A 72,089-nucleotide genomic window follows, 5' to 3' on the forward strand; every position below is an offset into this window, starting at 1 on the left:
AATCAATTATGGCTCTAAGCGGCTAAAAAATAAAAATACTAATACTAGTACTAGTGTTAGTAAAAAATAGTTAAAAGCAATAGTACTAATATTAATACCACAAATAATATTAATAATTAATATTAACACACCCATAATACAATAATAGTAATAATAATAATAATAATAATAATAATAATAATAATAATAATAATAATAATAATAATAATAATAATAATAATAATAAAAATAATAATAATAAAAGTAATAGTAGTAGTCGTAATAGTACCAGTACTAGTAATACCAAGAGTATTATAGTAGTAGTAACAATAATAAAAATAATACTAATAGTAATAGTAATAATAATAATAATAATAGTAATAATAATAATAATAATAATAATAATAATAATAATAATAATAATAATAATAATAATAATAAAAATAATAGTAATAATAAAAATAATAATAATAAAAATAATAATAATAATAAAAACTAACAATAATAATATAGAGATAATAATAATAATAATAAATAAAGTAATAATAATAATAAAAAAAGTAATAAAAAGCAAAAAAAAGCAAAAGTAAGAAACCTAATGAGAAATACTATTAAAAATAAAAAAATAACATAAAAGGACGTAACCCTACTCGACTATTCTAATTCTAGCCCTCCACGCACCCCTATCAGAAGTCATGTCCTCAGTCAGCGAAAGCTCCCTCATGTCGAGCCTAAGTCTATCCATCCACCTACGTGTAGGTCTACCCCTTCTCCTTACGCCATCGACCGTGAGTGCCTCGACTCTCCTTACCGGGGCAATACGAGGTCGCCTCATCACATGCCCAAACCATCGAAGCCGTTCTTCCCTTAGCTTGTCGATGATGCTACAGACTCCAAGGTTTTCCCTAAACACACCATTTGGGATCCTATCTAACATGGTTTTACCACACGTCCACCTAAGCATCCTCATTTCTGCTACTTCCATCCTTCTCTCTTGGGCCTTCGTCATTGGCCAACATTCTGATCCGTACAACATGGCAGGTCTAATAGCTACTTTAAAGAATTTCCCTTTTAATTTGAGTGGGATCTTCTTGTCGCACAAGACCCCTTTCGCCGCTCTCCACTTCAACCAACCTACCTTAATACGATGAGTCACGTCTTCGTCTATCCTCCCCGATTTGTGGAGGACCGAACCTAGATATCTAAACGACTCTTGTGGGTGCAAGATCTGGTCCCCAATGTTGATAATCCCTCCACCATTTAGTTCATCCTCACTCCTACTGAATTCGCACCTAAGATATTCTGTCTTATCAGGGTGCTCAATCTTGTAGAATATTTTGATAAATGTTTATGGATGAAACAACTGAAATCTTGTGATCCACCTTTATATACAGATTATGCGCAACATTAAAACTATGAACTCACCAACCTTTGTGTTGACACTTTTAAGCATGTTTATTCTCAGGTTCCTAGAAGTCTTCCAGTGTTTGCTTATACATTATATAAGCTATGTGCATGGAGTCATACATGCTTTATTCAAGAAAACTTTGCATTCACAAAATCATCACCATGTATCTTATTTTGACTGCGTTGTCAACGTATTGTAAACTATTATATACGGTGATTATCTATAAGTAGAAATCATTAGACGTCAAAAACCTTGGATTTATATATTCATTTATGGTGTGCCTTTTCAAAAGAATGCAATGTTTACAAAACGTATCATATAGAGGTCAAAACCTCACTATGAAATCAATGAATGATGTATTCGTCCAAGTGGATTTGGACGGGTCATCACATATAGGTTATGGTTGCTTGGTGTGCTCACTTCCGTCGTGGGAGTGTGTTTTCCGGTGAGTCTTGTTTTTTTGACATTCGCTGCTTCTCTCTCCGGTGGATGAGATTTCTTCCTCTATAACCTCCTCATTCTTTTCTTTTCACGTTTCTTTTTGTTTCTATATGTTTTTCTACAGTCTTCTTCCCTATTTTTCTAGCAAGTATTTTTGAAGCTCATATAGCAAACAGTTGGTAGCTTCCACCCACTTGGTAGTGGTCGTCGGTTGGTCTCTATCCTGGGCGATTTCCCTTGATGATTTTAATGTTTTCTCTGGTATCCTGACTTTGTTAGAGTTTGTGTTGGCCGTGAGCGTCTGGTGACAATCCGCCTAGTTGGTAGTGGTCACTAGATGATTCTGCTCAATATGATGGTGGTTGCCACCTCTACAGCTGACGGATCTAGTGGTTTCACCACCCAGTTGGCTGTGTTTGTTTATTAGTTGGGGTATGGCGATGGTTAATGGAGTCCTGGTTTCCGGAGGAAATTTGATGTCGTGGTTTGTCTCGTTGGACTCCTCTTTGTCCGGTTGCATCTCTTGGGTTGCTTTCACTCGACATTCTCCCAAGTGGAGATCTGATTTTAGTTTTGACGGTATGGCTGACTTGCAGATGGGGTACTATTTTAGCAGCTCGTAAAGATTGGTGTCGGTTTGTTGAATCGATGGTTCTGTTACGGTGGTCGGTGGTGTTTTTCTGCTTGCCTTCCATGTTTGTTTCTTATTCTTGCAAGTTTGGGGATCTTCGATGTTCTTTCTGTCGACATTTAAGCCTACGGGAATGATTTAGTGTATTTTTATGTGTTATAGCGGTAGTTTTGTTAACACTATATTGATGTGTTTGTTTGTCTAGGTTGTTGTGGCTAAGGGCTCGTTAGTTTGATTACTACTGTAGTTGTATTTGTTGATACTTGAATACTCCCTCCATCTCATATTAATTGTCTCTAGACAAAAGATACACAGTTTAAGAAAATGTTACTCCCTCCGTCCCATTATAAGTGTCCACTTATTTTTTGCACACAGTTTTAGGAAATCCTACTAACTTCATTCTCCACCAATCATAAATCTTCTCTCTCCAGAATAACCTCTTCTCATTGGTTGAAATACAAAGTGAACACTTGAAATGGGACATCCTAAAATGGAAATTGAAATGTCCCGTTCATATTGATTATAAACGTTCCATATTAATTGATTTCGTTGCGAGGTTTTGACCTCTATATGAGACGTTTTTCAAAGACTGCATTCATTTTTAAAACAACCATAACCTTTATTTTATCAATAAAGGTTTTAAAAATATTACGTAGATTATCAAATAATGATAATCTAAAATATACTGTTTACACACGACCATTACATAATGGTTTACAATAGAAATATATTACATCGACATATGTTTCGTGAATGCAGTTTTTACACAATATTATACAAACATGGACTCCAAATCTTGTCCTTATTTTAGTATGCAACAGCGGAAGCTCTTAATATTCACCTGAGAATAAACATGCTTTAAACGTCAACAAAAATGTTGGTGAGTTATAGGTTTAACCTATATATATCAAATCGTATCAATAGACCACAAGATTTCATATTTCAATACACATCCCATACATAGAGATAAAAATCATTCATATGGTGAATACCTGGTAACCGACATTAACAAGATGCATATATAAGAATATCCCCATCATTCCGGGACACCCTTCGAATATGATATAAATTTCGAAGTACTAAAGCATCCGGTACTTTGGATGGGGTTTGTTAGGCCCAATAGATCTATCTTTAGGATTGGCGTCAATTAGGGTGTCTGTTCCCAAATTCTTAGATTACCAGACTTAATAAAAAGGGGCATATTCGATTTCGATAATTCAACCATAGAATGTAGTTTCACGTACTTGTGTCTATTTTGTAAATCATTTATAAAACCTGCATGTATTCTCATCCTAAAAATATTAGATTTTTAAAAGTGGGACTATAACTCACTTTCACAGATATTTCCTTCCTCGAAAATAAGACTTGGCCATGGATAGATTCATGAACCTATACAAATATGTATATATATATATCAAAGTATGATCAAAATATAATTACAACCATTTTTATTATGTTTTAAAGATTTGAGTGTATTAAGTCAGCTGTCCTCGTTAGTAACCTACAACTAGTTGTCCACAGTTAGATGTAAAGAAATAAATCGATAGATATTATCTTGAATCAATCCACGACCCAGTGTATACACGTCTCAGGCTAGATCATAACTCAAAGTATATATATTTTTGGAATCAACCTCAACCCTGTATAGCTAACTCCAACATTACTGCATATAGAGTGTCTATGGTTGTTCCAAATAATATATATACATGGGTCGATATGATATGTCAAAACATTTGCATACGTGTCTATGGTATCCCAAGATTACATAATATATTAGAACACGTGTATAATACAATATAAGTTAGCTAGGATATGATTTGTATAGATTTGTTAAACATTTCCCGTAGCTAAAAAGATCAAAAATATCCAATCTTGTTTTACCCATAACTTCTTCATTTTAAATCCGTTTTGAGTGAATCAAATTGCTATGGTTTCATATTGAACTCTAATTTAAGAATCCAAACAGAAAAATTATAGGTTTATATTCGGAAATTTAAGTTACATGTCAATTACTAAAGAGGTAGTCATTTCCATCGAAAGAACGACATCTTGATGACCATTTTGAAAAACATACTTTCACTTTGAGTTTAACCAAGATTTTTGGATATAGTTTCATTTTCATATGAAAAATCATTTTCCCAGAAGAACAACTTTTAAATCAAAGTTTATCATAGTTTTTAATTATCCAAACTAAAACAGCCCCCGGTTTCACTACGACGGCGTATATCCGATTTTATGGTGTTCATCGTGTTTCCAGGTTTTAAATTATTAAGTTAGCATATCATATAGATATAGAACATGTGTTTAGTTGATTTTAAAAGTCAAGTTAGAAGGATTAACTTTTGTTTGCGAACAAGTTTAGAATTAACTAAACTATGTTCTAGTGATTACAAGTTTAAACCTTCGAATAAGATAGCTTTATATGTATGAATTGAATGATGTTATGAACATCATTACTACCTCAAGTTTTCTGGATAAAACTACTGGAAATGAGAAAAATGGATCTAGCTTCAAAGGATCCTTGGATGGCTTAAAAGTTCTTGAAGCAGAATCATGACACGAAAACAGTTCAAGTAAGATTTTCACTCGAAATAAGATTGTTATAGTTGTAGAAATTGAATCAAAGTTTGAATATGAATATTACCTTGAATTAGAGAGATAACCTACTATAAATAACAAAGGTTCCTTGATCTTAGATGATTACTTGGAATGGATTAGAAAGCTTGGAAGTAGACTTGCAAACTTCGAAGTATTCTTGATTTTTATGAAACTATACTTATGGAATTTATGAAGAACACTTAGAACTTGAAGATGGAACTTGAGAGAGATCAATTAGATGAAGAAAATTGAAGAATTAAAGTGTTTGTAGGTGTTTTTGGTCGTTGGTATATGGATTAGATTTAAAGGATATGTAATTTTGTTTTCATGTAAATAAGTCATGAATGATTACTAATATATTTGTAATTTTATGAGATATTTCATGCTAGTTGCCAAATTATGGTTCTCACATGTGTTAGGTGACTCACATGGGCTGCTAAGAGCTGATCATTGGAGTGTATATACTAATAGTACATACATCTAAAAGCTGTGTATTGTACGAGTATGAATACGGGTGCATACGAGTAGAATTGTTGATGAAACTGAACGAGGATGTAATTGTAAGCATTTTTGTTAAGTAGAAGTACTTTGATATGTGTCTTGAAGTCTTTCAAAAGTGTAAGAATACATATCAAAACACAACATGTATATACATTCTAATGGAGTCGTTAAGTCTTCGTTAGTCGTTACATGTAAGTGTTGTTTTGAAACCTTTAAGTTAACGATCTCAATTAATGTTGTTAACCCAATGTTTATTATATCAAATGAGATGTTAAATTATTATGTTATCATGATATTATGATGTATGAATATCTCTTAATATGATATATACATTAAAATATCGTTACAACGATAATCGTTACATATAAGTCTCGTTTCGTAATTCTTGAGTTAGTAGTCTTGTTTTTACATATGTAGTTCATTGTTAACACACTTAATAATATATTTAATATCATTTTATCATGTTAAATATAGTGTATCAATATCTTAATATGATACATATGTATTTAGTAGACGTTATCATAACGATAATCGTTATATATATCATTTCGAGTTTCTTAACTTAGTAATCTCATTTCTTATGTATATCACACATTGTTAATATACTTAGTGAGATACTTACTCATCATAATCTCATGTCAACCATATATATATGTCTATATATACCAAAACATGTAGTTTTTACAAATTTGTAACGTTCGTGAATATCCGGTCAACTTGGGTGATCAATTGTCTATATGAAACTTATTTCATTTAATAAAGTCTTAACAAGTTTGATTGCTTAACAAATTAGAAATATTTAGTCATGTAAATATCAATCTCAATTAATATATATAAACATGGAAAAGTTCGGGTCACTACAGTACCTACCCGTTAAATAAATTTCGTCCCGAAATTTTAAGCTGTTGAAGGTGTTGACGAATCTTCTGGAAATAGATACTGGTATTTCTTCTTCATCTGATCTTCACACTCCCAGGTGAACTCGGGTCCTCTACGAGCATTCCATTGAACCTTAACAATCGGTATCTTGTTTTGCTTAAGTCTCTTAACCTCACGATCCATTATTTCGACGGGTTCTTCAATGAATTGAAGTTTTTCATTGATTTGGATTTCATCCAACGGAATAGTGAGATCTTCTTTAGCAAAACATTTCTTCAAATTCGAGACGTGGAAAGTGTTATGTACAGCCGCGAGTTGTTGTGGTAGCTCCAGTTGGTAAGCTACTGGTCCGACACGATCTATAATCTTGAATGGTCCAATGTACCTTGGATTTAGTTTCCCCTGTTTACTAAATCGAACAACGTCTTTCCAAGGTTAAACCTTAAGCATGATCATTTCTCCATTTTCAAACTCTATATCTTTTCTTTTACTGTCCGCGTAGCTCTTTTGTCGACTCTGGGCGGTTTTCAATCGTTGTTGAATTTGGATGATTTTCTCGGTAGCTTCTTGTATTATCTCCGGACCCGTAATCTGTCTATCCCCCACTTCATTCCAACAAATCGGAGACCTGCACTTTCTACCCATAAAGTACCTCAAACGGCGCCATCTTAATACTAGAATGATAACTGTTGTTGTAGGAAAATTCTGCTAACGGTAGGTGTTGATCTCAACTGTTTCCGAAATCAATAACACATGCTCGTAGCATGTCTTCAAGCATTTGTATCGTCCTTTTGCTCTACCCATCAGTTTGTGGATGATAGGCAGTACTCATGTCTAGACGAGTTCCTAATGCTTGCTGTAGTGTCTGCCAGAATCTTGAAATAAATTTGCCATCCCTATCCGAGATAATAGAGATTGGTATTCCATGTCTGGAGACGACTTCCTTCAAATACAGTCGTGCTAACTTCTCCATCTTGTCATCTTCTCTTATTGACAGGAAGTGTGCTGATTTGGTGAGATGATCAACTATTACCCAAATAGTATCAAAACCACTTGCAGTCCTTGGCAATTTAGTGATGAAATCCATGGTAATGTTTTCCCATTTCCATTCCGGGATTTCGGGTTTTTGAAGTAGACCTGATGGTCTCTGATGCTCCGCTTTGACCTTAGAACACGTCAAACATTCTCCTACGTATTTATCAACATCGGCTTTCATACCTGACCACCAAAAATGTTTCTTGAGATCCTTGTACATCTTCCCCGTTCCAGGATGTATTGAGTATCTGGTTTTATGAGCTTCTCTAAGTACCATTTCTCTCATATCTCCAAATTTTGGTACCCAAATTCTTTCAGCCCTATACCGGGTTCCGTCTTCCCGAATATTAAGATGCTTCTCCGATCCTTTGGGTATTTCATTCTTTAAATTTCCCTCTTTTAAAACTCCTTGTTGCGCCTCCTTTATTTGAGTAGTAAGGTTATTGTGAATCATTATATTCATAGATTTTACACGAATGGGTTCTCTGTCCTTTCTGCTCAAGGCGTCGGCTACCACATTTTCCTTCCCTGGGTGGTAACGAATCTCAAAGTCGTAATCATTCAACAATTCAATCCATCTGCGCTGCCTCATGTTCAATTTTTTCTGATTAAATATGTGTTGAAGACTTTTGTGGTTGGTATATATAATACTTTTGACCCCATATAAGTAGTGCCTCCAAGTCTTTAATGCAAAAACAACCGCGCCTAATTCCAAATCATGCGTCGTATAATTTTGTTCATGAATCTTCAATTGTCTAGACGCATAAGCAATTAACTTCATTCGTTGCATTAATACACAACCGAGACCTTGCTTTGAGGCGTCACAATATATCACAAAATCATCATTCCCTTTAGGTAATGACAATATAGGTGCCGTAGTTTAACTTTTTCTTCAACAATTGAAATGCTCTCTCTTGTTCATCCTTCCATTCAAATTTCTTCCCTTTATGCATTAATGCAGTCAAGGGTTTTGCTATTTTGTAAAAATCTTGGATGAATCTCCTGTAATAACCAGCCAGCCCTAAAAATTGGCGTATGTGTTTCGGAGTTTTCGGGGTTTCCCACTTTTCAACGGTTTCGATCTTTGCTGGATCCACCTGAATACCTTCTTTATTCACTATGTGACCGAGGAATTAAACTTCTTCCATCCAAAATGCACACTTTGAAAACTTAGCATACAGTTTTTCTTTTCTCAGCAACTCTAGCACTTTTCTCAAATGTTCCTCGTGCTCTTGATCATTCTTCGAGTAAATAAGTATGTCATCGATGAAAACAATGACAAACTTGTCAAGATATGGCCCACACACTCGGTTCATGAGGTCCATGAACACAGCTGGTGCGTTAGTCAATCCAAACGGCATAACCATAAACTCGTAATGATCGTAACGCGTCCTAAAAGCAGTCTTTGGAATATCATCCTCCTTCACCCGCATTTGATGATATCCAGAACGTAAATTGATCTATGAATAAACAGACGAGCCTTGTAGTTGATCAAATAAGTCGTCGATTCACGGTAGTGGGTATCGGTTCTTGATGGTAAGTTTGTTCAACTCTCGGTAGTCGATACACAACCTAAATGTACCATCCTTCTTCTTGACAAACAAAACAGGAGCTCCCCACGGTGATGTGCTTGGTCGAATGAAACCACGCTCTAAAAGTTCTTGTAATTGGCTCTGAAGTTCCTTCATTTCGCTAGGTGCGAGTCTGTATGGAGCACGAGCTATTGGTGCAGCTCCTGGTACAAGATCTATTTGAAATTCAACAGATTGATGTGGAGGTAGTCCCGGTAATTCTTTCGGAAATACATCGGGAAATTCTTTTGCGATGGGAACATCATTGATGCTCTTTTCTTCAGTTTGTACTTTCTCGACGTGTGCAAAAATAGTATAGCAACCTTTTCTTATTAGTTTTTGTGCCTTCAAATTACTAATAAGATGTAGCTTCGTGTTGCCCTTTTCTCCGTACACCATTAAGGGTTCTCCTTCTTCTCGTACAATGCGAATTGCATTTTTGTAACATACGATCTCTGCTTTCATCTCCTTCAGCCAGTCCATGCAACTATTACATCAAAACTCCCTAACTCTACTGGTATCAAATCAATCTTAAATATTTTGCTACCCAGTTTAATTTCTCGATTCCGGCATATATAATCTGCTGAAATTAATTTACCGTTTGCTAATTCGAGTAAAAATTTACTATCCAACGGCGTCAATGGACAACTTAATTTAGCACAAAAATCTCTACTCATATAGCTTCTATCCTCACCCGAATCAAATAAAACGTAAGCAGATTTATTGTTAATAAGAAACGTACCCGTAACAAGTTCCGGGTCTTCCTGTGTCTCTGCCGCATTAATATTGAAAACTCTTCCGCGGCCTTGTCCATTCGTGTTCTCCTGGTTCGGGAAATTTCTAATAATGTGGCCCCATGTCATAACCCGTCCTTAACCATAAGAACGAGTTAGATAACGTATGATTTCATTGCGAGGTATTGACCTCTATATGCAACATTTTTAAAAGAACAACTGCATTTATTTTACATTACAAACCATAACTCTTATGTTAATACAAGCTTTAGACAATATAAAGAGGATTATCGTTTAGCGATAATCTTAGACTTACAAACTTTACATGTGATGATAACAATACGATTTCTAGCATATTTTACATTACAATTCCTCGGATATGCAGTTTTATTTTTGACACAAATATGCATACTCAAGATCTTGCTTAAATTCAACATGTTGCAGCGGAAGCTTTTAGTTATCACCTGAGAATAGACATGTTTAAAATGTCAACATAAAGTTGGTGAGATATAGGTTTAATGCCGGCAGCGATATAAATATAGACCACAAGATTTCATATGTAAACATTTTAATAAAAATATTCTAAGTGGTTGAGCACTTGGTAACCATACTTAACATTTAATCACGTCGCATATTCCCTTTATTATGAAATCTTACTACACCGTACCAAGTGTAGTCACGAAACGAAGTACTGTGCAACCGTTGAATACTGGTCGTCCAGTCCGGTTGGGGTTGTCAGGCCCGATAGATCTATCAACAGGATTCGCGTTTACAATACCGCTGTAAATAATAGTTACCAAGCTACAGGGAAGTATGCCAGTGGTACAACTCAACGTAGAATATATTTTTCAGATACTTGTGTCTATAACGTAAAACATAAAATACATGTATTCTCATCCCGAAATACTTAGAGTTTAAAAGTGGGACTATATACTCACTTTTGCCTTGAAGATATATATATTTTGACTTGGTCTCCGGTTGATATCACGAACCTATCCATATATAATTTATCAATATATTTTCATTTAAAACAATCGTCACATATATATATACTTATAATACTTTTAATGTCTTCTTAGTCCGTAGTTAGCAGTCCGATGTTAGTAATTCAATTTTAATGGTTCATATTTAGGTGTTTAATAAATAAATAAAACCCCCATCGAAATAAATAAAACCCCATCGTATTTGTATTGGTCGGGATTAATCTTGACCCACGGTACCGGTGTTGTCAAATGACGTGTTGCGTACATAAAGTACCGGTGTTGTCAAATGACGTGTTGCGTACAATCATGGAATCTTATGATTAATCTTCTCGTATTGTTTACGGGTGGTCCTGAAATATATAAAATTAAATTATGAGTACATATATATAAAATATCATGTTATTTTAGAAAGATGTGATTCATTTAATTTTTCTCCAACTATTTTCGTGGCTAAACTAGTTTTGGATATCCGATCTTGTTTTGGTCATAGTTTCTTCGTTACAACTCCGTTTTTGTTGGTTCAACTTGCCACTTCCTTGGATCGAGTTCTTCTTTAAGACTATGAACTGTAAATACCTTAGTTTGTATTCGAAATCACAGGTCATAGGTCAAACTTTGGTGAAACTTATGAAGTTAATCATTTTCCCTTATGTAAACAACATTAAATGATTATTTTTCTAAAAATACTTATACTTTGAGTTAAATCATGAAATTTTTATGTGTTATCATATTCATAGTAAATATCATTTTTCCAGAAAATAAACCTCCAATTCAAGGTTCAAAATAGTTTTTAATTATCCAACCCAAAACAGCCCCCGGTTGCACTCCGACGTCGTAAAAACAGTTTTTAAGGTGTTCTTTGAAAAACCAAGTTATACCTTGTTAAATTAGCATATATTTATGATATATTACAGGTATTGAAGTATTTTAAAAGTTAAGTTAGAAGGATCTATTTAGTTTGCAAACAAGTTTGAAAACATTCAAACTATGTTCTTGTTGTTAAAATTTTATACCATAAAATAAGATAGCTATATATATATGAATCGAATAAGGTTATGAACAAAGTTACTACCTCAAGTTACTTGGACAAGATTTCTGTAAAAGAGGAGTAAAAACCTAGACCCAAAAGAGTGGTGGAGTTGAATCAAAAGGTTGGAAGTAAACTTGTGTTCTTGGAAGGATTCTTGAAGTGTTTTTGTAAGGGTTTTCTTATGGTGATTAAGTGATGTTTTTATGGCTAGATCTTCATGGTAACTTGCTGAATTGCTTAAGGTGTCTAAGGGTTATGAAAGAGTGTGTGTTTAACTAAGAAATGAGGTTAGAAATTGAACTAGAAATGGTGATCCTTATAGCCTTAAAAAAACGTGTATCATGGAGAACATGATAAGATTTTTAGTTTGTTATTTTATGTAATTAGTCAACAAGCTTCCAAATTCTAATTACCTTATACCTAGGGTAGTAACAAGGGCTGGTTAGGTGGTGATTTGATGTGTATATACCAATAGTAAATACGTATAGAAGCTAGGTATGATACGGGTACATATACCGTAGATATACGTATAGAAATCTTGTGAAAAATGGAATGAGAATTCAAATATAGCTATCTTTTGTGAATACACTTATATTGTTTTATGTATTTAAGTCCTTAAAAAGTGATTAAATACATTACTTATACGATATATGTATAAACATTATAGGTCATAAGTATTTATGTCAAATAACGTTACGTATGGTTATCGTTTTGAAAACTTAAGTTAGTAGTTTCAAAATATACTTATAACTTATTGTTATTAATACAAAATGAGGTATTAAAACATCCTTAGATCATGTTAAATATGTATATATACATATATATACACAAACGTATAATTATCATATATTATATAGTTCGTGATATCATCGGTCAAACTAGACGGTCAAACGTTGTGTAAAACTCTTTTCGAAAACATAAATCTCAACAATTTGGATTGCTTATCATGTTGGTAAGGTTTAATTTATGTAAATATTAATCTTATAAGTATAGAACGATCGAAAAAGTGCGGGTCATTACAGTACCTACCCGTTAAATAAATTTCGTCCCGAAATTTTAAAACTGTACCTATTTTGCGTCATCGGGAAACAAGTGTGGATATTTTCGTTTCATCTGGTCCTCCCGTTCCCACATAAACTCGGGACCTCTTCGAGCATTCCAACGAACCTTAACGATCGGTATGTTGCTCTGCTTGAGCTGTTTAACTTCACGGTCCATGATTTCGACTGGTTCTTCTACGAATTGTAATTTCTTGTCAACTTGGATTTCTTCAAGAGGAATGGTGAGGTCTTCCTTTGCAAGACACTTCTTAAGATTTGAGACGTGAAAGGTATTATGTACTCCGGTGAGTTGTTGCGGTAATTCGAGTCGATAAGCTACCGGTCCAATGCGTTCAATGATCTTGAACGGGCCTACATATCTTGGGTTCAGTTTACCCCTTTTTCCGAAGCGTATTACACCTTTCCACGGTGACACATTTAACATAACCATGTCCCCGATCTGAAACTCTAATGGTTTCCTTCGGACATCAGCGTAGCTCTTTTGGCGGCTACGGGCTGTTTTCAATCTCTCCTTGATTTGTACTATCTTCTCAGTCGTTTCGTGTATGATCTCGGGACCAGTTAATTGTCGATCTCCTACTTCATTCCAACAGATAGGAGATCTACACTTCCTTCCATACAGTGCTTCGAATGGTGCAGCTTTAATGCTCGTATGATAACTATTATTATATGAGAATTCTGCTAACGGTAAATACTTATCCCATCCGTTTCCAAAATCGATCACACATGCCCTGAGCATGTCTTCAAGAGTCTGAATTGTTCTTTCACTCTGCCCGTCAGTTTGCGGATGATATGCGGTGCTCATATCCAAACGAGTTCCTAGTGCCTCCTGTAGTGATTGCCAGAACTTTGAGGTAAATCTACTATCACGATCAGATATAATGGAAATAGGTATTCCATGCCTTGAAACTATTTCCTTTATATATAATCGTAATAATTTCTCCATTCTATCCGTTTCCTTTATAGGCAAGAAATGTGCAGATTTGGTGAGACGGTCAACAATTACCCAAATGGTATCGTATCCCCAGGCAGTCTTTGGTAACTTCGTGATGAAATCCATGGTAATACCATCCCATTTCCATTCTGGGATTTCTGGTTGTTGAAGTAGCCCTGACGGCTTTTGGTGTTCTGCTTTGACTTTGGAACAAGTTAAACACTCCCCAACATATGTTGCAACGTCTGTCTTTAAATTAGGCCACCATTAATGTGTCTTAAGATCTTGGTACATCTTTCCAACTCCAGGATGTATCGAGTATCTTGTCTTATGTGCCTCATTCAATATCAACTTCCTTAATCCACCCAACTTCGGTACCCAAATACGGTTTGCAAAATATCGAATTCCGTCTTCCTGTATAACGAGTTGCTTCTCATACTTCTTCATTATTTCATTTCTTATGTTTTCTTTAGTAAGTGCTTCTCGTTGAACTTCTTTGATTTGTGAGTTGAGATTCATGCGAATTTTTATGTTCATCGCTCGTACTCGAATTGGTTCTCGTTCCTTTCTGCTTAGTGCGTCAGCCACCACATTCGCTTTCCCGGGATGATAACGAATTTCACAATCATAGTCGTTTATTAACTCGACCCACCTACGTTGCCTCATGTTCAGCTGTTTCTGATCAAAAATATGTTGAAGACTTTTATGATCAGTAAACACAGTGCATTTAACCCCATACAAGTAGTGTCTCCATATCTTCAATGCAAACACGACTGCTCCCAGTTCTAGATCATGAGTCGTATAATTCCGCTCGTGAATCTTCAATTGTCGGGATGCGTATGCAATAACTTTCTTCCGTTGCATAAGAACGCAACCAAAACCTTGTCGCGAAGCGTCACAATATATTTCAAAATCATCGTTCCCTTCTGGTAATGATAAAATAGGCGCCGTAGTTAACTTCTTCTTTAGTAATTGAAATGCACTCTCCTGCTCAGAGGTCCATTCATATTTCTTCCCTTTTGCGTTAACGCTGTCAACGGCTTAGCTATTCGGGAAAAATCTTGAATAAACCTTCTATAATAACCGGCTAAACCCAAAAATTGGCGTATCTGCGTTGGTGTCTTAGGAGTCTCCCATTTTTCAATGGCTTCAATTTTTGCTGGATCAACCTGAATTCCTTTGCTACTAACAACGTGGCCAAGAAATTGCACTTCTTTCAACCAGAAAGCACATTTAGAAAATTTAGCATATAGCTGTTCTTTTCTCAACAACTCTAATATTAACCTTAAATGCTGCTCATGCTCTTGCTCACTCTTGGAATAGATAAGAATGTCATCAATGAAAACGATAACAAACTTATCTAAATACGGACTACAAACTCGATTCATAAGGTCCATGAATACAGCTGGCGCATTTGTCAACCCAAACGGCATGACCAAAAATTCGTAATGACCATAACGTGTCCGAAAAGCAGTTTTCGGTATATCTTCTTCTTTGACGCGTAATTGATGATAGCCCGATCTTAGGTCAATTTCCGAGTACACACATGATCCTTGGAGTTGATCAAATAAGTCGTCAATTCTCGGTAGTGGATACCGATTCTTGATAGTTAACTTATTTAATTCACGATAATCTATACACATCCTAAAAGATCCATCTTTCTTTTTAACAAATAGAATCGGAGCTCCCCACGGTGAAGTACTTGGTCGTATAAATCCACGATCCAGTAATTCTTTTAACTGACTCTGAAGTTCTTTTAACTCGGATGGTGCAAGTCTATATGGAGCACGGGCAACTGGTGCAGCTCCTGGTACTAAATCTATTTGAAATTCTACAGATCTAAATGGAGGTAATCCCGGCAACTCTTCCGGAAAAACTTCAGGAAAATCTCTTGCCACAGGCACGTCGTTGATGCACTTCTCTTTTTCTTTCTTTTCGACTTTATTAACATGTGCTAGAATAGCATAACATCCCTTTTCTAAACACTTCTTGGCTTTCAAACAGCTAATGAGTTTTAGCTTTGAGTTACCCTTCTCTCCATAAATCATCACCGGCATTTTATCCTTACAAGGAATGCGAATTGCCTTCTTGGCACACACAACTTCAGCTCCTACTTTGGACATCCAGTCCATGCCGACTATTACATCAAAACTTCCTAATTCTACGGGTATTAAGTCAATTTTAAATGTTTCTCCGACTAAATTTATTTTACAATCGCGGCAAATTTTATCGGCTTTAATTAGTTTACCATTAGCTAACTCAATCATGTACTTAGCATCTAGAGGTAATGATGAACAATTCAATTTAGCGTAAAAGCCTCTACTCACGTAACTTCTATCAGCACCAGTATCAAATATAATAGATGCGGATATGTTATTAATGGTAAACGTACCCGTAACAAGCTCCGGGTCTTCACACGCCTCTCTAGCATTAATAACAAATGCTCTTCCACGTGCAGATCCATTATTCTTCTCTGGATTCGGACACTGGCTCTTATAGTGACCTTGTTTTCCACACCCATAACAAGTAATGGTAGCCAAAGTAGTTCTATTTGCATTGGTGGCAGGAGTCTTGGTACCATTTGTATTTGTAACGAGAGCCCTACAATCTTCAGCAAGATGACCCCAACTACTGAATCCGTCACTTGTGGGAAGGTTTTATTTAAAAGTTGCAATCCGATGTTCTTTTTCTCACTTTGGTAAGAAGCGAACATCACTAACCCGTAAGCATAACATGCTTCTTTATGTTGCATGTTAGAAGCTCTTTCTAATTCATGAAATCCTATGTTGGGATATGTTGAGTCAAAATAGGTTCTTAACCCGTAGCGTAAAATTGCATTTGGGTTCCCCGCATTTAATGCTTTAAAGAAAACACGGCGTAACTTACGGTCTCTCCAATGTGATATACCCCACCTATCAAAGGAAAGCCTTTTATAAACTAAGGCATTTCCGGAAAGTCTTTCAAATGTTTGACAAGTTAATTTAGCCATAACTAAATGTGCTGATGAATTCTGACCGACTCTAGACAAGATTTCCTCAATCATATCCTCTGGTAGGTCTTCTAAAATATTCGGTTGTCTACCCTTAACGTCCATTTTGTTTTTATACTGTAAAATAGACAAGGATTAGATTCGTAAAAGATAATTATCAAACAATACAAGCAATTTTTACATAGAACATAAAAGTACAAGCACAGTACAATACATATAATACACAACATGATTACAACCCTCTAATCTGAATCACTGGTTTATTCTTCTTCGGGCTTGGTTCGTTTTCTTAATGTTCTAGGAATATATGATGTTCCTCTAATACGAGCCGTCGTTTTCCATAATGGTTTAGAAAAACCTGGTGGTTTAGAGGTTCCCGGGTCATTGTTACATTTTAGGAAATACGGATGTTGTCGATACATATAAAGTTCATCGGGGTTGGAATCGGGTTTCTCTATTTTTATACCTTTTCCCTTATTATTTTCTTTCGCTTTATTAAATTGGGTCGAGGTAATTTCTATAACATCATCGGAATCCTCATCGGGATCCGATTCATCGGAAAATTGGTAATCCTCCCAATATTTTGCTTCCTCGGCTGAAACACCATTGACCATTATTAACTTTGGTCTGTTGGTTGAGGATTTTCTTTTATTTAATCGATTTACTATAGGTATCAATATTTCTTCCTCCGGAACCTCTTCTTCTTCTGGTTCCTCCTCTTCCGATTCCTCCTCTTCTGGTTCCTCTTCTTCCGGTTCCTCCTCTTCCGGTTCCTCCTCTTCCGGTTCCTCTTCGGGAATTTGTGAATCTTACCAAAATATATTTGATTCTTCATTATTATTAGGTGAATCAATGAGATTTGTACTAGAGGTAGACATCTATCACACAATATCAAACACGTTAAGAGATTAATATATCACATAATATTTACATGTTAATAATATATAGTTTCCAACAACAAAAATGTTAAGCAATCGTTTTTGAAGAAAAACACGGTCGAAGTCCAGACTCACTAATGCATCCTAACAAACTCGGTAAGACACACTAATGCAATTTTCTGGTTCTCTAAGACCAACGCTCGGATACCAACTGAAATGTCCAGTTCATATTGATTATAAACGTTCCATATTAATTGATTTCGTTGCGAGGTTTTGACCTCTATATGAGACGTTTTTCAAAGACTGCATTCATTTTTAAAACAACCATAACCTTTATTTTATCAATAAAGGTTTTAAAAACATTACGTAGATTATCAAATAATGATAATCTAAAATATACTGTTTACACACGACCATTACATAATGGTTTACAATAGAAATATATTACATCGACATATGTTTCTTGAATGCAGTTTTTACACAATATTATACAAACATGGACTCCAAATCTTGTCCTTATTTTAGTATGCAATAGCGGAAGCTCTTAGTATTCACCTGAGAATAAACATGCTTTAAACGTCAACAAAAATGTTGGTGAGTTATAGGTTTAACCTATATATATCAAATCGTATCAATAGACCACAAGATTTCATATTTCAATACACATTCCATACATAGAGATAAAAATCATTCATATGGTGAATACCTGGTAACCGACATTAACAAGATGCATATATAAGAATATCCCCATCATTCAGGGACACCCTTCAGATATGATATAAATTTTGAAGTACTAAAGCATCCGGTACTTTGGATGGGGTTTGTTAGGCCCAATAGATCTATCTTTAGGATTCGCATCAATTAGGGTGTCTGTTCCCAAATTCTTAGATTACCAGACTTAATAAAAAGGGGCATATTCGATTTCGATAATTCAACCATAGAATGTAGTTTCACGTACTTGTGTCTATTTTGTAAATCATTTATAAAACCTGCATGTATTCTCATCCCAAAAATATTAGATTTTTAAAAGTGGGACTATAACTCACTTTCACAGATATTTCCTTCCTCGAAAATAAGACTTGGCCACGGATCGATTCACGAACCTATACAAATATGTACATATATATATCAAAGTATGATCAAAATATAATTACAACCATTTTTATTATGTTTTAAAGATTTGAGTGTATTAAGTCAGCTGTCCTCGTTAGTAACCTACAACTAGTTGTCCACAGTTAGATGTACAGAAATAAATCGATATATATTATCTTGAATCAATCCACGACTCAGTGTACACACGTCTCAGGCTAGATCACAAATCAAAGTATATATATTTTTGGAATCAACCTCAACCCTGTATAGCTAACTCCAACATTACTGCATATAGAGTGTCTATGGTTGTTCCAAATAATATATATACATGGGTCGATATGATATGTCAAAACATTTGCATACGTGTCTATGGTATCCCAAGATTACATAATATATTAGAATACATGTATAATACAATATAAGTTAGCTAGGATATGATTTGTATAGATTTGTTAAACATTTTCCGTAGCTAAAAAGATCAAAAATATCCAATCTTGTTTTACCCATAACTTCTTCATTTTAAATCCGTTTTAAGTGAATCAAATTGCTATGGTTTCATATTGAACTCTAATTTAAGAATCCAAACATAAAAAGTATAGGTTTATAGTCGGAAATTTAAGTTACATGTCAATTACTAAAGAGGTAGTCATTTTCGTCGAAAGAACGACATCTTGATGACCATTTTGAAAAACATACTTTCACTTTGAGTTTAACCAAGATTTTTGGATATAGTTTCATGTTCATATGAAAAATCATTTTCCCAGAAGAACAACTTTTAAATCAAAGTTTATCATAGTTTTTAATTATCCAAACCAAAACAGCCCCCGGTTTCACTACGACGGCGTATATCCGATTTTATGGTGTTCATCGTGTTTCTAGGTTTTAAATCATTAAGTTAGCATATCATATAGATATAGAACATGTGTTTAGTTGATTTTAAAAGTCAAGTTAGAAGGATTAACTTTTGTTTGCGAACAAGTTTAGAATTAACTAAACTATGTTCTAGTGATTACAAGTTTAAACCTTCGAATAAGATAGCTTTATATGTATGAATCGAATGATGTTATGAACATCATTACTACCTCAAGTTTTCTGGATAAAACTACTGGAAATGAGAAAAATGGATCTAGCTTCAAAGGATCATTGGATGGCTTGAAAGTTCTTGAAACAGAATCATGACACGAAAACAGTTCAAATAAGATTTTCACTCGAAATAAGATTGTTATAGTTGTAGAAATTGAATCAAAGTTTGAATATGAATATTACCTTGAATTAGAAAGATAACCTACTATAAATAACAAAGGTTCCTTGATCTTAGATGATTACTTGGAATGGATTAGAAAGCTTGGAAGTAGACTTGCAAACTTGGAAGTATTCTTGATTTTTATGAAACTATACTTATGAAATTTATGAAGAACACTTAGAACTTGAAGATGGAACTTGAGAGAGATCAATTAGATGAAGAAAATTGAAGAATGAAAGTGTTTGTAGGTGTTTTTGGTCATTGGTATATGGATTAGATATAAAGGATATGTAATTTTGTTTTCATGTAAATAAGTCATGAATGATTACTAATATTTTTGTAATTTTATGAGATATTTCATGCTAGTTGCTAAATGATGGTTCTCACATGTGTTAGGTGACTCACATGGGCTGCTAAGAGCTGATCATTGGAGTGTATATACCAATAGTACATACATCTAAAAGCTGTGTATTGTACGAGTACGAATACGGGTGCATACGAGTAGAATTGTTGATGAAACTGAACGAGGATGTAATTGTAAGCATTTTTGTTAAGTAGAAGTACTTTGATATGTGTCTTGAAGTCTTTCAAACGTGTAAGAATAGATATCAAAACACAACATGTATATACATTCTAATGGAGTCGTTAAGTCTTCGTTAGTCGTTACATGTAAGTGTTGTTTTGAAACCTTTAAGTTAACGATCTCAATTAATGTTGTTAACCCAATGTTTATTATATCAAATGAGATGTTAAATTATTATGTTATCATGATATTATGATGTATGAATATCTCTTAATATGATATATACATTAAAATATCGTTACAACGATAATCGTTACATATAAGTCTCGTTTCGTAATTCTTGAGTTAGTAGTCTTGTTTTTGCATATGTAGTTCATTGTTAACACACTTAATAATATATTTAAATATCATTTTATCATGTTAAATATAGTGTATCAATATCTTAATATGATACATATGTATTTAGTAGACGTTATCATAACGATAATCGTTATATATATCATTTCGAGTTTCTTAACTTAGTAATCTCATTTCTTATGTATGTCACACATTGTTAATATACTTAGTGAGATACTTACTCATCATAATCTCATGTCAACCATATATATATATATATATATATATATATATATATATATATATATATATATATATATATATATATATATGTCTATATATACCACAACATGTAGTTTTTACAAATTTGTAACGTTCGTAAATCGCCGGTCAACTTGGGTGATCAATTGTCTATATGAAACTTATTTCATTTAATCAAGTCTTAACAAGTTTGATTGCTTAACACGTTGGAAACATTTAGTCATGTAAATATCAATCTCAATTAATATATATAAACATGAAAAAGTTCGGGTCACTACAGAAATGTGGACACTTATGGTGAGACGGAGGGAGTATAAAAGTACCGTACTTTTTGTTTACTTTTCAGTTTTACCATTAAATTTTCATTCTCTTTTAATCTTATCCACACAATTAAGAGCATAATAGATATTAACTTTTTTGTTCTTTTTATCTATAGAAGTGGACAATTAATTTTGTGCATCCTATAATGCAATGCCGAATAATATTAGGTAGCATTTGTTATGTTATTAATTTTTTTTTCTTTTTAAAAGAAAAAAAAATCGACTCCAATCATAGTAACAAAACAACAACAAAACCCAATACCACATGAGTGGTGTATGAGAGATGTGAGATGTAGACAATCCTTCCCCTGCCCGAGAATAAAGACATATTATTTCTCCACTCAGAGTGAAACACTCTCAAAAGTAGAGAAAGTCATCACTATCTCTATTCGACGGATAAAGAGATTGCTTCTGAGTGGACCTACGGTCAATAAGTAGGAAATTTCTTTTAAAAAAATAGTATAATAAAAATAAAATAAAATTTAAAAATAAAATTGAGACGCCATGAAAATGATATATTTCCATGAGTTTTAAATCCTGCCTGAAAGTCAATTTATGCTCTAATCGGCAGTTAAGACGCCAATAAATCCACGTTTGCTGCAAAAATTACAGTAACAAAAAATTACTGCAAAATTTGTACTTAGTAGTTGTCATCGTGAATCCGTCCCTCATCTGAAACTGAACAAAGACCCTCACCCCAGACTCCGATCCATACTCTCTGTAAATCATTCATCTTCTTAATCAATTATTACAGTAATTAATTAATTAAATGTCTGCGAGTGTTCAATCTTCATCTTCATCACCATCACTAATGGATTCTTTGTTTCAACGAACACTCGACGACCTAATTAAAGGCATCCGTCTCCACCACACTTCCGCCGCCGCTCAATCCACCTTCATCTCCAAATCACTCGATGAAATCCGCCGTGAAATCAAATCCACCGACTTACAAACCAAATCAACCGCTCTCTCAAAGCTCACCTACCTCCATTCTCTTCACAACATCGATATGTCATTTGCCGCTTTTCACGCCGTTGAACTCACTTCTTCCCCAATTTTCATCCACAAAAAAACCGGTTATCTCGCTGCATCTCTTTCATTTCGTCCATCAACTGACGTTCTTCTTCTATTAACTAATCAGTTACGTAAAGATCTCGGATCACAAAATCAACATGAGGTAAGTCTCGCGTTAGAGTGTCTTTCGGTTATTTGTACTGTCGATTTCGCGCGTGATTTGACTCCTGATATATTTAGTTTGTTGACTTCTAATAAGGATTTTGTTAAAAAGAAGGCTATTGCGTGTTTATTGATGTTGTTTACTCATTATCCTGATGCTGTTAGGGTTTGTTTTAAACGATTAGTTGAGAATTTAGATAATTCTTCGCAAACGCTTGTTGCGGCAGCTATCGGTGTGTTTTGTGAGCTTGCTAGTAAGGAACCTAGGTCTTACCTTCCTCTTGCTCCTGAGTTTTATAAGATTTTAGTTGATTCGAGGAATAATTGGGTGTTGATTAAGGTTTTGAAGATATTTGCTAAGCTTGCTAAGTTAGAACCTAGGTTAGCGAAGAAGGTTGTTGAACCAATTTGTGATCATATGAAGAGGAGTGAGGCGAAATCGTTGGTGTTTGAGTGTGTTAGGACGGTTCTCGGTAGCTTTCACGAGTATGAGTTTGCGGTTAAACTTGCTGTTGCTAAGGTTAAAGAGTTTTTGTTAGATAGTGATTTGAATCTTAGGTATCTTGGATTGCAAGGACTGGTGCTTGCCGCACCTAATCATTTATGGGCTGTGTTGGAGAACAAGGAGGTTGTGATTAAATCCTTGAGCGATGTTGACCGGAATATTAAGTTGGAAGCGTTGAGGCTTGTCATGTCAATGGTGTCTGATGATAATGCTGTTGAAATTTGTAGAGTCTTGATTGGTTATGCCCTTAAATCTGATCCGGAGTTTTGTAACGAGATTCTAAGGTCAATGTTGTTGACTTGTTCTAGAAATGTTTATGAAATTGTAATCGATTTCGATTGGTATGTGTCACTTCTTGGCGAAATGGCAAGGATTCCACATTGTCAAAATGGAGGAGAAATAGAACATCAGATGATAGATATTGGTATGCGGGTTAAAGATGTTAGACCAGGGCTTGTTCGGGTCACTCGCGATCTATTGATTGACCCGGCTCTTTTAGGGAATCCTTTTGTTCATGGGATTTTATCAGCAGCTGCTTGGGTATCAGGGGAGTATGTACAGTTTTCAAAGAGCCCGTTTGAGATTATGGAAGCGTTATTACAACCGCGAATTAATCTGTTACCACCATCTATACGAGCTGTATATATCCACTCTGCATTTAAAGTACTCAGCTTTTGTCTTCATTCTTTCTTTTCGCCTGAAAAAATAGCTTCAGTCACAAATCTTGTTGATATGGAACCAGGTTTCACATACTCAGAATCTGAAATAGAATATACAGAAACAACCTATTCGGATCATGCTACAAATTTGCACAATAAAGATGCGTTTACACGGGAGGCTATCATTAATTTGTTGAGTCTTGTTGTAACATCTTTAAGCCCATTGGCTGAAAGCCACGATGTTGAAATACAAGAGAGAGTGAGGAACCTACTTGGTTTAGCTCGGTTGGCACAACAAGAAATATCTTTTAATGATGATATGAATAAGAAAGATAAGATGGTTGATTTTAAAACATCTATATTAATCACATTAATCAACGAGGCACTTTCAGAGGATCTTGGTCCAGTTTCATCGAGTGCTCAAGAACGGGTACCAATCCCAGATGGGTTAGTTTTTGAAGAGAATCTTAATACTATGTTGGATAGTATATGTGCAGATGTTAAGTTACCAATAACTGAATCCTTTTCCCTTGTAAAGCCTAATAAATTCTTACCAGATAATGGCGATTCTCTTTCTTATCAGCAGCATGAAGAAGATGAAACAGAAACGTCTTCTGCTGTTGAATCCACGTCTCTACTTGCAGAACATCGAAAACGACATGGGTTGTTCTATCTTCCAGCTGATAATAAAAATGTATCAACAAGTTTCCCACCTGCAAATGACCCTAATCATATAGACAGTGACGTGGCAGATTTGGTTAAGCTTACAGAAGAATCTCTAGTGCTAAAACGGAAGCCGAATCTAGCTAGACCAAGGCCTGTTGTAGTCAAACTGGACGAGGGTGATATAGTTCCGATCTCAGTGAAGAAAACTGAATCAAATGATGATTTGATCTCTGGGGCTGTTAGAGATGTTCTCTTAGGAAATGAAGCTTCATTGCATAGCAATCAGTCAGGTAAAGGTAAAAAACATAATGTGGATGATTCTGAAACTGCTAAATCTAGTAAAAGAAGCAGCAAAAGTCGTAAAGGTAAAAAACATCGAAGTTCAGGTGAGGGAAAAGAAGAAAATGTTGAGAAAAATAAGCAGAAAAATGGTGGCAAGCATAAAACTAGACAAAGACCTGATGGAGGTATCGATGTGGTTGTTCAGAAACCAGTAATCCCTGATTTCCTTTTGTAGTGTTTGAATTAGCATATCCGAAGGTCAGTTTAAATGTAGAGTTCTTGTGCTGATTTTTGTTTGCTTGTATAATATAAGTTTTCCTTTGAATATACGACTCATGGTTGCTTATGGCAGTGGTTGTGTGTACGGAGTTGATTGTGTAATACATCATTTCAAAAAACAATCAGTTTTTTCTTTGACGAGATTGCCCGTCTTTTATATGCATCATCATCATGTTTCTCTTTTTTGAATGCTATATACCAGCCTTTTTTTCACTAATTTGAACAGTTATTTCGTTTTCGTGCAACTCATATAGATAGGCATTGTATATCAGTAGTCAACACTTCGTTCATCTGCTAGTAGAAAATCATTGTTATTATACTACAGTAGTTTCTAAACCTCCTGTGTCACTGACCTTATATGGTAAGACACAAACTTGTAAAAGGGTGAAAGTTTTTAAAGGTGGGACATTTTGACTGCACTCAATCTTTTGTTGCTGCAGTTAAGAAGGTGGCAAAATGGGTGTGCAGTAATTACAACTTTTAACAGAAGTACCTTTTGAATTTCATGACAGTCTCTCATATTCTATCTTTTATTAGGGCTTAAGAAAAATGAAATTAAAATCTGTACATGTACGTTTTATTTGATTTATGTGGATCGTCTCCTGAGCAGTCAAAATCTAGACCCTAAAAAAACTGAAACCTTAACAAGAAATAAGAGAAGTTATTGGCCATCCTTAATTTGTGGATGTAATACATATAGTTTTGGACTAGTAAGTACCACATGTCATCACTCTTATTCATCGTTTCATTTTGTTGGTTTTGGTAGATAATTTTCACACCATTTTGTCATTTTTCCTGACAAAAAAGAAATTTATATTTATATTTATATTTTATATTTATATTATTAGATTAATGAAATTTAGCATGTCTTTGGGTACATCAAAGGGTTGTCAAATTAAGGCGTTGTTTACAATTTCTTGTTTCCAGCTGGTTCTTGAAGATGATTAGGATTTTGTATCTTCTTCTTGATCTCTTATCACATTACATGAGGAAAAGATTAACTTCCCCCCAAAGATACGTTTGTTTTCGAGTTTCTCATAGTCGTAGCTGTGATAGATGATGTATATGATTCGTATGCGAAAAGGGATTATTTTATACATTCGATCAAAGATATTTTTTGTGGAATACGATCGAAACTAATCTAGATTATAGCAGAAGAAACACATTTCTTTCAGGTTTTATCGTGATCAAATTTGGATACCTAGCTCATTTTCGATCGTTTTGAATACGCAATCCCTAGATGAAGAAGGATAATCGGTCATTGCATATGAAAACATTAGCCCTTTATCTTCTTATACTTGTATGCGGAATAGGGCTAGGAGCCACACTTATTTTTTATCTCTATACAACACCCTTAAACTCTAAACCAAAACAAATTTTCTCTTTTCAAGATTCGGCTACAAACTTCGAAATACAACCATTCTACCCTACAAAACCTCAAGTACCACACCACCAAAAAGAAAACACCACCCCCACCATCACAAACACAACCAAAGAAACAGTGAAAGAAGAACCAAAACAGGTACCATCTGAAACACCAAAACCGTCTGTGTCAAATGCGTTTTTGCATAGAATGAAAGACGACGAATTGTTTTGGAAAGCATCAATGGTTCCTAGGATACACAAGACTCCATTTAAGAAGATACCAAAGGTTGCTTTTATGTTCTTAGTAAGAGGAAGGTTGCCGTTATCTCCTCTTTGGGCTAGGTTTTTTCGAGGTTATAAAGGATTTTACTCTATTTATGTTCATACTCAACCATATTTCGTCGGTGATGTGGCACCGGAACCTATATTTCTAGGAAGACGAATCCCAAGTGAGGTATATATGTGTTCACCATTTAATCACCTAATCCCTCTGTTAATTATGTGTGTTGCTAAACTATTTACTAGTCAAAAAACTTACTGCATAAAGATAAATTGTTGAAACAGGTCGTAACGTGGGGAGAAATAAGTATGGTGGAAGCCGAACGACGTTTATTAGCTAGTGCATTACTCGATTTTTCAAATGAAAGATTTGTTCTCCTTTCAGAAGCATGCATTCCTCTTTACAACTTCTCAACCATCTATCCATATCTCATAAACTCTAAAAAGACATTTGTTGAATGCTATGATCAAGAAGGGCCAGTTGGGCGTGGACGATATGATCACAGAATGGAACCAGTTGTGACATTACAACAATGGCGAAAAGGGTCACAATGGTTTGAAGTTGACCGCCACCTGGCACTAGAAGTCATATGTGACAAGAGATATTACCCATTGTTTAGAGACTACTGCAAGCCTGCTTGTTATTCAGATGAGCATTACATACCTACATTATTGAATATTGAGTTTCCGCGAGAAAATTCACATAGGACGTTGACTTACGTTGACTGGTCAAAAGGTGGACCCCATCCTTACAAATTTGGAAAATGGGAGGTAACAGTTGGTTTATTGAAACATATGCAGAATGGAACAGAGTGTATGTATAATGGAGAGCCCACAAGGGTCTGCTTCTTGTTTGCTAGGAAGTTTGTACCAAGTGCTTTGTTTAGGTTATTAGAGCTTGCTCCTGTGATTATGCATTTTTGAACTTAATTAGAATGTAAAACCTTTTTTTAAACTAACATGCAGATTCAATCTCTTTTTGCTTTTATATTTGTGGTTTAGTCCAATTAAAAGCTAAGAGCACTAGGAGTCGTTCATTGTTAAATATTAGTGTTAAATTTAACATTGAATTCAACACCGAGGCCAAAACAGGGGAAATCGTTCCGTGTTAAACTTCAGTGTTAAATCAATTATTTAATTATTATTATTTAATTTATTTTTATTATTGAATTTATTTAACTAACAAAAAATATAATAAATAGAAATAAGTATCATTGTGATTTAAAAAAAAAATTGTCCCAATTTCTAAAAAAATTCAGCCTTTTTGCCAATTTTTAATAGTCCAAAATTTACACTAAATAACCTAAAACTTACACCCTCTTCATCACATGGTCTTCTTCTTCATCTCTCCTCTCTGCAACTAAAAAAGAAATCACAACACTTGCAAACTCAGAGAAAAAGAAGGAAAAAAAGAAAAAAGGAAGGAAAAAATAAAGAAGAAGAAAGGAAAAAAAAAAAAAAAACAAAAAAAAAAAGCAAACAGCGTCGCCCACCCGACGGTGAGCTCCAACGCCGACCTTTAACGGCGGTTTAACGGCGATCGGGAGTCGGCACATCCGCCGTCCCCGGCGTTAAATTTCAATAACGGTGCTCTAATGACGTGCCTTCAATTTACTCTTTTAGTCCAATTAGATGTGGATGATGTGCCTTCAATTTATCAACCATAATGGACCCACATGTTGTATCAAAAGTTTTATTGATTTGTCGATTTGGTCAAGCGACTCGTTCGATCGGTGGTTAACAGTTGAAGGGGAGGCCCGTTCGATGTGATGTTCGGTTTGAGTGAATGATTCAAGATATATGTTATCTCGTATTGATTTGAGACAAATTTAAACATCAACATCTAATGAGATCTGTTATTTGTTCGATTGTAGGTCACTACTTATGCGACAAGGAATTCCGCTACCTTAGGACAGTTAGAGTTACTCGGTTTCAATTCTGCTTTTAGAAGTTCAAAAATCGAACAAATAGAACCAATTGAACCAATTAAATCGAACAAATAAAAAACCAAACCGTGTACGCTCGTACTTTTTTCTACTCTTTAAAACTTAAAAAGCACTATCGTCATTTATGATAGATTGATTAATATCATATTAGTTTTATTTGTATATTTATATTTATAATAAGTTATATGAAATTTATCGAAAACTAAATAACTGAAAGTAATAAACTATAATAAAATGAGAAATCAATGATTTTTTTTATATATTATTATTTAAATTAGAAAGTTTTTTAAAACAACTACTCCGTATGAGTCTATGACCAATCGAAACAGATGAAGCAGAAGTACTATCACATACATAAGTTCACCTTAAGTAATGATACGCATACCCGATCAGCTCGTATAACGTATCAAGCAGCATCGCAACTAGGAATTACCAGAGTGCGCCAAGGCCTGAAAGGCTATGCTTATTGCATCGCGCTATCCCGGTAAGCGCGCATAGGCAGCGGCCACATGACGGGCGATGTTGTGGCCTGAAGGGCTATGCTTATTGCATCGCGCTATACCTGTAAGCACGCATAGGCAGCAGCCACATGACGGGCGATGCTGTGGCTGGCAGAGGACACCTGGCAGGCAAGAATCAGAGCCGACAAGAACACTTTTTACTTTTGTCAGACCAGCTCGCCTGAGAACGTACTATTTGCAGGCTACGATCTGTTTAGCCTCATTACGTGGTAATAGAAGACAAGAAATGTTATCCTATAAATACAAGACTTCGTTCACAGAACAAGGGATCTGGACTCTCCACCTTCACACACACATATATTCTAAGAACAGTAGCGCATAGCGCAAATATACCCGCGCTACCGGACTCATAGCATTTCACTAGACATCCTTGATATACAGGTAACGTTCCCCGAACATAAATCCTACCCTATTGCACGAGCCATCAAGGACCGGACTACCCGCTGATGGTGGGTCTAACGTTTAACCACCCCTGTTGAGATCATCATCTCGCAAGGGGTTATTCACGGTACTCCGGACCGGAGAGTTAAACTCAATTGACCCTTAAATCTGTGATGACCCAGAAATTTCGACTAAATTTAAACTTAATCTTTGTATGATTAACATTTCCGACACGATAAGCAAAGTCTGTAAAACTGAATCTCAAAATTTTTGAATTACTTTTATATATTTAAATACCTTCGGTTGTTTTCGACGATTCGCGAACAATTATATGTAAAAAGATACATATATACTATAACATGAAAAGGTAACAATGTATTAATTGTTTGATACCGTACATTAAACTTATTGGTTTAAATATCTATTTGAATGTATATGATAAGTTAAAATATTTATTATTAAAATTTATTTATAAATAACGTCCAATGTGTATTTAAAAACTGATTTATGTATATTAAAAAGATATATACATATATATAATAAATGATAGTAACATTCGTTTATTGATTCAATTGATATTTAGATAAGTTAACTAAAGCGTTTAAGATGAACCAGTTAAACACTAATTTGCTACAGTGTTTTCAAATTACCACATTACTCAAAATGCTACAGTGTTTTCGAAAATCACTATTTGCTACAGTGAAATTGACTTTGCTACAGTGAATTTGCTACAGTAAAACACTATTTTAAAATGTATTTTTAACAAATAACGAGACGATGATTTATAGAAGTAAATGACCAAAATACTCGAAAGTTTAAGATATACTATGAGTGGTATAGTTTATGGATAACTTAAGGCTATATCTTGACAAAGGTACGTGTCACGAAACGTAAAATGCAAGTTTTCTCAGCGTACGAAAGGACATTCGAAAAACCAGAACCGGGACATAAGTCGAGTGATGACGTACGACTTATCGGAACAAAAATTACAAGTCAACTATGCACGTGAATTTAATATAATATATAATTAATTATTTAAATTATATATATTATATTAATATTTAATTATGTCGACAAGCTAGGAGCCAAAACAATGTGAGCTGTCCCTGGTCCTCATGCGAGTCGCATGGCCAGAAGGCCATTTCCATGCGAGTCGCATGACTCCAGATTTCAGGCCACATCTATAAATTTCAGTGTTTTCGCTCGATTTAAATCACACACATACACAAATATATATATACTCCGTAATATTATTTATTATTTATTATTATTATTATTATTATTATTATTATTATTATTATTATTATTATTATTATTATTATTAATAAGATTATTATTAATCTTATTATTTTTTTATTATTATTAGTGTTATTATTTTTGCGATACAAAAATAATAATGTACAAAAAATATTACGACGGAGTGCTGTCCAAGTAATTTTCAAAATATGTTTTCGAGCGGGAAAGAGCTAAGGAAAATATGAGTTATTGCCAAGGAAATTATGGGTAATGTTCGGGGGTATTTTTGTGAATCAAACCTCGTGTTTATCATCTCCGATGCGTCTACGTGCTTTCCTGCAATATTGTATATCAATATTAAACTGTGAGTTTCATAAGATCCCTTTTACTCTCTACATTTTTGGGCTGAGAATACATGCAAATGCTTTATTAACCGATATACAATATTTATATGCGTGAGTTTCATTTGCTCCCTTTTACTCTTTATGTTTTTGGGCTGAGAATACATGCAAATGATTTAATAACTGTTTTACAATATCTATATGCGTGAGTTTCATATGATCCCTTTTACTCTCTACATTTTTGGGCTGAGAATACATGCAAATGCTTTATTAACCGATATACAATATTTATATGTGTGAGTTTCATTGCTCCCTTTTTAATTGCTTTTGCAATATATATTTTTGGGCTGAGAATACATGCAATTTATTTTAAACGCAATGGATACAAGTACATATTTAATTCTACACCGAGTTTGAACCGAAAATCCCTTAGCTTTGGTAACTAGTAACTGCCGGTTATAAGAACTGGTGGACTCGAGTAGTAGTATATGGATCCATAGGGCTTGATATCCCCGTCCGAGCTAGAGCGCTAGCCTTTTAACGGACGTATGCTATTTGAGAAGCGTACACGTTGGTTTGCGTGTATTATTAAGATGATTATACAAAGGGTACAAATTATATAAACATTAAAGTTTAGTTACCAGGGTGCTCAATTTTGTAGAACCGATTGATAAACGTTTCGAATGAAACAACTGAAATCTTGTGATCCACCTTTTATGTAAAACCTATTGATAAACGTTTTGAATAAAACAACTGAACTTTTGTAATCCACATTGATATACGGATTATGTGTAATATTAAAACTATGAACTCACCAACCTTTGTGTTGACACTTGAAGCATGTTTATTCTCAGGTTTCTAGAAGTCTTCCGCTGTTTGCTTATACGTGATACAAGATATGTGCTTGGAGTCATACATGCTATATACAAGAAACTTGCATTCACCAAACCATTACCATGTATCTTATTTTGACTGTATTGTCAACAGATGTATTATTGTAAACCATTTAAATGGTGATTGTCTATACGTAGGAATCATCAGATGTTAAAAACCTGGAATTTATATATTCATTTATGAAATACCTTTTCAAACGAATACAATGTTACAAAATGTATCACATAGAGGTCAAATACCTCGCAATGAAATCAATGAATGACGTGTTCGTCCATATGGATTTGGAGCGATCGTCACAAAATCCCCCCTTTATTGATGTCAAGCATGGACCGAACCCGACCCGATTATTCTATGCTTGATCTTTTGGCGCCATCCGTGGGACAATCAAGTTAAAAGATTTTGATTTGATCTTTTTTCTGTATGTCCACTAACAACTCGCTTGTTTCCCCTTGATATATAGTGACAGGTATTGAGATGGCCAGCAAGCAGGAAGCACCAAAGCCCGCTCAAGCACGAGCTACATCACCCACGGGACCTAAACCCGCCGCCAAGGGGTCGACAGGAACTTCTGACAACGCGCCGCCAAGGGGTGCACAGATGCCTCCCCTAGCGCACCGGCGTCGTCCTTTAAAACTCCAGAAGCAATTAGGCCCATACCATGGGCCTCAAACACTGCGAGCACGGGATTCGTGCCCATCTATCCAACTACCGAATCTGTGCGCAACAGCCCTAGCCATACCAACAGTCCTGCTGGCTCACAGGGCGCGCGACCTTCACCATCACCTAGAAGGGATGCCTCCCCGACTACACCCGGGTCTAGCGCAGCCACCTTCGTGCAGGGCACTTCGTCTGCGGGAAGGGGGATACCCGCAGAATCATCGGCCAGGACACGCGAGCAACGCGCCCAAAGGCAAGCCAATTTGATTCATGCTTTGATGAATGTTGCGCCGGATGATATGGCGCATGAGTTTGAGCATCCGTGAAAGGCTGAGCTCATGATTAAAAACCTATACGCGGGGATGAAGGGAGTGCCTGTTAAACCCTCATTTGAAACAGCGCCTATTGGAGAAAAATTCTCGGCGCACATACTAAACTACGTTTCTACAGCGCTACCTGTGATACCGCTAACCTTGGGATACTATGATGGATTCTCAGACCCTGATGACTTCTTGCAAAAGTATTAAGGTATAGCGTGAAATCAGTGCTGGGCTGACGAGACCAAATGCATGGAGTTCCCGCCGTTACTAGAGGGCGTGGCTCGACAATGGTTCAACAACCTACCAACTCCAGTTATAAGCTGTTATGATGATCTGCGGACGCGTTTCTTGCTTAACTTTCACAACATGCGCGCGACTCAAAGGACGCATGTTGAATGTCATGACATCAAACATGAGAGAGGGGAATCTTTAGGGCAGTTTATCGACAGGTATTGTCAAGAGGTAGCTAGAATTCCCAACTGTGCAGAATCACTAAAGGTGTCCGGTTTCATACATGAGATCTGTCGAGAACGTCACCTGACGTTGTAGCAAAGGTTGAGGAAGCGCCCTCCAGAAACATTGGCGGAAGCGCTGAGGGAAGCGCACGAGCACATGCGCGCTGAGGAAGACACCACAAGGTACTCGAGTTACAGGGGCTCAGGCAACGGTTGGCGCAACGGCTACGATTCACCCAGGGGTGGAAGCTCGTCAGGTGGTTTCGGGAGAAGCCAACACGACTCTAGCCCCTACCGCCACCACAGCAACAATCACCACAATGATAGGAAACACCAGCGGAATCACGAAGGGAACAACAACAACCAACAACACCATCGGAACAGAGACAATGACACCAGGGATAACAAACAAGCTTTGATTAGGAGCCTCACGAAAAGCCTGAAAGAGATTTACGTGACTGATCCAATCTCTAAGACGTTTGAGAAGCCTGCGCGCATGTCTGAGTATGCGCGACGGGACAAGTCGAAGTTCTGTGACTTTCACGATGACTTCGGGCACGAAACAAATCAATGCAAAGCATTGGTTGACAAGGTGGTTGCATGCCTCAAGAGCGGAGAACTGAAGCATTTGAAGCCGGGTAAAGACGAGTCAGGAGGGTACAAGAAGGAGGCCGAAGGAGTGGAGAAGGATAAGGTCATTTACGTCCTTTCGTGGGAAAAGAAGGAGGTTGAGAAGGAGCCACTGCTGCCGTACGAGAACATAAAAGCGCATCTCCCACGTGAGCCCATTTTCGAAAGAAAATGCGCTCCTCTGGTGGTTGAAGGTTATATGCCTGAATGCACGCAGCACATTGACAAAATTCTTATCGATACTGGCAGCTGTGTTAATGTTTTGTTCCATCATTGCTTTGAGAACCTAAACTACACCGTGAAGCGCAACTTGAGGAAGGTGAAACAGCAGTTCAGGGGGATAAGTGGGGACCCCGCATGGTCTAAGGGGATACTAGGGGCAGCGCTAAGGACAAGGCGCACACGACGATGGTGGACTTCAGAGTGATACGCGCCGAATCGAAATACGATGCTATCCTTGGGCAACCGGCACTCTCGCATTTCGCCATCAGCGCCTGTCTCTACCGAGGGATCATCACGCTACCTACCCCGCTCGAAGAAGCTACGCTCAGGTCCAAAGTTACCGTGGATGACTTTCGCCTCCGACAGGTACACGCTAACAAGTTTAATAAATCATTTTGAAAACCCACAGGTTGCACATGATTGCTAACAGCAAAGTTAGCGCTTATATACTTCAATCAATGGAATGCAATAAACGTGCAACCAGTCTGCGCGCTTACCGCATTAAAATGAGCACAATCTTACATAATCCGAAGCATAAGACGCATATTAGAGTGCACCTGCACACATACTCGCGCTTTCGTTGATTTGTAACACCATTTGACTGGTTTCCACAGATCCGAAGTATTCAAGACGCGGCAAAGGCGACAAAAGATGGGGCCGGCTCTTCTAGATCTGGAAATGACGAGGAAGACGAAATTTCCGGCGCGGACTACGAGTTTGAAGAATACAAGGATGAAAAGTTGAGAGAGGATAGAGCATGTGGCAATAGCTATTACTGGAGTTAGGAAGTTTGAAAGTTTTTAAGCGCACCCTGTTTAGCGCATTTTAAATTTTTAATGATGACAATCCTTAAGCGCGTTATGCGCACTATCTATGCATGTTTAATTAATTGTCTCCAAGTTATCGTCTGCCATAATCATTGTACCATTATATGTAAAGTAGCTCTGTAACTTGAAAATGGTGCGCACAATCTCTTAGGCAGCGCACACCTGCCTTTGAAGGGCTGCTTTCTCCAGCACCCGTGCGGCAGAAGCTTGTTTGGCGACAAGCTAGTCTATTATAACAGGACGGTTAAGCGTCGTTGGGTTGACTTAACCAACCCGCGCAGAACTCGAGATCTGCAAGTCATGACTATAAACGACGGCGTTGGTCGCGCCTGACCTCAATCCTAAGTGTTAGCGCACTTAGAAGACTCCCGATACGCACACACGGATACTTAACTTAAGCGTATATTGTGTGCACAACAATATATGTGATGGGTTAAGTGTTGACATGCCTCGAGTATAATTACGATGAAAATCGATAAATACTTATCTAAACATTTTAACGAATGATCTAACGCGCATGATCATACGAGAACCGTGAACATAACCCATATACTTGGCCGCGCCGATTTGACAGTTGTAACTTAGAAAAATATTAGCAAAAGACAGATTCAAGTCTTGCGCGCATACATAACTTACGGCTCACAATGCAACATGCTTAATATATAAATTGCTAGCGCACGTGTAAACTATTAGCGCGTTATAACATGCAAATTACGCGCAACATGGACAAGTAAACAAGATAAGCTTTAATTATCATCAAAAGAGTAATTACATTGTCAAAGGAAAATTACAAATTCACAACGAGTCCTTTAATAAACGATCAGCATCAGCAGCGGGGTCTTCGGATAAGGCCACTAGTGAAGGGACCCTGATGTTCGTCAGCGTCGGCTCCATAGCCCTACTCTTCTGCGTGGCAAGAGGATCTACCTCCTTGGAAATAAGAGTATCCAAGGCCTCAGAATATTGGACGAGAGGCTGGACCTTTCTCCAAAAAACGAGCCTCTCCTCCGCCTTGAAAGCGAGAACAACATCAACAAAAAGATCGCTCACGTATTTTGAGTCAATGGCACGGACAACAAGCGCGGGGAGACCCTTCTTTAAAGTCTCAAACTGACACTTGGCCGTGTTACGATCAATCTGACAGGAAGACAGGCGATCAGTCAAAATTTCACGCTCTTTTTCCCAAGCGCTCTTTTCAGAATCGTGGGACTCGACCTTTTTAGTCAACTCTTCAACCTGAGAAGCCAAGGATGCCTTCTCCTCAGCTAGGACCAATGAGTCGTTGGCCGCCTCGTTGTGAGCCTTCTGAGAATGTTCCAGATCCGACTTCAGATGCATGATACGGTCACGCAACTGTTCAACAGACAGGGCGCCTGGTGAAGAAGAGCCAGCGCCGTCCAAACGAGATCTCGCCTCTTGGAGGCAGCTTTTAGAGCGCATCAAGTTCAGCGTAGCTAACTGAACATCAAAATGCCACGCTGCCTCAGGCGATAGATGCCTGAAGTAGTTGGAAGCTTGATCTCTTTCAAAAAATCGAATTGAGAGGTAGCTGTATCTTCCAGGATAGACAGCAAGTCATTCATGCCATAAAACTGCATACGAGCCCCTGCAAAGGAGGAGATAACTGGTTAGCAATGAAAAAAGGGACAGCGCCATGTCCCAACACTTGAGAAGTAAAATTACCTTTTCCTTTCTTGGCGCGCTTGCGCTTACTCCCGCTCTCGGATGGGGGCTCACTTGCCCTGCCCCCTTCGATGTCCGTCTGATGAGAGTCATCACCTGTATGACTCTTGCGCTGATTGGCGCTACCAAATCCGCTGGCGCCAATAGCGGCACCACCCTGGACTTGTCCGTCAATGTCCATGTCCTGGTCACCCTGATTCTTCATGTCGGGCGTCTCAGTATGAACGCCCTCGATGTCGCGCGAAGCAGGAAGTCTGTCTAGACGCATCTCTGCAAATAAGACATGCTAAGTTAGACACAAGTGATAGAAAAGAAAATAAATACAAAAATAACGCCTATCTGCCGCCTACCGTTATCATCAACATCTAAGATAACCGGTATGGCAGGCGGATAGGGACACATGTTAGCAACCCGTAAAATATCGGAGCTATATGGACGGATGGGGAGTTCGCGGTTATAAAAGTGAGCAAGTCTCTGCCGCTCAACTGGAGAAAGGGGAGGCCTAACGTTTAACTCCGCACTCATAGCGCCAGTATGCCACGCACAGATATTTCTATATGCGAGCGGAATAAATGAATCGTCGACAAAGAAGAAAGAGTTCTTCCACTTCCTGCGCACCCCGGCTTTCAAGCGCCCTATAAACATAATCCTATCGTTGCAAGAATACCAGCTTTGTTGATTCTTACGACATGAAAATACGTTCTTAAACAAGTTTAGTGAAGGAGGAAATTGATAGTGCCGACAAATCATCTCGAAGAGAATAACGTTGTAACATCCCGCGTTTTTCCGTTAAATTTATTTTAACACCGTCTTTTTTTTTTAAATAATATCTTTCGCGATTTAAATTTGTATCTTCATTAACTAACGTTCATAATATCCTCGTTATTTAAATATAACGTCACCCGTTTACTCGAGCATTTTTTTTTTAAAATATTCGTTTGGTTAATTCCCGCACCCGACTACAAACTCGAGGGACCATTTTTGCCATATGGCCAAACTAATCACTAGTAGTTGACTAAGTCAACTACTTCTCCACCATTCCCCACATTTTTAATTTCTTTTCTTTCTTCTTTTCTCTCAACCAAAAACTCAAACCTTAAATTCTTCATCATCTTCAATCATCATCCAAATTCAAGCAAGGAATCAAACATCAAAACAAATTGTACTTTTGGAATCCTCGTTTCATCCTCTTCGATTTGATACCAACCTCATTGATTTTGGGTAACATTTCTAAAACACTAAATTTCTCTAAATTCGTTTTAATTACTTGAAATGTTGTTAGTTAGTGACTATGGCTCGTGTATAACATGAATATATGATTTGTTTGCTTGATTTGTTGATTTTGGTGTAACTAGCTTGAAAATGAAAATTGTATGCTTAATCTTTGATTTGGATGATTAAAGGTTGTTAGATTGTTAAAGTTCATGTTTTAAAAGTGTTACTAGCATCATTAGCTTCATGTTGATATATAGATTGATCAAAGAAACTTCAAAAACGTGATTATTGATTTTGGTGTTGCTTGACTAGGGTTTGCTAGTTCTTGAAATGAATTTTTGGATGCTTGAATGCCATGGAATGTTAATTGTTAGTGATTAGTTGTAATGTATGCTTCATTACCTTCAAAACGGCATATCATATGTGTAAATTGGATTCCCGGAACTTAAAATGCATATTGATGAACTTGAGGCTTTGAAATGAGCGTTTATTGATCACATGACGAGAATTCGATTGTTGTAAATGATGTTTTTGTTTGAGGATTTGTGTTTAGTTGTGTTCTTTGTCAAAAGAGCTTTCCAACGGTATAAGATACGTCTTCTAATTGTTTGCGGTTTGCGTTTTGCGTTTGTTTGAAGTTTTGACCAAGACTTGAACCTTGAAAACGACCTGACACCAGACCATGTGTTATGTCGCGGCGCGACACCCCTTGCCGCGGCGCGACATTTGCCTTGTCCAGATTCTGTCCAACTTTTCCATTTTATCAAAAATGTTTGCCATGTTCTAGACCTCCAATTCACATGCAACTTGTTTTAACATGCTTATATATGAATAACTAGCATAGAAAATTTGTCCGAGACCCGACCCGAACGTGTTGACTTTTTCGTTGACTTTGACCAAGTTTGACTTTTAGTCAAACTTAACCAAACTTTTATGCAATCTTCCTAACATGCTTTTATACTTGTATCTTGCATGAAACTTGACAATTTGCTTCACATGCTACATAATCGAGTCGTGTCGAGCCATATGACTAATTGAACAACTTTGACCCTTCGTGACTATCGTTATTGATACAACCTTTGTTTAGGTCGAGACTAGCGTTGTCCTTTGCGCACATTACTTGTTGAAGTACCTATTTACACTTGCAATCAAAGGTGAGATCATAGTCCCACTTTTACTCTTTTAAACTTACTTTTGGGATGAGAAAACATAAACGATTCTTTTGAACTAAGTGAACACAAGAACGGGAAAACAAACATTCTACATACGAGTTTAGAACGAAAATCCTCAATCCGATTATCATTAGTTACATCAGATGGTGTAAGCGAGAACTTATGTTATATGGCCATATGGGTTTGACAAACCCTCATTCAAACGGTTCGCTACCGTTTACGAATGAAATATATTTTCGGGAACAGTGTTGTTCTAGCACTAATTGATGGGGTATTCAACGGACGGAACGTTAAGCTTTGATAATTGGGTGCTCGTGAATATTAACTTTTAGAATGTACTATTATCATTTCAATTTTGCAAATCTTGTGGTTCGGCTTACTTTACTTTTACTCAACTACTTACTTAAACCTATGATTTCACCAACGTTTTCGTTGACAGATTTCTATGTTTTTCTCAGGTCACTACACGATATGTGAAACATGCTTCCGCTTACTATATGATACTTGCATTGGATGTCGAGTATACGTGCATTTCATGGAGCGTCTTTTGACTTACCTTAAACTGTGTCGCCTAGATTTCAATCGTACATATGACGTTGTAACTTAACTTTTGGTTGAACAATTCTTGTAAACTTTGAAACAATCCTTATTTTGAAATGAAGGCGACATATTTTGGTCAAACGTTATCTTAAAGACTTATAATCAGGTAATGGGACCCACGTAGTCGACGCCGTCACTTGACGATTTGTCGGGGTCGCTACAAGTGGTATCAGAGCCTTGGTTGTAGGGATTTAGAGTTCATTTGTGTCAACCCCGAGTCATAGGGTACATAGGTGAATCTAGACTACAACCGGCATATAGACTGAAGTAGGAATTACTTGACTATTTGTGCATTTATACTCGAACTCTTCTATCATATCTGACTTGTATTCGATCTTGATCTTACGTTGATAAATTTTGTTGATGCGCCACCTTGACTTTATGAAGTAATGTTAAATGCACATGAGAATCAGGGTAATATAATTTCCGGGATTATATTACGGTGATTCACATGGACGTTCCGACATTATGACATAAAGAATTTAAGGCGAGTCAAGGAAAATTTTTCTCTCTATCCTTATTCCATACTCCGGTTAGTATTGTTGAAAATACTAACCAACGATATTCTTGTGTCATGAAGGAACAATGGCTTACCAAGGTCAACACAATACTCCTCTCGAAACTCTGGAACAAACTCTTCAACGAATGATAACCACCGCCGTGGGTACGGCCGTGGCCGATCACTTTTCTAACAACAACAATCATGGATCCGGTAATTCAAGCGAAGGTTGCTCCTACAAGAACTTCATGAAATACAACCCTCCCACTTTCGATGGAACCGGAGGACCGGTTACTCTCACCCGATGGTTTGAACAAATGGAGACCGTTTTTAACACAAGCGGTTGTCGAGACCAAGATAAGGTCAAGTTTTCCACTCTCACTTTCACCGGCATTGCTCTCTCGTGGTGGAACAAGTACATACAATCGGTGGGTATCGATGAAGCCCACACACTCTCATGGACCGAATTAAGAGAAAGAATGATCACCGAATATTTTCTGCGCGACGAGACTCGAAGGCTCGAACAGGGTCTAAGGAATTTAAAAACGGTCGGGAATGACCTCGGAGCTTATAATCAACGGTTTACCGAACTAGTCTCAATGTGTCCGAATCTCATGACTCCCGAATCCCTAAGAGTCGAACTTTACATGGATGGCCTCCCTAAGAGCATTCAACACGGGGTAATGGCATCCCAACCCACTAACCTACAAGAGGCTTTAACAAAGGCCCACCAAACTTTAGAAACGGTGAATGAAATGGAAGCACCGGCACCAATGGTCGAGAACCACTCGAGTAACAACAAAAGAAAATGGGAAGCCTCGCAACCAAGCAACCACAACAATAACAACCTCTCCAAGAAGCCTCTCACCCCCGGCGGCAAGAAAGGGTATGCCGGAAATCTACCTTATTGTAACAAGTGTCGCAAACATCATTTTGGTGAGTGTGGCAAACCATTTTGCATCAAGTGTCACATAAGTGGACATGTGGCCCATGCCTGTAAGAGTACCGCTACCGTCGCTCGAAAGGTGCCCAACGCACACAGGACGGGTGCTTGCTTCGAATGTGGCCAACTGGGTCATTTTAGGAATGTGTGCCCAAAGAAGAAATCAACCCCAACGCACGCCGTTGAACTATCAACATCGACCCCTAGGATGCCCGAGACAACGATGGACTAGTCACGGGTACGTTTCTTCACAACAAACCGTATATTTCATACTTATTCGATTCGGTTACCGCTAGACGTTTTATAACTAAGGCTTTGACTCGTGCTCTTTGCACTCCACCTTTTCCCCTAGACACTACTTAGGCAATTTAAGTGACCAACGGAAAATATTGTGTGCCTATATATTTTATCGGAGGATATACGTTAAGAATTTTGACTTGACACCTATAGAACTAAGGAGCTCAAAACCTATTCGTTAGAAAGAAATTGTTTCCCCGACGTCTTGTATAGATCATTGTGAACTAAGTAATTTTCGGTTGAAAACCGATACCCTCTTCCTTGTATCCATGACCTCATGATTATTGCATGAATCCCGTGTGCGTCCTAAATCGACCTCCGTTCCGGTTAGGGGAGACGATGTCTCCTAAGCCATCTTCCGAACTCACAACGTTAGTTGTAAATCTCTCTTAGTACCATTCGATTTATTTAGGACTCTGTCCGTATTCATGAACCTCCTAAACCACGTATGCAAACTTATCTAGACAAATCGGTTATCGTATTTATAGATGACATCTTGAGTTATTCAAGTAAAGAAGGAAAACGAACAACATCACCATCTTACGCTCGAACTTTTGAGAAAAGAGCAACTCTATACCAAATTCTCCGAGTGAGAATTTCTGTTGAACGAAGTACAATTTTCTAAACCATGATGTGAATGGTCTAGGCATTTCAATCAATCTCGAAATCAAGCCACATGTAATCAGGAAACTCCCCCGACTCAGACTTGTATTCGTAAAATCTTAGATCTCGCCGGTTATTACCGAAGATTCATTTCTGCCTTTTCTCGTGTTACACGACTTTTAACCTCGTTAACTCACTGAGGGAAAAATTTAAACCCCCCCATGTCCGAACCTTGAGCGTGATACTTCACACCAACATTTCTAGTTAAAATCGTATAGCACCAGATGGAACTCAATTATGAAAATATTTCTACATGAACGCCGGAAGGCATGCTCTCTCGACTCAAAATCATTGTAACCGAAATTCGTTATTTTGCGCGAAGAATTCTAATACTAAATTGTGGATCCGATCAATTTTCTCGTCATCACATACCACGCTACATATCTCTGTTATTTCACCGTTACCGTCTGATATTACTGGAACTTAAGATAACACACGATCCAATGATACTTCACTCTTCTTTGACTTAATGTCATTGTGTTTCTAAATAATCGGCCAACTATTATTCAACCCCGAACTAAACAACTACGTGTACGATCTCGTTTCTCTTTCAGACTTCAACTTTTGACAACTAGAGGCACGATATGGCAACCTCGAGATGTAAGCTCATCCTATTCTAAGTCCTCATTTCACTCCTATCTTTATCGCTCACATTTACGTTTAAGGAAACTCCTTGTAACATTTCTCCATGGATAGAGAAACTCCTCATATTACATTAGTATTCGCCACAAGGGTGAATAGTCCTAACGAACATTTTTCGAACCCTAACTGACTTGTTCAAACATATCTCAAGAGATTCTATTCCAACACGGTGTATCCTTGTCAATTATCCCGTATCGAAATACTCGTTTCACTTCTAGTTTTACAAGAAACCTTGGAGACCCGCTTAGACATGAGTACCGCGTACCACCCACAAACCGATGAACCAAGCAAACGAACGATTTACGTCTTGAAAAGACATGTCACGAACTCGTATTGTCACCTTTAGTAGATCACTCTTACAACAGTAGTTACCACTCGTGTGTTCGCACGCACTTTCCGAAACCCCATATGACTGCTAATGTCATACCCCTGTTCATTCAATCAAAGCAAATCACCGAATCTGAGCTCCATCAAGAAACAACAATTGAGATCTTTCAAGTCCGAGAAGGGCTCGAGACAACCCATGGTCGCCAGAAGAGTTATACCAAACTTAGATGAAAACCTCACAAATCCCAGTGTGTAGCCGCATAATGTTGAGAAACCGCACCTTGGAAAGGTGTAATCCATTTTGGGGAAATCGAGAAAGGCTAGCCGCAATATCGAACCTTTTGAAACCTTGGGGCGTATTGGGACCGCTTCCTACCGCTTAGAACTTTCGACTCAATTAAGTTTCCGTTTACCCTACATTTCGTGTAACAAATTTGGAAACGTGTCCTGCGGAACAGGAACGTGCAATCCTGCCAGATACACCAACTATTGATGACAAACTTCTCTTCATGGGAAAACCAGTTAAAACCAGGGATCGTGAAACCAAACCTTAAAACAACATATGATCCCGACCGTCAAGTTCGCTGAAATGTCCAAGGACGTACCTTCACTTATTCGTAGAATTGGCAACACGAGATCTGGAGGAAGATTCAACAAATACTACTTCCAACTAAATTTCGGGACGAAATTTCTTTTGAGGTGTGGATAATGTAACATCCCGCGTTTTTCCGTTAAATTTATTTTAACACCGTCTTTTTTTTTAAATAATATCTTTCGCGATTTAAATTTGTATCTTCATTAACTAACGTTCATAATATCCTCGTTATTTAAATATAACGTCACCCGTTTACTCGAGCGTTTTTTTTTTAAAATATTCGTTTGGTTAATTCCCGCACCCGACTACAAACTCGAGGGACCATTTTTGCCATATGGCCAAACTAATCACTAGTAGTTGACTAAGTCAACTACTTCTCCACCATTCCCCACATTTTTAATTTCTTTTCTTTCTTCTTTTCTCTCAACCAAAAACTCAAACCTTAAATTCTTCATCATCTTCAATCATCATCCAAATTCAAGCAAGGAATCAAACATCAAAACAAATTGTACTTTTGGAATCCTCGTTTCATCCTCTTCGATTTGATACCAACCTCATTGATTTTGGGTAACATTTCTAAAACACTAAATTTCTCTAAATTCGTTTTAATTACTTGAAATGTTGTTAGTTAGTGACTATGACTCGTGTATAACATGAATATATGATTTGTTTGCTTGATTTGTTGATTTTGGTGTAACTAGCTTGAAAATGAAAATTGTATGCTTAATCTTTGATTTGGATGATTAAAGGTTGTTAGATTGTTAAAGTTCATGTTTTAAAAGTGTTACTAGCATCATTAGCTTCATGTTGATATATAGATTGATCAAAGAAACTTCAAAAACGTGATTATTGATTTTGGTGTTGCTTGACTAGGGTTTGCTAGTTCTTGAAATGAATTTTTGGATGCTTGAATGCCATGGAATGTTAATTGTTAGTGATTAGTTGTAATGTATGCTTCATTACCTTCAAAACGGCATATCATATGTGTAAATTGGATTCCCGGAACTTAAAATGCATATTGATGAACTTGAGGCTTTGAAATGAGCGTTTATTGATCACATGACGAGAATTCGATTGTTGTAAATGATGTTTTTGTTTGAGGATTTGTGTTTAGTTGTGTTCTTTGTCAAAAGAGCTTTCCAACGGTATAAGATACGTCTTCTAATTGTTTGCGGTTTGCGTTTTGCGTTTGTTTGAAGTTTTGACCAAGACTTGAACCTTGAAAACGACCTGACACCAGACCATGTGTTATGTCGCGGCGCGACACCCCTTGCCGCGGCGCGACATTTGCCTTGTCCAGATTCTGTCCAACTTTTCCATTTTATCAAAAATGTTTGCCATGTTCTAGACCTCCAATTCACATGCAACTTGTTTTAACATGCTTATATATGAATAACTAGCATAGAAAATTTGTCCGAGACCCGACCCGAACGTGTTGACTTTTTCGTTGACTTTGACCAAGTTTGACTTTTAGTCAAACTTAACCAAACTTTTATGCAATCTTCCTAACATGCTTTTATACTTGTATCTTGCATGAAACTTGACAATTTGCTTCACATGCTACATAATCGAGTCGTGTCGAGCCATATGACTAATTGAACAACTTTGACCCTTCGTGACTATCGTTATTGATACAACCTTTGTTTAGGTCGAGACTAGCGTTGTCCTTTGCGCACATTACTTGTTGAAGTACCTATTTACACTTGCAATCAAAGGTGAGATCATAGTCCCACTTTTACTCTTTTAAACTTACTTTTGGGATGAGAAAACATAAACGATTCTTTTGAACTAAGTGAACACAAGAACGGGAAAACAAACATTCTACATACGAGTTTAGAACGAAAATCCTCAATCCGATTATCATTAGTTACATCAGATGGTGTAAGCGAGAACTTATGTTATATGGCCATATGGGTTTGACAAACCCTCATTCAAACGGTTCGCTACCGTTTACGAATGAAATATATTTTCGGGAACAGTGTTGTTCTAGCACTAATTGATGGGGTATTCAACGGACGGAACGTTAAGCTTTGATAATTGGGTGCTCGTGAATATTAACTTTTAGAATGTACTATTATCATTTCAATTTTGCAAATCTTGTGGTTCGGCTTACTTTACTTTTACTCAACTACTTACTTAAACCTATGATTTCACCAACGTTTTCGTTGACAGATTTCTATGTTTTTCTCAGGTCACTACACGATATGTGAAACATGCTTCCGCTTACTATATGATACTTGCATTGGATGTCGAGTATACGTGCATTTCATGGAGCGTCTTTTGACTTACCTTAAACTGTGTCGCCTAGATTTCAATCGTACATATGACGTTGTAACTTAACTTTTGGTTGAACAATTCTTGTAAACTTTGAAACAATCCTTATTTTGAAATGAAGGCGACATATTTTGGTCAAACGTTATCTTAAAGACTTATAATCAGGTAATGGGACCCACGTAGTCGACGCCGTCACTTGACGATTTGTCGGGGTCGCTACAAACGTGACATGCGCTATAAGGATGCAGCTGTCCGATGCCAACATTGAAGTGAATAAGAACCTCCATGAAGAAAGAAGTGGGAGGATAGCGCATGTAAAGACCCGGGAATTTCCGACCAAATTTAAACTTTACCTTTATATTATTCCGACACGATAAGCAAAGTTTGAAAAGTTTGTCTCAAGGATTTTAAACTATGTTCATACATTCATTTAACCTCGACCAAATTCCAATGATTCACGAACCATTAAACGAACGTAAATGATTATATATGAATACGCGTATATATTATAACTTGATAACGTTAACGAAATATTAAGTATAAATACTTTACAATATAGTATTTAGTTCCATATGTTTGTCGATGGAATTCCATAGTAATCAATTGATGTAGTTTTCAACTGTACGAAAACACTTTTTCATATAACAGGACTTGTCTATCTAAACCGCCTTTGGATAAATAAACGTAAGTTGAAATATTGGTTGTAACGTGTATTTAAAACGTGTTCATTAAATATATATGTTTTCAAATTAAGTATACGGTAGTAACACCCGCCTAGTGACACAATTTATATTTAAAAACGATTAGTACTTGTATCTATTTAAATTCTTAAAAAGAAAAACGTTACGCGCTAAACTATTTTCCTAAATAAAATAAAAATAAACTTTGAAAAATAAATAGTTTTGAAAAACTAAATGTTATATTATTAGATGAAAGATTTTGGATATAAATTTATATTTCTAAAAATTTATATATATATATATATATATATATATATATATATATATATATATATATATATATATATATATATATATATATATATATATATATATATATATATATATATATATATATATATATATCTATATATTTTAACTTCGTCATAAAATGTCTTAATTTAAAATAAAATATTTTGGTAAACAACGAGCCACTGATTTATAGAAGCAAATGACCACGACGCTCAAATTTTAAAAGATACATTTTCATAAAGCATTTTTTTGATAAATAAATCAAATTATTATTAAAGGTACACGTCGCGTAACGTAAAAGGCTAGTTTTCTAGACGTACGAAAGTGCGCTCGAAAAACCGAAAGTGGTACATGAGTCGAGTGACAACGTACGAGTCATTTGAACAAAAATTACATTTTTACTACGCACGTAAATATAATATAATATTTAATTAATTCTAAAGATTAAATATTATATATATTAAATAATATATAACACTACGTATCATATGTAAATATAAGGAAAATGGGGTGTCGGCAGAGTATTAGATCATGGATATGAGCTGTAAAGAGTTAGCATGCTATCGCATGCATATATAGAAGATACCCCATGCGATCGCATGGGGTGAATTAGATGGCCAAGTATGTTTAAAGGCTCGAATTGTTTCATTCTCTGATTCATTTTCATTTTCAATCTCTCGCACCTCTCTTTATATGTATTTAATTTAAATATTTTTATTATTATTAAGATTATTATCATTAATCTTAAAAATATTATTTAGTACTAATATTAGTATTATTAGGCCGTGTTATAATTAGTATTATACATAAAATACTACGACAAAGGATACACGCGAGTTATTTTAAAACGGATTTTATGAGCGGGATAGAGTTAAGGAAATTATGGGTTATAGCTTTGGAGGTGATGGGTATGATTCATGGGTATGCTCGTGAGGTCAATCTAGTGTTTATCATCTCCGTTGCATCTACATACCTTTCCTGCAATATTGAATCTCAATATTGATACGTGAACACTCATAACTTAATTTTTACATATTAATAGTGTATCCCTGACTAGTGCTCGAGTATATAGGATTATGCATGCTTGTACTTTTAATATTTCCCTTATATAGGTTGTGTTGGACCTTGAATTAGTTACACCTGCGGTTGAGATAAGGTATAAGATATGCATGTCCTTGAAAAGCTAGCGAAAAATTAAGAACTTTTCCTTTAGATACCGAATGGTTTCGATGAACGTATTAGAAGTTATAGTCAATTGAATCTTTGTATTATTATTAAAAATGATTATTTTTATCGTCGTTCTAGTTTTATCTTATTATTATTATTATTATTATTATTATTATTTTTATCAATAAAAGGGATTTATCATTGAAAATTATTATTTTTATCCTTATTATCGTTAAAGTTATTATTATTATTATTATTATTATTATTATTATTATTATTATTATTATTATTATTATTATTATTATTATTATTATTATTATTAATATATCATTATTCAAAAATAGTTATTGTTATTGTTATTATTATTATTATATTATCATTAAAATAATTATTAGTATTATCGTTAATAAAGTCATAGTAATTATTATTATTAGTATTATATTATTGTAATTAAAACTAATATTAGTAACACCTAATTATTTTAATTACTATTATTATTGTTATTATGAACACGATGTAAAAGACGATTAAAAGCTATTAAACGAAACGATTAGGAAATAATGAGTAAGAGCCTCATGATGAAATTAATATATTATAAGCTATTGATTTAGATAAAATTATTGTTCTTATTATTTTTATCATTACTATTATTATTAAAAGTATCGTTGGTATTAAAACTATCATTTTAATGAAAATTATTATTTTAATAGAAATGTCATTGTTACTATAAAATATCATTATTATTATCATTTTAAATAGAATTATTATTTTTAAAGATAATATTAAAAAGTATCGTAAATATTAAAGTTATCATAATTAGAATTATCGTTTTATCATAAGGTCATTTTAGAAATTATAAATATTGATATTTTTATAATAATAATTATTATTACAAAATAATACAACTTTTACATACTATTATTATAGATATTATTTTATCAAATAAATATGTGATACAAACATATTTTACTACGTGTAATAAATTACTTTAATAAATATTATTTTTATGATATTAAATGAACTCTAAAAATTTTATTACTTAATATATATAAAAGTATATTTTAGTATATAAATTTTTATATGAAATTTTATTTATTAATAAATGAATTATATTATTTACTCTAATAAATCTTTTAAAAATATTTAAAAATATTAAACGACGATATTTAAAATATATTATAATTATGGAAATCATTTTGAGTCAAATTGATTTTTGTTGACTTTTGCATATTAGTCTCGAGCATTAGGATTGTGGTACACTATGACCTGACTTAATTGCTAGACAAATATTGACCAACATATAAATATATATAATTAATTTAGGTTCGTGAATCCGAGGCCAACCTTGCACTTGTTCAATGACGTTATATGTATTTTTACTGCGAAATACAATAGGTGAGTTTCATTTGCATTTTTACCCTTTATATTTTTGGGCTGAGAATACATGCGCAATTTTTATAAATGTTTTACGAAATAGACACAAGTAATTGAAACTACATTATATGGGTGAATGATCGAAGCCAAATATGCCCCTTTTTACTTGGTAACCTAAGAATTAGTAAACCAGTCTACTAATTGACGCGAATCCTAAAGATAGATCTATTGGGCCTAATGAACCCCATTCAAGGTACCGGATGCTTTAGTACTTCGATGTTGTTTTATATCATGTCCGAAGGATTTCCCAGAATGATAGGGGATATTCTTATTTGCATCTTGTTAATGTCGGTTACCAGGTGTTCAAACCATATGAATGATTTTTGTCTCTATGCATGGGACGTATATTTATGAGAACTGGAAATGAAATTCTTGTGGTATATTAAAATGATGGAAATGATTATTTATGATAAACTAATGAACTCACCAACCTTTTGGTTGACTATTTAAAGCATGTTTATTCTCAGGTATGAAAGAAATCTTCCGCTGTGCGTTTGCTCATTTTAGAGATATTACTTGGAGTCATTCATGACATATTTCAAAAGACGTTGCATTCAAGTCGTTGAGTTCATCAAGATTATTATTAAGTCAATTATAGTTGGGACATATTAGGAAATGGTATGCATGTCATAAACTGTCGATGTAATGAAAGTTTGTCTTTTAAAAAACGAATGCAATGTTTGTAAAATGTATCATATAGAGGTCAAGTACCTTGCGATGTAACCAAATGTAATGTATTCATCCAGATGGATTAGGACGGGTCCTTTCAGTTGGTATCAGAGCAGTGGTCGTAGCGAACCAGGTCTTGCATTAGTGTGTCTAACTAGGAATTGTTAGGATACATTAGTGAGTCTGGACTTCGACCTAGTAGTTGTTAGGTTATATTAATAAGTCTGGACTTGAACCTGGTCTGCATGTCAAAAAGTTTTGCTTATCATTGGTGTCGAAAATTATCTGCTTATCATTCTTAGTCTAGACACGTTTTGCTGCATTGATTGCATGAATAGTGTATAGACAAAATTCATATCTTAGCGTATCATATCTTATCGTATCTATTACTCTAAACTTTGCCTGACATATCCCGTAAATTCCGTCGTAATCTACGAAACCTTTTGCTCTATATATATAGATATTCTATATAGTTAGAATACCATCCAATATTCAAAAATCAATCCCTTATTCAAATCGTACGAAATAGAATTCGTCATTAGTTCAAGTCCCTCGGATTCCGAAATGGAATCTCACTCAAGCTCTGAAAGCAGTGTGACCGGAATGGATCAACCAATCAGCCATCATCTATTTTGGATGAATTGGGGATGGGTTCGTAGTCTCCTTAATCATTGGAGACAAGAAGAAGGCGATCCTTTCCATCCACCACATTGTCCTCTTGGCGAAGAACCTGAAGCACTTACCGGAGAACCTGTCTGAAACACCATCTTTTCTCTCATTTCCAGAGTATCTCGTCACGATTATATACTATACCAAATTTTAGATTTTATTTACCCGCTCGTCCGAACCGACAATCATCCCGGAATAATAGAAGAAGTCAACGAGCTTCGCGCTTGGGTAGTGGCTTTGGAGAATATGGTACGAAGGTTACAAACACCAGCAGCAGCACCAGCAGCATAAATAGTACCACCATCAGCAACATCAACAGTACCACCACCATCCAGCAACATCAACAACAACATCCGCATCTTACACCTCAAATTCACAATCTGTCCCACGAACATCAACATCATACGCACCATAGATACCAAGGAGTACCAACAACAATAACCGATGAAGTATTGATCCATAACTTCATTAATATTCTGTGAAGAATATGTGATTCCTAATAGTTAACTATGAAGTATTGACCCATAACTTCATTAATATTCTGCGAAGAATATGTAGTTCCTAATAGTCTTAGAGATTTCTTATTCTAGCTCAAACCGAAAATCATATGAGTTTAATATCATATTAACTCATTAAATCTATGATTATATCTGAAGAAAATATATATGTATATATGTTTTCATAAAGATTGTAATTTAAAATTCTTTCGTACAAACTGTTGATGGTGAAAATATTTTAACGGGTAGGTAATACCCGAGGAATATTTAGATTTCACATTAATAAGTTACACTGTACATTCTTCGAACCTGATTCAACAGTCATTTACTATCCTATTTACATTCACCGATATACGAATCTGTTCACCATAAAATAACCATTTTCATTCAATTTCATAATTGGATTTTGACTTATCAAAATCCAACAAGTGGCATAATGAAGAAAACATTGGACAAAATAAAATTTGTTAGAAACAAACAAATTAACTATGAGAAGAATTTTGTTAAGAATCCACGCTAACTGTTCCTAGCTAACTGGTTACATTTTATTTACCGCAATTTAATTATCGCAATTTACATTCTCGCAATTTACATTCTCGCAATTTTATTTATCGTCATTTAATTTCTGTTATTTATTTTACGCACTTTAAATATCGGGACACGTATACAAAGTTTTGACATATCATATCGATGCATGTATATATATTATTTGGAATAACCATAGACACTCTATATGCTGTAATGTTTGAGTTCGCTATATAGGGTTGAGGTTGATTCTACAATAATATATATACCTTGAGTTGTGATCGAGTCTGAGACATGTACACGGGTCACGATACGTATTATTTAATTCGAATATTATATATTAAACTATATATGAATTATTGAATTGCTAACTGTGGACTATCAACTGAGGACCAACATTGGATAATTAAAATGAATTAAAATATTGATTATAACATATGAAACTAAATAATTCTTCAAGTTTGCCATTTGATTTCATCTTAAACCTCAATTGTATCTTAACGATTACAATCTGCATTCAAATCCATTGAAATTCCTGAAGACACTTCAAATAATGAACAATCGAGATGATGATCCAACCACATGTTACTAACAGTTGTATACCTAAAAGGCTCTCGAAACCAAAGTCATAATTCGACACGTATCCGTGTCATATCCTTTGGCATTTACTAGAAAAAATGACTTTTCAATTCCGTTTCAAAATAGACAGTTTTGTCACAGCTCCAGCAAGCCAACTTCGACTTTTCAGTCAAAATAGCCTTATTGTAACATTGATATATACGTTGCCTTTTCACCATTGTTACTAGGGAACCTTTCATATCCCGCCACATTAGCAATAAACTTACCAACAACTTCACTTATCTTTGACTTCCCAAAAAATCATTATATTTATCGAAATTCCATCAAATACTCATTCGCATCTTGTAACGAGAATTGTCATACGAATCATCAAAAATTAGCAACCAGTATTTTGAAATCTCGCAGCATGTCTACGCCAACAGTTATATGTGTACGTATAACGTCTATCTCCTGGACTTACATACTTTGAATGTGAAGTTCTGAAAAACATCTTGAACTGCAAACTAGTTCTTGAAATGCTGACGAAGTAGCAAAAACTGTAAACGACCTTAACAGTAAAAAGTTTGATGATAAAGTATAGTATGGTGGTAGAGCTGAGAAAAAGAGAAGGTTTGAAACTGGGAAAACGGATTGAACAGACCATGAAGGAAGCTGTGGACAAATCACAAAGACTAAATCTGCCTTTAAAGAATCCAAATGATTCAGTGCCTGCTAAAGTTATTAACAAATACCTTACTCCTTATTCTAAACCTTTACAGACAAATCTTCATCATCATCCATCAATATTAGAAATTCTAAGATATTATCATATCTTTCATTATAAATATCCTCGATAATTCTGAAGATATTTTCATAACTAATCTTATCTGAAGTCATGTATCTCTTTGCGCTATCAGTGTTACATCATATAAGAAACTATTAGTTTCTATATTCTGTAAACTTTCGAGTTTAAACTATGAATGTTTTTGAAGTAGTGTTGGGAACTGATGCATGAGTTAGTATAATATAATGACACTTGATCAACGTGATTATATTACAGTAAGTCATGCTGAGTTTCTAATGAAACGTGATGATTCATAGACTCTAACGTCATCATGTGCCATGTCACACGACTCTTGTATTCTATTTAAACCTCTAAAATATCAAGAAAATATTTCTTGATGATTCGGTCTTTTTCAGGGTATTCTGGTAATTTAACAAATCAAGATTGTGCCATTACCATTCCCTTCTTAGAACATTAACAATGTTCATTCTGAAACTTATATCTGCGAATTCTGGACCATTACAAGAGATGTCCAATCGCAAGAAGAAGAAATGAAGGGACAAAGCTCCGAAATAGATATAAGGGTATAAATCGCAGCAAATAGGAAAGAGCATTAACTATGAATGACAATGATTATAGGAAACAGAAATAGGGACATTGAAAAATAAGGGGAGATATAAAGCCCGATAACAACACATAAATTACAAACCTTGTATATCAATGTTTATCGCAACATAAAGACACGGGAGAATTATAAGTACTATAACCCCAAGGGCAAAGTAGAAATAAGCAGATTTCTCTGGTGGAAGTTGGAAAAGGAGAATAATTGTTGTGATAGTAAGGATAAGGACAAGGATTAGAACTGGATTAAAACATTTTCATAATCTTTTGAATTTAGGAATTCAGTATAGGAATGATAAAAATCATGGAACAGAAGAAGTTAATTTATAGTGAAATATTTGATAGAAAAATTAAGGCAGATCTCCGCATTTAATTAGAGAATCATAAATTTTCTTATTCGCTGAAGAATCAAATCTTTTAGATTTTTAAGATTTTCTTCAAACCCCTTGAATTCCGGAATTCAACCAAGAAAACGGCAAAAGTTAAAACAAAACTTTATTTCTCATTTCATTTCCTTTATGATAGCTTCACTTGTACTCTTCAAGTAAACGAATCGTTTTATCTATATTACACAATAGTGATAAAACTCTATATACCAACTCATATTCATCATGAAAACATTTTTATGATTAGCCATGACGACCACAAACAAATTTCGGGACGAAATTTCTTTAACGGGTAGGTATTGTGACGACCCGGGAATTTCCGACCAAATTTAAACTTTACCTTTATATTATTCCGACACGATAAGCAAAGTTTGAAAAGTTTGTCTCAAGGATTTTAAACTATGTTCATACATTCATTTAACCTCGACCAAATTCCAATGATTCACGAACCATTAAACGAACGTAAATGATTATATATGAATACGCGTATATATTATAACTTGATAACGTTAACGAAATATTAAGTATAAATACTTTACAATATAGTATTTAGTTCCATATGTTTGTCGATGGAATTCCATAGTAATCAATTGATGTAGTTTTCAACTGTACGAAATTTTTTTTTCATATAACAGGACTTGTCTATCTAAACTGCCTTTGGATAAATAAACGTAAGTTGAAATATTGGTTGTAACGTGTATTTAAAACGTGTTCATTAAATATATATGTTTTTAAATTAAGTATACGGTAGTAACACCCGCCTAGTGACGCAATTGATATTTAAAAACGATTAGTACTTGTATCTATTTAAATTCTTAAAAAGAAAAACGTTACGCGCTAAACTAGTTTCCTAAATAAAATAAAAATAAACTTTGAAAAATAAATAGTTTTGAAAAACTAAATGTTATATTGTTAGATGAAAGATTTTGGATACAAATTTATATTTCTAAAAATGTATATATATATATATATATATATATATATATATATATATATATATATATATATATATATATATATATATATATATATATATATATATATATATATATTTTAACTTCGTCATAAAACGTCTTTATTTAAAATAAAATATTTTGGTAAACAACGAGCCACTGATTTATAGAAGCAAATGACCACAATGCTCAAATTTTATAAGATACATTTTCATAAAGCATTTTTTGATAAATAAATCAAATTATTATTAAAGGTACACGTCGCGTAACATAAAAGGCTAGTTTTCTAGACGTACGAAAGTGCGCTCGAAAAACCGAAAGTGGTACATGAGTCGAGTGACAACGTACGAGTCATTTGAACAAAAATTACATTTTTACTACGCACGTAAATATAATATAATATTTAATTAATTCTAAAGATTAAATATTATATATATTAAATAATATATAACACAACGTATCATATGTAAATATAAGGAAAAGGGGGTGTCGGCAGAGTATTAGATCATGGATATGAGCTGTAAAGAGTTAGCATGCGATCGCATGCATATATAGAAGATACCCCATGTGAAGACCCGTCCTAATCCATCTGGACGATGTCCATATCGATTATAAACGATTCACAACAGTTGATTACATCGCGAGGTACTTGACCTCTATATGATACATTTTACAAACATTGCATTCGTTTTTGAAAAGACAATCTTTCATTACATCGAAAGTTGACAACATGCATACCATTTCGTAATATATCTTACTATAATAGACTTAATAATAATCTTGATGAACTCAACGACTCGAATGCAACGTCTTTTGAAATATGTCATGAATGACTCCAAGTAATATATCTAAGATGAGCAAATGCACAGCGGAAGATTTTTTTCGTACCTGAGAATAAACATGCTTTAAAGTGTCAACCAAAAGGTTGGTGAGTTCATTAGTTTATCATAAATAATCATTTCATAATTTTAATAGACCACAAGATTTCATATTTCCATTTCTCATAAATAAACGTCCCATGCATAGAGACAATATATCATTCATATGGATTGAACACCTGGTAACCGACATTCACAATATACATATAAGAATATCCCCATCATTCCGGGATCCTCCTTCGGACATGATATAAATTTTGAAGTACTAAAGCATCCGGTACTTTGGATGGGGCTTGTTGGGCCCAATAGATCTATCTTTAGGATTCGCGTCAATTAGGGTGTCTGTTCCCTAATTCTTAGATTACCAGACTAAAAAGGGGCATATTCGGTTTAATAATCTAGCCATAGAATGTAGTTTCGATTACTTGTGTCTATTTCGTAAAACATTTATAAAAGCGCATGTATTCTCAGTCCCAAAAATATATATTGCAAAAGCATTTAAAAGGGAGAAAATGAAACTCACCTAACGTATTTTGTAGTAAAAATACATATATCGACATTTAACAAGTGTAGGGTTGGCCTCGGATTCACGAACCTAGATCATTCATATATATATATATATATATATATATATATATATATATATATATATATATTAAAATATATAATAGTAATAGAACATATTTATATATTATTATTAATGATGTAATTTATATATTTAATATTTTATAAGTATTATTATTCATTCACGTATTTTCATTTCAAATATAAATGTAGTTAAGTTATGCGTATTAATTATACTTATATACCAATATTATTTATTTATTAAATTAATGATAATACCAAAATAATGATAATATATAACTAGGTTTAATAATGATATGGAAAATAATAATTTTGGATACTAACATTCATCACTTTATTTGTAGTAATAACGATTGTGATAATAATAATATTAATAAAATAATAATAATAAAAATAAAATGTAACTTTTAATAAAAGATAATCTTAATAATCATGATAATAATAATACTTATTTTCATGATAATTCTAATAGTTTTAATAATGATACTTTTAATAATAATGATGATAAAGTAATATTTATATAAGATCGTGTTGATGATATTAATACTAATAGTACTGATAATAATACTATCTATAAAAATAACCATTTTAGTACAAGTAATAATAATGGTAATAGTAAGTTTAATAAGAACAATACTAATAATCATATTAATAATAATGGTGATAATATTAATAATAGTACTTATGTTCTTAATAACAATAACGATACATATATTAGTAATATTAAAAATGATAATAATACTGATAATAATAATAATATCGGTAATGATAATACTAATAAGTTTTATTTGATATTTAATAATAATGATAATAACATTCATAATATTAACATTAGTGTTAACAATAATTAACTTAAAAATAATAATATAATTGATAATGATAATAATAATAATAAATATAATTCTAACAATAACAACATTAATAATAATAATTAGATTAATACTAATACTAATAATAATAAAAATAAGAGAACTACCTTCAAGGAAATTGGCCTAAAAAAAGAATACCGCAAATCCAGGGACTCGAACCCTTGACCACTCGATTAACCCAAAACACCCTAAACCATTGCTCTGATTTCTGTTTTTCTGTTTTAATTCCCCTTTCAAAATATTTAACCCATCTATCTATTTCACCTTCTTCCTCAAACTTTAATCGACAGGAACCCACAATCTACACTAACATCGAGTTAATCATTTGCTTTTAAAACTTGTAATTTAAATAAATCGATCTGTTGTGTTTGATTCTTATTAACAGAGAAATAACATAAAGAATTTGGCTCAGTTTACACGAAAAAATAAAATAAAAATAAAAATAAAAACTCAAACATAAAGATCGAATTTTAGGTCGTTTAAGATAAAGTTTTCAACACAAATTACGTTTCAAATTACACCTAGAATCTATTGGAATCATTAATTTAACTTGAATCATCAAGACAATTTCAAATTTCACGAAGAACCAAAAAGTTTGACTTTTTAGAACTAAACTTTGACTTCAAAATTCATACTCAATTTTAAGAATTGGAATCCAAGCTTTTGCAGATAGTTTCAATAGAGGACAACTAACAAATCTACAATTCTAGATTTTGAAATTAATGTAAAAATCGAACTGTTGTAAAAATGAACCAAGAACAGAGCTACGAGCTGTGTTCCTGGCTTTTCTGTTTAATTCAATAGTTAACAGCTGTTAAATGTAATTGTATTTGATATAGAGAACGTAAAGTTGAATGAGTTTGTCAAAAACACAGATTGATCGCTTGTTTTATTGCCCATTGATATCGACGGGTTCAATTAAATCAAAAACAGAAATAAATAAAAAAATATCAAACTGTAAAGTTAATTAGATTGATACGTTTGATTTGATATGTAACAAGCTGAAGATAGGAACAAAAATCAATTACAGTTGGATTGAGATGCAAAACCAATTTTGATTCCAAATTCGTACGTATGAGTATATATATTAATTATTAATAATTAATAATTATAATTAAATTAATAATAATAATCTAAATAAAATTATTACTGATTTCCTATAATTATATCTGTATAGTTGCGTACATATATGATATATGATATATATATATATATATATATATATATATATATATATATATATATATATATTGTATATCTTTATCTCTATATATGTATATCTATTATATTTATATATTATTATTATTAATTATTTTTCTTTTATAGATTACAATTACTATTATTAATAAATATATCCATAATAATAATACTCTTAATAATGATAATAATAATAATACAAATTTATAATGATATTAGTTATAACAATATCAATATTATTAATGAGAATAATAATAATAATATCAACAATATAACAACTTATGCATAACAAATTATATATATATATATATATATATATATATATATATATATATATATATATATATATATATGTATATATATATATATATATATATATATATATATATATATATATATATATATATATATGTCACATATTATAATTTATAATAAAAATATTAATATTAATATTAACCTTAATAATAATGATAGTGATGGTTATAATATTAATGTAACATTCTAACTTGTACTTGCATATAATATATTAACTTTTCACTATATTATATAGTAACGTTTATTGTGGATTTGATATTATAATATATTAATAATTATAAATAGAAATTACTTATATAGATTTATAATAATATATATATAGTTATATATATATGTATATATATTCGTTTTGATATTAACTTATTTGTTCTAACTATTATTTTACATTATGGATCCACTTAATTATATTATAAAATTTCAATTTATTATATATACTATATTATATGTATATACATATTTACTTATCAACCAATGTTCGTGAATCGTCGGAATCGGTCAAAGGTCAATTGAATATATGAACCTAGTTTCAAAGTTTTCGAGATTCAACATTACAGACTTTGCTTATCGTGTCGGAAACATATAAAGATTAAGTTTAATTTTGGTCGGAAATTCCCGGGTCATCACAGTACCTACCCGTTAAAGAAATTTCGTCCCGAAATTTGAGTGTGGTCGTCATGGCTAACAATAAAAATGTTTTCATGACGAATATGAGTCAATAATTAAAGTTTTATCACCATCAGGTGATTTGAATAAAACAACTCAATTATTCGAAGCGTACGAGTGAAATTATCACAAAAGATTGAAATAGGATAAGTAAAGATTCGTCGTAACTTTTGACAGAGTCAGGATTGAATTTTGAAAGTAAGATACATCTTAACTTTTGACGTAGTCACGATTGAATTTAGAAAACAGGATGCGTCTTAACTTTTGACGTTATTTTGGTTGAATTCCGGAATTTAAGGGATTTGAAGAAAATCTTCGAAATCTAAAAGATTTGATTCTCCTGCGAATAAGGAAATTTAGATTTCTATAATTAAATGCGGTGATCTGCCTCGATTCCTCTGTCTGATGTTTTCACTATAAATTTTACCTTTTCCTTCCATTAATTTTCACTACTTCAATACTCAATTCCCAAATTCAAAAGATCGTGAAAATGCTTAATCCAGTTCTGATCCTTATCCTTATCCTGATTATCGCAACAATCATTCTCCTTTTCCAACTTTCACCGGAGGAATCCGTTTATTTCTACTATGCTTTAGGGATTATTGTATTTATAATCCTCCCGTGTCTTTATATTGCTATACACACTGATATCCACGGTTTGTAATTTCGGTGTTGTTGTTGGGCTTTATATTTTCTCTTATATTTTGGAGCTCTTTGCCTTTTTATTATCCTCCCGATCTCTAGTAAAGCGAGTAACGGTCCAGAATTCGTAAGTATGGAATTTCGAATAAACATCGCGTTCTAAATAAGAACTAATGTATTAGCACGATTTAATTTATCAATTTACCAGAATCACTGAGAATAGAACTATCAAGAATATTCTTTCTTGATATGTTCAGAAGTTAAGCATAATGAAAGAGTTATGTAACATGGCACGTGATGACGTTAGGATCTGCGAATCATCACGTCCCATTAGAAACTCAGCATGACTTACTGTAATATAATCACGTTGATCAAGTGTCATTATATTATACTAACTCATGCATCAGTTCCCAACATTACTTCAATAACATTCATCTTTTAAGCTCGAAAGTTTACAGAATATAGAAACTAACAGTTTCTATGTGATGTAATACAGATAGCACGAAGAGATTAATGATTTCCGATAAGATTAGTTATAAAAATATCTCCAGAAATATGGAGGATATTTATAATGAAAGATACGATAATATCTCGGAATATCTAAGATCAGAGGATGATAGAAACTATTATCTGTAAGGGTTTAGAGTAAGGAGCAAGATATTCACTAAAGACTTTAGCAGACATTGAATCATTTGGATTCTTTGAAGTCAAACTTATTCTTTGTGATTTGTCCACGGCTTTCTTCCTAGTTTCGCATAATCTGCTTTTCAGTACTAAATTTTCTATTGAATGTTTCCAATATAATGATACACAGGAAGCACGAGGAGGTATATAATTTCGGACGAGAATATTTATGAAAATATCCTCAGAAATATCGAAGATATTGATGATGATATTTTGGAATTTCTAAGTTCGATGGTTGATGGAGAAAGATTTTCCACAAATTTTAACATGACTTCGGAACAAGATATTCTCTAAAGATTTCAACGGATCCAGAATTACCTGAATCCTTTGAATATAGGGTTTGGTCCTTGTATTTGTCCTTGGTCTCCTTCATAGGTAGCTCAATCTATTTTTCAATACCCAATTTTTTATCAAGTGTTCCTAACACTCCTTTCTTTATCATCAAACTTTTGGTCGTTTTGACCATCTACCATTTTTCTGTTTCCTCTGCATTTAATGCTATGATATCTGAATCATCGGTTATTAATCCGAGATGGTTTCAGGAAAATTGTGTTTTTAGATGATTAAACGCAGATGGTAATATGGGGGAATATGAAAGGTTCCCTGGTAACAATAAAAGAGTACACATATAAATCAAGGTTATAATAAGGTTGTTTTGAACGAAAAGTCAAAGTTGACTTGCTGGAGCTGTGACAAAATTTGCTAATTTGGAAAGGGATTGCAAAGTTATTTTGGGTAATAATAACACTAAGAATTTAGCATAGCTACGTTTTAAACGTTTACTCAGTTGCTGAGAGTTTCTCAGGTGAAAAGTTATATGCATCAATCTTTTCTTCCGTAGATGAAATGCGGTTGGTTCATCCTCTCGATTGAGGTGTTTTCAAGAATTACGAAAGGTTTGGACACAGATTGTAATTGTCAAGATACAAATGAGGTTTAGGATGAAATCAAGTGGCAAACTTGAAGAATTGTTTAGTTTCATATGTTATAATCGATATTTTAATTCATTTTAATTGTCCAATGTTGGTAGTCCACAGTTGATAGTCCACAGTTAGCAATTCCATAATTCATATATAGTTTAATATGTAATATTTGAATTAATTAATACGTATCGTGACCCGTGTACATGTCTCAGACTCGATCACAACTCAAATTATATATATTATTGTAGAATCAACCTCAACCCTGTATAGAGAACTCGTTCATTACTACATATAGAGTGTTTATGGTTATTCCAAATAATATATATAAATGCATCGATATGATATGTCAAAACCTTGTATACATGTCCCGATATTTAAAGTGCGTAACATAAATAACAGAAATTAAATAACGATAAATAAAGTGCGTAAAGTAAATAACATAAATTAAATGACGATAAATAAAATTGCGAGAATGTAAATTGCGATAATTAAATTGCGATAAATAAAATGTAATACAGAACTAACAGTTAGCTAGGAACAGTTAGCTAGTATTTTGTTAGCGTGGATTCTTAACAGAATTTCTCATAATTAATTTGTTTGTTTCTAACAAATTTTTATTTTGTCAAATGTTTTCTTAGTTATGTCACTTGTTGGATTCTGATAAATCAAAATCCAAATATGAAATTGGATGAATATGGTTATTCTGTGGTGAGCGGATTTGTATATCGGTGGATGTAAGTAGGATAGTATATGACTGTTGAAACAGATTCGAAGAACGTACAATGTAACTTATTAATGTGAAATTTAAATATCCCTCGGGTATTACCTACCCGTTAAAATATTTTCACCATTAACAGTTTGTACAAGAGAATTTTTAATTACAATCTTTATGAAAACATATATACATATATATTTTCTTCAGATGTATTCATGGATTTAATGAGTTAAAATGATATTAAACTCATTTGCTTTTCGGTTGGAACTAGAATAAATAATCTCTAAAACTTTAGAGATTACATATTCGCCATGTAGAACGAAGATAAATGAGGTAGAACGATACGTAAAACGAAGATCATACTCAAAGTACAGATGATGATATTGAAGCATGGATTGTTGATGGTACTGGTGTTATTATTGATGGTACTGTTGGTGCCGGTGATGTTGTAGAAGCTGATACATTTTGCACCATATTTTCCGAATTGTTTATTCGAGCGCGAAGTTCGTTAACTTATTACTCCAGGATGATTATCGGTCGGAACGAGCGGATGAATAAGGTTCAGAATTGTGGATAGAATATAATCTTGTCGAGTTACCCTGGAAATGAGACTGAAAATGGTGTCTCGAACAGGTTCGCCGGTAAACGCTTCAGGTTCATTGTCAAGAGGTGAATTCGGTTGTTGGAAGGGATTGCCTTCTGCGCGTTTCCATTAATTAAGTCGACTATGAACCCATCAGATGAATTGATAATGGCTGATTGGTTGATTTATGCCGATGACGCTGTTTTCGGAGCTTAGGTGAACCTCTATGTCGAAATAGCTGTCGGAATAACTATCGGAATAGCTATCGGAATCTGAGGGACTCGAACTGGTTGCAGGATTCATCTCGTACGATCAGATAAAGGATTTTCGATAAGAAATAGATTATAGGATGTAGATTAGTACCCTGCAATACATAATTTACATATGCATATATAATACTAAAATCCCATAAGTTACGGAGGAATCTACGGAAGTTGTCAGGTAAAGTTACAGCAACAGATACGCTAAGATATAAAGTAGCAGATATGCTAAGATATGAATTTTGTCTATACACTATTCATCCAGTCAATGCAGTAAAACGTGTCTAGACTAAGAATGATAAGCAAGTAATTTCCTAAGAATGATAAGCAGGAAATTTTCGACACGAAATGATAAGCAAAACTTTTGACATGCAGACACGGTCGGAGTCCAGACTCACTAATGCATCCTAACGACTTATCAGTTAGACACACTAATGCAGACCTGGTTCGCTAAGACCACCGCTCTGATACCAACTGTGAAGACCCGTCCTAATCCATTCGGACGATGTCCATATCGATTATAAACGATTCACAACAGTTGATTACATCGCGAGGTACTTGACCTCTATATGATACATTTTACAAACATTGCATTCGTTTTTGAAAAGACAATCTTTCATTACATCGAAAGTTGACAACATGCATACCATTTCGTAATATATCTTACTATAATAGACTTAATAATAATCTTGATGAACTCAGCGACTCGAATGCAACGTCTTTTGAAATATGTCATGAATGACTCCAAGTAATATCTCTAAGATGAGCAAATGCACAACGGAAGATTTCTTTCGAACCTGAGAATAAACATGCTTTAAAGTGTCAACCAAAAGGTTGGTGAGTTTATTAGTTTATCATAAATAATCATTTCATAATTTTAATAGACCACAAGATTTTATATTTCCATTTCTCATAAATAAACGTCCCATGCATAGAGACAAAATATCATTCATATGGATTGAACACCTGGTAACCGACATTCACAATATACATATAAGAATATTCCCATCATTCCGGGATCCTCCTTCGGACATGATATAAATTTCGAAGTACTAAAGCATCCGGTACTTTGGATGGGGCTTGTTGGGCCCAATAGATCTATCTTTAGGATTCGCGTCAATTAGGGTGTCTGTTCCCTAATTCTTAGATTACCAGACTAAAAAGGGGCATATTCGGTTTAATAATCCAGCCATAGAATGTAGTTTCGATTACTTGTGTCTATTTCGTAAAACATTTATAAAAGCGCATGTATTCTCAGTCCCAAAAATATATATTGCAAAAGCATTTAAAAAGGAAACAAATGAAACTCACCTAATGTATTTTGTAGTAAAAATACATATATCGACATTTAACAAGTGTAGGGTTGGCTTCGGATTCACCAACCTAGATCATTCATATATATATATATATATATATATATATATATATATATATATATATATATATATATATATTAAAATATATAATAGTAATAGAACAGATTTATATATTATTATTAATGATGTAATTTATATATTTAATATTTTATAAGTATTATTATTCATTCACGTATTTTCATTTCAAATATAAATGTAGTTAAGTTATGCGTATTAAATATACTTATATACCAATATTATTTATTTATTAAATTAATGATAATACCAAAATAATGATAATATATAACTAGGTTTAATAATGATATGGAAAATAATAATTTTGGATACTAACATTCGTCACTTTATTTGTAGTAATAACGATTGTGATAATAATAATATTAATAAAATAATAATAATAAAAATAAAATGTAACTTTTAATAAAAGATAATCTTAATAATCATGATAATAATAATACTTATTTTCATGATAATTCTAATAGTTTTAATAATGATACTTTTAATAATAATGATGATAAAATAATATTTATATAAGATCGTGTTGATGATATTAATACTAATAGTACTGATAATAATACTAGCTATAAAAATAACCATTTTAGTACAAGTAATAATAATGGTAATAGTAAGTTTAATAAGAACAATACTAATAATCATATTAATAATAATGGTGATAATATTAATAATAGTACTTATGTTCTTAATAACAATAACGATACATATATTAGTAATATTAAAAATGATAATAATACTGATAATAATAATAATATCGGTAATGATAATACTAATAAGTTTTATTTGATATTTAATAATAATGATAATAACATTCATTATATTAACATTAGTGTTAACAATAATTAACTTAAAAATAATAATATAATTGATAATGATAATAATAATAATAAATATAATTCTAACAATAACAACATTAATAATAATAATTAGATTAATACTAATACTAATAATAATAAAAATAAGAGAACTACCTTCAAGGAAATCGGCCTAAAAAAAGAATACCGCAAATCCAGGGACTCGAACCCTTGACCACTCGATTAACCCGAAACACCCTAAACCATTGCTCTGATTTCTGTTTTTCTGTTTTAATTCCCCTTTCAAAATATTTAACCCATCTATCTATTTCACCTTCTTCCTCAAACTTTAATCGACAGGAACCCACAATCTACACTAACATCGAGTTAATCATTTGCTTTTAAAACTTGTAATTTAAATAAATCGATCTGTTGTGTTTGATTCTTATTAACAGAGAACAACAAAAGAAATAACGGAAAGAATTTGGCTCAGTTTACACGAAAAAATAAAATAAAAATAAAAATAAAAACTCAAACATAAAGATCGAATTTTAGGACGTTTAAGATAAAGTTTTCAACACAAATTACGTTTCAAATTACACCTAGAATCTATTGGAATCATTAATTTAACTTGAATCGTCAAGACAATTTCAAATTTTGCGAAGAACCAAAAAGTTTGACTTTTTAGAACTAAACTTTGACTTCAAAATTCATACTCAATTTTAAGAATTGGAATCCAAGCTTTTGCAGATAGTTTCAATAGAGGACTACTAACAAATCTACAATTCTAGATTTTGAAATTAATGTAAAAATTGAACTGTTGTAAAAATGAACCAAGAACAGAGCTACGAGCTGTGTTCCTGGCTTTTCTGTTTAATTCAATAGCTAACACTGTTAAATGTAATTGTATTTGATATAGAGAACGTAAAGTTGAATGAGTTTGTCAAAAACACAAATTGATCGCTTGTTTTATTGCCCATTGATATCGACGGGTTCAATTAAATCAAAAACAGAAATAAATAAAAAAATATCAAACTGTAAAGTTAATTAGATTGATACATTTGATGTTGATATGTAACAAGCTGAAGATAGGAACAAAAATCAATTACAGTTGGATTGAGACGCAAAACCAATTTTGATTCCAAATTCGTACGTATGAGTATATATATTAAGTATTAATAATTAATAATTATAATTAAATTAATAATAATAATCTAAATAAAATTATTACTGATTTCCTATAATTATATATGTATAGTTGCGTATATATATATATATATATATATATATATATATATATATATATATATGTATCTATTATATTTATATATTTATTTATTATTATTATTAATTATTTTTCTTTTATAGATTACAATTACTATTATTAATAAATATATCCATAATAATAATACTCTTAATAATGATAATAATAATACAAATTTATAATGATATTAGTTATAACAATATCAATATTATTAATGAGAATAATAATAATAATATCAACAATATAACAACTTATGCATAACAAATTATATATATATATATATATATATATATATATATATATATATATATATATATATATATATGTCAAATATTATAATTTATAATAAAAATATTAATATTAATATTAACTTTAATAATAATGATAGTGATGGTTATAATATTAATGTAACATTCTAACTTGTACTTGCATATAATATATTAACTTTTCACTATATTATATAGTAACGTTTATTGTGGATTTGATATTATAATATATTAATAACTATAAATAGAAATTACTTATATAGATTCATAATAATATATATATAGTTATATATATGTATATATATTCGTTTTGATATTAACTTATTTGTTCTAACTATTATTTTACATTATGGATCCACTTAATTATATTATAAAATTTCAATTTATTATATATACTATATTATATGTACATACATATTTACTTATCAACCAATGTTCGTGAATCGTCGGAATCAGTCAAAGGTCAATTGAATATATGAACCTAGTTTCAAAGTTTTCGAGATTCAACATTACAGACTTTGCTTATCGTGTCAGAAACATATAAAGATTAAGTTTAAATTTGGTCAGAAATTCCCGGGTCATCACACCCCATGCAATCGCATGGGGTGAATTAGATGGTCAAGTATGTTTAAAAGCTCGACTTGTTTCATTCTCTGATTCATTTTCATTTTCAATCTCTCGCACATCTCTTTATATGTATTTAATTTAAATATTTTTATTATTATTAAGATTATTATTATTAATCTTAAAAATATTATTTAGTACTAATATTAGTATTATAAGGTCGTGTTATAATTAGTATTATACATAAAATACTACGACAAAGGGTACACGCGAGTTATTTTAAAATGGATTTTATGAGCGGGATAGAGTTAAGGAAATTATGGGTTATAGCTTTGGAGGTGATGGGTATGATTAATGGGTATACTCGTGAGGTCAATCTAGTATTTATCATCTCCGTTGCGTCTACGTACCTTTCCTGCAATATTGAATCTCAATATTGATACGTGAGCACTCATAACTTAATTTTTACATATTAATAGTGTATCCCTAACTAGTGCTCGAGTATATTGGATTATGCATGCTTGTACTTTTAATATTGCCCTTATATAGGTTGTGTTGGACCTTAAATTAGTTACACCTGCGATTGAGATAAGGTATAAGATATGCATGTTCTTGGAAAGCTAGCGAAAAATTAAGAACTTTTCCTTTAGATACCGAATGATTTCGATGAATGAATTAGAAGTTATAGTCAATTGAATCTTTGTATTATTATTAAAAATGATTATTTTTATCGTCGATATTATCGTCGTTCTAGTTTTATCTTATTATTATTATTATTATTATTTTTATCAATAAAAGGGATTTATCATTGAAAATTATTATTTTTATCGTTATTATCGTTATTATCGTTAAAGTTATAATTATAATTATAATTATTATTATTATTATTATTATTATTATTATTATTATTATTATTATTATTATTATTATTATTATTATTATTATTATTATTATTATTATTATTATTATCATTAATATATATATACCATTATTCAAAAATGGTTATTGTTATTGTTATTATTATTATTATATTATCATTAAAATAATTATTAGTATTATCGTTAATAAAGTCATAGTAATTATTATTATTAGTATTATTGTAATTAAAACTAATATTAGTAACACCTAATTATTTTAATTACTATTATTATCGTTATTATGAACACGATGTAAAAGACGATTAAAAGCTATTAAACGAAACGATTAGAAAATAATGAGTAAGAGCCTCATGATGAAATTAATATATTATAAGCTATTGATTTAGATAAAATTATTATTCTTATTATTTTTATCATTACTATTATTATTAAAAGTATCATTGGTATTAAAACTATCATTTTAACGAAAATTATCATTTTAATAGAAATGTCATTGTTACTATAAAATATCATTATTATTATCATTTTAAATAGAATTATTATTTTTAAAGATAATATTAAAAAGTATCGTAAATATTAAAGTTATCATAATTAGAATTATCGTTTTATCATAAGGTCATCTTAGAAATTATAAATATTGATATTTTTATAATAATAATTATTATTACAAAATAATACAACTTTTACTTACTATTATTATAGATATTATTTTATCAAATAAATATGTGATACAAACATATTTTACTACGTGTAATAAATTACTTTAATAAATATTATTTTTATGATATTAAATGAACTCTATAAATTTTATTACTTAATATATATAAAAGTATATTTTAGTATATGAAATTTTATTTATTAATAAATGAATTATATTATTTACTCTAATAAATCTTTTAAAAATATTTAAAAATATTAAACGACGATATTTAAAATATATTATAATTATGGAAATCATTTTGAGTCAAATTGATTTTTGTTGACTTTTGCATATTAGTCTCGAGCATTAGGATTGTGGTACACTATGACCTGACTTAATTGCTAGATAAATATTGACCAACATATAAATATTTATAATTAATTTAGGTTCGTGAATCCGAGGCCAACCTTGCACTTGTTCAATGACGTTATATGTATTTTTACTACGAAATACAATAGGTGATTTTCATTTGTCTTTTTACCCTTTATATTTTTGGGCTGAGAATACATGCGCAATTTTTATAAATGTTTTACAAAATAGACACAAGTAATTGAAACTACATTATATGGGTGAATGATCGAAGCCGAATATGCCCCTTTTTACTTGGTAACCTAAGAATTAGTAAACCAGTCTACTAATTGACGCGAATCCTAAAGATAGATCTATTGGGCCTAACGAACCCCATTCAAGGTACATGATGCTTTAGTACTTCGATGTTGTTTTATATCATGTCCGAAGGATTTCCCAGAATGATAGGGGATATTCTTATATGCATCTTGTTAATATCGGTTACCAGGTGTTCAAACCATATGAATGATTTTTGTCTCTATGCATGGGACGTATATTTATGAGAACTGGAAATGAAATTCTTGTGGTCTATTAAAATGATGGAAATGATTATTTATGATAAACTAATGAACTCACCAACCTTTTGGTTGACACTTTAAAGCATGTTTATTCTCAGGTATGAAAGAAATCTTCCGCTATGCGTTTGCTCATTTTAGAGATATTACTTGGAGTCATTCATGACATATTTCAAAATACGTTGCATTCAAGTCGTCGAGTTCATCAAGATTATTATTAAGTCAATTACAGTTGGGACATATTAGGAAATGGTATGCATGTCGTCAACTGTCGATGTAATGAAAGTTTGTCTTTTAAAAAACGAATGCAATGTTTGTAAAATGTATCATATAGAGGTCAAGTACCTTGCGATGTAACTAAATGTAATGTATTCGTCCAGATGGATTAGGACGGGTCCTTTCAGCGCACATTCCCATCCAGCATAACCTGCCTATATACGGTAACCTTACCATCGATAACGTCACTAGGGAGCTGACCAGCTAGGAGCGCTACAGGATTCAAATCAGCCAAAGGTGGGTACCACTCCACCAATTGCGCGACTTTACGCTGCGTCATAATAGACTTGATAACCTCGCAATTCGGAGGCTCAGAAGTAGAGGAAGAAGATGCCATCTATTAACAAATAAATCAAAGAATCGTAAGAAGAGAGGCTAAATAGGCGCTAACCCGGAAAAGCTAAAAGTCGATTTCGAAGTAGTAAGCTGATAAGATTTGCACGAAGACGAGGAGCACAGTTGAAGTAGAAAACGGAGAGAGGTGATTATGAGGTATTTATAGGAGAGTAAAAACATGAAAGAGGCCCCAAGGGAAGTTAAAAATTGGCGGTTAAAATGTCAAGGGCGGAGATTAAGCCACATGTCGGAAGATAGAAAGGAGGAAGCCAAAGGCGGCGAAGTCGGCGGGATGACAACTGTAGCATCTGACAAACCGTCGCTTCAGTTTCCTGCATTTAATGCAATAGGACAAAATACTTTTTAAATACAAAAAGGAAGAAAGTGGCGGCGCGCAGCGAAGAGTAGTAGAACGAGTTGCAAGTTCAACGCCACACGCTATACCGGCGCGCACCATTGAACGAGAGTTACAAGTTGAGTTCAATACCACACGCTATACCGGCGCGTACCATTGAACGATAGTTACGAGTTGAGTTCAACGCCTCACAACATAAATATGCGCATCATTGAACGATAGATACAAGTTGAGTTCAACGCCATGCACCGAAGCTGCACATACCATTGAACTGGGGGACTTAATGATACGCATACCCGATCAGCTCGTATAACGTATCAAGCAGCATCGCAACTAGGAATTACCAGAGCGTGCCAAGGCCTGAAAGGCTATGCTTATTGCATCGCGCTATCCCGGTAAGCGCGCATAGGCAGTGGCCACATGACGGGCGATGCTGTGGCCTGAAGGGCTATGCTTATTTCATCGCGTTATACCTGTAATCATGCATAGGCAGCAGCCACATGACGGGCGATGCTGTGGCTGGCAGAGGACACCTGGCAGACAAGAGTCAGAGCCGACAAGAACACTTTTTACTTTTGTCAGACCAGCTCGCCTGAGAACGTACTATTTGCAGGCCACGATCTGTTTAGCCACATTACGTGGCAATAGAAGACAAGAAAGGTTATCCTATAAATACAAGACTTCGTTCACAGAATAAGGGATCTGGAGACTCCACCTTCACACACACATATATTCTAAGAACAGTAGCGCATAGCACAAATATACCCGCGCTACCGGACTCATAGCATTTCACTAGACATCCTTGATATACAGGTAACGTTCCTCGAACATAAATCCTACCCTATTGCGCGAGCCATCAAGGACCGGACTACCCGCTGA

General features: G+C 33.8%; 2 protein-coding genes across 2 annotated transcripts; both read left to right on the top strand.

Annotated features, from left to right (window-relative positions):
* The first annotated feature begins 22,112 nt into the window (after positions 1–22,112).
* On the top strand, positions 22,113–25,183 carry LOC139844953 (AP-3 complex subunit delta). The gene has a single exon (XM_071835172.1). The coding sequence runs from the start codon at positions 22,197–22,199 to the stop codon at positions 24,948–24,950; it is 2,754 nt and encodes a 917-aa protein (XP_071691273.1). The 5' UTR covers positions 22,113–22,196; the 3' UTR covers positions 24,951–25,183.
* A 1,051-nt stretch (positions 25,184–26,234) lies between these two features.
* On the top strand, positions 26,235–27,596 carry LOC139845417 (glycosyltransferase BC10-like). Its single transcript, XM_071835678.1, has 2 exons — positions 26,235–26,813; positions 26,924–27,596. The coding sequence occupies exons 1-2, from the start codon at positions 26,235–26,237 to the stop codon at positions 27,560–27,562; spliced, it is 1,218 nt and encodes a 405-aa protein (XP_071691779.1). The 3' UTR covers positions 27,563–27,596.
* Positions 27,597–72,089: the final 44,493 nt, after the last annotated feature.

Source organism: Rutidosis leptorrhynchoides, chromosome 4 (assembly GCF_046630445.1).
Source record: "Rutidosis leptorrhynchoides isolate AG116_Rl617_1_P2 chromosome 4, CSIRO_AGI_Rlap_v1, whole genome shotgun sequence".
In the NCBI taxonomy this organism is placed as follows: Eukaryota; Viridiplantae; Streptophyta; class Magnoliopsida; order Asterales; family Asteraceae; genus Rutidosis; species Rutidosis leptorrhynchoides.

Bases quoted from the DNA above. Each gene is read 5' to 3' on its own strand.
- LOC139844953 (XM_071835172.1), top strand. From the start codon at position 22,197: ATGTCTGCGAGTGTTCAATCTTCATCTTCATCACCATCACTAATGGAT.
- LOC139845417 (XM_071835678.1), top strand. From the start codon at position 26,235: ATGAAGAAGGATAATCGGTCATTGCATATGAAAACATTAGCCCTTTAT. The intron at 26,814-26,923 runs GTATATATGTGT...TTGTTGAAACAG, and splicing joins GAAGACGAATCCCAAGTGAG to GTCGTAACGTGGGGAGAAAT.